This window comes from Oncorhynchus masou, chromosome 6 (genome assembly GCF_036934945.1).
Source record: "Oncorhynchus masou masou isolate Uvic2021 chromosome 6, UVic_Omas_1.1, whole genome shotgun sequence".
Lineage (NCBI taxonomy): Eukaryota > Metazoa > Chordata > Actinopteri > Salmoniformes > Salmonidae > Oncorhynchus > Oncorhynchus masou.
The window spans coordinates 54,661,488-54,724,057 of record NC_088217.1 but is presented as its reverse complement, the minus strand read 5'-3'; the positions used below and the strand labels follow the sequence as shown (position 1 = coordinate 54,724,057).

General features: G+C 40.6%; 1 protein-coding gene across 3 annotated transcripts; it reads right to left on the bottom strand.

Annotated features, from left to right (window-relative positions):
• Positions 1-18,098: 18,098 nt before the first annotated feature.
• On the bottom strand, positions 18,099-46,285 carry LOC135542299 (DCC-interacting protein 13-alpha-like). 3 transcript variants are annotated; one of them, XM_064969170.1, is made up of 25 exons: positions 46,104-46,285; positions 35,846-35,944; positions 35,615-35,674; positions 35,342-35,413; positions 34,429-34,516; positions 34,159-34,200; positions 33,990-34,048; positions 33,702-33,848; positions 32,996-33,078; positions 32,662-32,820; positions 32,199-32,387; positions 32,032-32,074; positions 31,858-31,914; positions 31,528-31,619; positions 30,996-31,181; positions 30,792-30,844; positions 30,411-30,585; positions 30,286-30,322; positions 27,227-27,373; positions 26,863-26,913; positions 26,658-26,747; positions 26,328-26,466; positions 21,768-21,952; positions 21,347-21,448; positions 18,099-19,275 (listed from the first exon to the last, which is right to left on the bottom strand). In XM_064969170.1, exons 1-25 carry the CDS (start codon positions 46,155-46,157, stop codon positions 19,168-19,170), a joined length of 2,517 nt encoding a protein of 838 aa, XP_064825242.1. In that variant the 5' UTR covers positions 46,158-46,285; the 3' UTR covers positions 18,099-19,167. The 3 variants fall into 3 exon arrangements, with proteins under 3 accessions (XP_064825242.1, XP_064825243.1, XP_064825244.1); XM_064969171.1 differs by having other exon boundaries at positions 30,792-30,841; XM_064969172.1 differs by lacking the exons at positions 18,099-19,275; positions 21,347-21,448; positions 21,768-21,952 and having other exon boundaries at positions 23,086-26,466.
• Between the last annotated feature and the right edge of the window lie 16,285 nt (positions 46,286-62,570).

Below are 62,570 nucleotides of genomic sequence, written 5' to 3'. Positions count from 1 at the left end.
CCGGAAATGGTTAAAAGTGCAGAGAGCATCATGAAGAACAAGGAACACACCAGGCAGGTCCGAGATACTGTTGTGAAGAAGTTTAAAGCCGGATTTGGATACAAAAAGATGTCCCAAGCTTTAATCCGAGTAGGGGCAGGGGCCGGATGAGAGCGAGAGGGAAAAGGATACAAGGTAGTGGCTCTTGTTCAGTGAGGTTAGTGGAAGCATCCCAAGGAGCACTGTGCAAGCGATAATATTGAAATGGAAGGAGTATCAGACCACTGCAAATCTACCAAGACCTGGCCGTCCCTCTAAACTTTCAGCTCATACAAGAAGAAGACTGATCAGAGATGCAGCCAAGAGGCCCATGATCACTCTGGATGAACTGCAGAGATCTACAGCTGAGGTGGGAGACTCTGTCCATAGGACAACAATCAGTCGTATATTGCACAAATCTGGCCTTTATGGAAGAGTGGCAAGAAGGGAAAGCCATTTCTTAAAGATATCCATAAAAAGTGTCGTATAAAGTTTGACACACCAAACATGTGGAAGAAGATGCTCTGGTCAGATGAAACCAAAATTGAACTTTTTGGCAACAATGTAAAATGTTATGTTTGGCGTAAAAAGCAACACAGCTCATCACCTTGAACACACCATACCCACTGTCAAACATGGTGGTGGCAGTATCATGGTTTGGGCCTGCTTTTCTTCAGCAGGGACAGGGAAGACCGTTGTACTGAAATGAAAATGGTTAAAATTGATGGGAAGATGGATGGAGCCAAATACAGGACCATTCTGGAAGAAAACCTGATGGAGTCTGCAAAAGACCTGAGACTGGGACGGAGATTTGTCTTCCAACAAGACAATGATCCAAAACATAAAGCAAAATCTACAATGGAATGGTTCAAAAATAAACATATCCAGGTGTTAGAATGGCCAAGTCAAAGTCCAGACCTGAATCCAATCGAGAATCTGTGGAAATAACTGAAGACTGCTGTTCACAAATGCTCTCCATCCAACCTCACTGAGCTCGAGCTGTTTTGCAAGGAAGAATGGGAAAAGATTTCAGTCTCTCGATGTGCAAAACTGATAGAGACATACCCCAGAATGCGACTTACAGCTGTAATCGCAGCAAAAGAATGCGGCGCTACAAAGTATTAACTATCCAAAGAATGGGGCTGAATAATTTTGCACGCCCAATTTTTCAGTTTTTGATTTGTTAAAAAAGTTTGAAATATCCAATAAATGTCGTTCCACTTCATGATTGTGTCCCACTTGTTGTTGATTCTTCACAAAAAGTTTTATATCTTTATGTTTGAAGCCTGAAATGTGGCAAAAGGTCCCAAAGTTCAAGGGGGCCGAATACTTTCGCAAGGCACTGTACAACATCCTGCTTAAACAAGGATCGTATCGCTCTGTTGTTTAATGGACCAAAAGAGAAACAAATCTTTCTTACTGATGAGTCAACAGAGTCAAGAGAAGGTAGGCTCTGAGGGTCAGGTCTTGACATGTTCCTGAATAACAGAGCAACACCTGAGGGAATGGCATCTAAAACAATTGCAAAATCTTTAGCTGTTACACGGACCTTGTAAAGTGATACAAATTCTTTATAACTGAGTAAAAGACCCTCTGCATTTACCAGTTGGCTCACCAATAGGATATTATTTCGGAACCAATATTCTAAAAACAGAGAGGTATTTTTATACAATATATCCCGATTATTCCATATATAATATCTGTGTGGAGAAAAATTGTGTTTATATATTAAGGACCATGACAAGAGAACCTGCCGATGAAAAGCAGAAAGTTTCACTGGAACTTTGTCAATATTATAATTGCAAAACAACATGAAGTTAAGGCCACCAAAAGTAGAGAAGACATGATGAGGAATAAAATTCCAGATAGAAGTGGGTCTTCTTAGGAATTGTTTTATCCAATTGATCTTAAAAGTATTATTTAAAGTAGTAAAGTCCAGAAAATTCAGTCCACCATTCTCATAAGTGTTCATTACAACAGTTTTCCCAATGTAATGCGTACGGTTTCTCCAAAGAAAGTTGAAAAGCATCTGGTCTATCTCCTTGCTTATTTTACGGTCAAGATATAAAGATAGAGCACCATGTGTTAGTCTAGAGATACCTTCAGCCTTGGTTATTAGGACTTTACCTTTTAAAGATAAGTCCCTCTGGAGCCATTGATTTAGTTTCTTCTGGGTTTTTTTTAATAAGAGGGTTAAAATTTAGTAAGCCTCTAGACTTCTGTTCCTTTGTAATGGTTATGCCTAAATATGTAAGTTCTTCTTTTACTGGAATACCATAATATGAAGGTGTCACACAATCTTTGACAGCTATGAGTTCACATTTATTAATGTTAAGATATAGACCAGACACTTTGGAAAAGGATTGTATCACATTGATCGATATGGGAATTTGGTTATCATCTTTCAGAAAAAGTGTAGTATCGTCAGCCAGCTGGCTTATAATAATTTCTTTACCAGCTATGGAAATACCTTGTACAGGACTATTATTTAAAGAATTTGCAAGAAGTTGGGTGATTAATAAAAACAGGTATGGAGAGATAGGACAACCTTGCCTAATTCCTCTCTTTAACTCAAATCTAGGTGAGGTGCCATATTTCAATTTGATAGAGCTGTTACCATTTGCATAGAGAGTCTTAATAGCCTTACAGAAAAAATCCCCAAAGCCAAGTCTCTCAAGGGAGTGGAAGAGACACTGATGCTCTACTGTGTCAAATGCTTTATACAAATCTAAAAATAATATGAACCTATCCTCAGTTATTAGGTCTGAGTAGTCAAGTACGTCTAATACTAGTCTGACATTGTTAGAAATATGTCTGTTCCTCATGAAGCCAGACTGTGTTTCATCAATGATTTCATCCAGGACTTCTTTAATTATTTTTGCAAGTAGTGAGGCTAATATCTTATAGTCATTATTAAGAAGACAAATTGGACGCCAGTTATCGATGAGCAGCACTTCTTTTTTTAGGTTTAGGTATCAGTGTTATTAGCCCCTGACTCATTGTAGGAGGGAGAACATTGTTTTTAATACTCTCTAAAAAGACTTCAAATAGGAAGGGAGCTACTTGTTCAGAAAATAATTTGTAAAATTCTGATGTAATTCCATCAACACCTGGTGATTTATTGTTCTTTAGATGTTTGATAGACTCTATAATCTCTTCAACTTTGATGGGTTCATCACACTGTTTAGATTCTATATCACTGATAGAGTGAACATTATTCAGTGAGTTAAAAAACATATCTGTGGATTCCTGACAGTACGTAGAGCTACACAATTTTCTGTAAAAATTGCTGCAGTATTTAGCGATTACTTTTTGGTCATCTGTGATAACATCATCAATGTTTAACTTATGGATAGTGTTATTTTTAGAGTGAAATTTCTCAAGTCTAAAGAAATAGGATGAATTATGTTCTCCCTCCTCAATCCATTTTTTCCTAGATCTAATAAAGGCTCCTTCTGCTTTTAATTTATATATATTATCCAGTTTATTTTGAAACTCAATTAGTTCCATCTTCTCCTCCCCCAAGAGGTCAGCTGGGGACCTCTGAGAAAGGTAAGTTATCTTAATGATCACATTTTCCTCCTCAGCTCTTCTGGTCTTAGCAAGATTACTACCATATTTTCTAAGATATTTGGACACTTCAAATTTAAAGAGCTCCCAGTTCTTGCAATAAGATTTTTCTTCACAAGCCCTTTCCCAAAAGTGTGAGAGCAGATCTTTAACCTCAAATATAACTATATCATTATTTAATAATGAGCTATTTAGTTTCCAGTAGGATGCTCTACCAAGGTTCGTATCAGGGGTAAATATTTTGATATCAATGTAAATAGCCTTATGGTCTGTGAGGGGAGTAGTACAAATATTTGTAGTAACACACTCACTATCATTACATTTGGATATAAGCCAAAAATCTATTCTGGATTGTCTGGAGCCTGTTTTGTTACTCCAAGTGAATGATCTTTCGGCCGGAAACCTCTCTCTCCATATATCAGTAAGATCAAACTTTTCCATTAAAAGTATTAAACCCAAATTCTGATTGGTTGGCCTACCTGGGGGCCATCTATCAGTTGAATTATCTATTGTAATGTTAAAGTACCCTCCTATCAATAATAACGAATTGGGAAATTTAGATAACCAATGAAGTATATGTTTCTCTATAGATTCAAGCAACTCATCATTCTCATGTTTGGTGTTGTACCCCTGGAAGTTTACAGTAATGAGTGTAATGTAATTGTAACTGATCACAAGACAAATAAAGTGACCAAAGGGGTCACATTCCGAGTGTAGAATATTACCACCAAAGGTATTTTTCATTGTAGTGACACCAGCAGAGTGTTCAGATCCATGGGAAAGTCAAATATCGTTACCCTACTGTGACCTCCAGAAGTTGGCATCAGCCAAAATTGAGTGAGACTCTTGAAAAAAGCAAAAATCTGTTTGAAATTGTTTAGCAAATAAAAATAAGGCCTTGCACTTCACACTGTTTTGTAACCCCCTAGCATTAAGAGATAATATAGACAAAGACAAAACAACAAAGATGATATAAAAGTATAAACTGTAGTAGGATGAGTCAAAGACGTAGGAGCAGTGAACGTAAACGATAAGGAACCGAGATCTGCACCATTTAAGTCAATTTAAAGTGAAAAAAGCTTATTCCATAACCTTTGAAATTAAACTCAACTGGAAATTATGTTCAAGACCAAACCAAGGGTTCTTGTAGTAAGAGAGACTAAAAACCCTCTTTAGTGTAATCAGGAACTATTCTGAGAAATAAAAGGTACCTACTATTTTAAGTACATATGAAAACTGATCATAAAATAATTGAATAACAAAATGTTATACATATAAACGTTCCTAAGACCTTTTTTGGAAATAAGTATTAATAACTAAATAGAACAATAACCGTGTAAAGTCAGAGCAGACCTGTATGCCATTTAAAACAGTATCTTAGTTACATAAAACATAAATTCAGCTTTCAATCTTCTTCGTAAGTTTGTAAACAAAACAGGTCTTCTGGTCATACAAGAACAAACTAATGAATTGAAATACCTGAGTATTCCTGTAAAATAGTCACCTGATGCTTGTTAGGTAAACCACATAAGTAAAATGAGAATACCATTGTTGAAACCATCAACCTGTTCCTTCTGGTGAGATTTTAGGGAGGAATATGGATTTCTGAACCACTGATGAAACCTCGTCCTCCGACGAAGTAAGCAGCCTTCCCCTCACTTCGTGCTATCTTGATCGTTGGCCACAACTTGTTCCTTCTATCTATGTCTTCCCGGGCTGAGATGCTCGGCGAAACGCATACCATGGCTCTGAAGGAAGGCGTTCTTCCTAGCAGCTTTCCAGACAGCATCCCTGTAGAATCTGGTAGTGAATAGGATGATGATACCCCTGGGTCTTGAATTGTTTTGCTGTTGCTTCTTGCCGAGGCGATGCACAACGTCGATGGTATCACCAACTTTGTTCTTCTCTGCAGGCAAAACTTCTTGGCAGATACGGATAGCCTCTCCTCGCACATCTTCATTCTCCACCTCTGGCAAGCAGTAGAGTCTCAGGTTCCATTTTCTTGTTTATTGTTCCAGATCAGTGAGACGTCTATGGTAGACATTGTTATTCTTTTCCACCCTTTCCACATTTTTTTCAACTTTTGCCACTCTCTTTTTCACATCCTTAATTTCACCACATGCAAACTCCAGTCTTTTTCAAGCCTTCGATAACCATGGTGTTAGTGCATACCATTTTCTCAATGGCGTCACAGCTGGAGTTGATGAGTAAGGAGAGGGTAGCCACGATGTCAGAGTTTTTTGGAGGGTGGAGGTTTGCACGGAGTAACCGGTAAAGAGGGGAATTCGTCATCTTCAGCATTCGAAAGCATGCTATTATCCATAGGCCAAGCGTTTTTATGGCAGTTGTCTATAAGCACGTTTCTCTCTTGTTGATTAGCAATAGAACGGCTAACTTCTTCCTTTCTTTTTTTGTCACGACTTTGCATGGACATGCTGAAATAAATTATCCAATTATCATTCCAGTCACAGGAAAGGTCTTATATCTTGAACAAATAAAAATAATGACTAAACTTTTTTTTTTTTTTCACAATCTTTCTGAAGTTTGGTACGGAGCTCGGTAAAAAAAAGCGTCTGTTCAAGCAGCCATCTTGGCACCTGTCTGGAATACTCATACTTACTGCACTAACCATACTATTTGTGACGTGATTTGAGTATATAGTATGCTTATTGGTCATATCGGTCATAGTATGGATATAGTTAGTATGCCAAATGTTCCCGGATTTTGTACTAAATTCACCAAAATACAAAGTATACATGCAGAGGGCACTATTTTGTACTTTTAGGGGCCATAATGAAATTCATCTGAAAGTGGGCGTGGCTTCACAACGTTTTCAGATTTGAAGAAAATGGTGGAAAATATGCAGCCGAAGTCCGACTAGAGCGAATACAAATTCATTGAACTAACTAATAGCAAATGTTAAGAAAATGTTGAGCAATACAATAAAGGCATGACTTTTCAAATAAGTTATGTTGCACGTTATGTTGGCTGACAATTTGTTAGAAACACTATCCTTACGAACCGCATAGCATTACAGCAGTTACCTAACATTAGTTGGATACTAATACATCGAACTTGCCAGGCAGTATATTAACTATCTGCTATCTAACTAACTAACTAACCAATGTTTATTGACTTGATTATTCACATCATTCTTAGCTAAGTGGTATAGTCGTTATGCTTTTCAATGGACATTGAGAACTTTAGCATTGTCACATCTGGTGGCTTACCCGTTGAAAAAGTGTCAACCTACTAATACCTAGGTATTTGGTTGGATGACAAGTTGTCCTTTAAAGTTCATGTGGATAATCTTGTGACAAAGTTTAAAATTAAATTGGATTTTTATTTTTTGTAATAAGGCTTGCTTCCCGCTTATGGCTAGAAAGAAGCTTATTCAGGACACTTTATATGCGCAGAAAGATACATTTGTATGTGTTCATCTACAAAGCCCTTTTGGGTAAACTCACTCTTTACATCTGTAGTCTAGTCGCCTTCACCACCAGCAGTTACCATACCCGGTCTGCTAGTGCCACTGAATGAATAAAAAATATTGATGGGAGACTCTGTTGCAGGGGAGTGTAAATGCTTTAAAAAAATGTTGTATTGTATTGATGTATGTTATAATTATGTAATGTATTGATTGTTGCTGCCTTCTTGGCCAGGTCTCCCTTGAAAAAGAAGACTCTGGGTCTTAACTTCTTCGATATAGGGGGCGCTCTTTTAATTTTTGGATAAAACAAACGTTCCCGTTTTAAACAAGATATTTTGTCACGAAAAGATGCTCGACTATGCATATAATTGACAGCTTTGGAAAGAAAACACTCTGACGTTTCCAAAACTGCAAAGATATTATCTGTGAGTGCCACAGAACTGATGCTACAGGCAAAACCAAGATGACATTTCAAACAGGAAATGGCCCAGATTCTGAAGGCGCTGTGTTCCAATGTCTCCTTATATGGCTGTGAATAATACAAAATACAAAAACAAATCAAAACAACCATCCCACTCCTTCAGTCACATTCAAATCACATCCCTACACAGGCTCAGGTGCCTGTGAGAACGGAGCATTCATTGACAGGATTACTGTCAATGGCAGAGAGGTTTAGAAATCTCTTTTTTAATTTTTTTATTTTACCCCCTTCCTCCGACCACCAATGTGTCGGAGGAAACACCGTGCACCTGGCTACCTTGGTTAGCGCACACTGCACCCGGCCCACCACAGGAGTCGCTGGTGCGCGATGAGACAAGGATATCCCTACCGGTCAAACCCACCCTAACCCAGACGCTAGGCCAATTGTGTGTCGCCCCACGGACCTCCCGGTCATGGCCGGCTGCGACAGAGCCTGGGCGCAAACCCAGGGTCTCTGGTGGCACAGCTAGCGCTGCGATGCAGTGCCGTAGACCACTGCGCCACCCGGGAGGCCCAGAAATCTCTTTCTCATTGGTCTAAAATTAATTTACAGCATGGTGATGTCAGCATGGAAGGGCAAAACTCCCTCCCAACAAAACATGCTGAAAACGAGTCTTTTCAAACAGCTCTTACACTTAAAGGGCATTATCATAATTTTGACAATTTCACATAATTATTCCAAACACATAGTGTGGAAAAACATTTAATGGCTTGTCGGTGGAAAAAACAGGGAAAATATGCATACTGTCTTAATAAAACACAATTTTCCACCACCATGCTAGGGTGGCTAATGTTACGCTATTTCCTGATGTTGCCCAACATGTTCAGCCAGGGGAAAGCTACAAAAGCAGTGGCGTAGGCAGACATCCATTCAAATGTAGGTGGGCCAAAATGGGCACCCAAATCATCATTCAATTATAAAAGCCTACCTTATATCCTACTATACCCATCTAACATGTGATTTAGCTTTACAGACCAAATAGTCTTGTAGGCCAAAGTAAAGTCCTGACTCTTGCATTCAACATGTGACTCACAGAGACCTAGACATAATAAACCATACAGCGCCTTCAGAAAGTTCTCAGACCTCTGACTTTTCCCACATTTTGTTAAGGGTTTTTTCTCATCAGTCTACACACAATATCCCAATGACAAAGCAACAACATTTTTTTTTATATTAGCAAATGTATAAAAAAACTAAATGTGACATTTACATAAGTAAATCAAATCAAATCAAATGTTATTTGTCACATGCGGCGAATACAACCTTACAGTGAAATGCTTACTTACATGCCATTAACCAACCATGCAGTTTTAAGAAAATACCTAAAAAAGTAAGAAATAAAATGAACAAATAATTAAAGAGCAGCAGTAAAATAACAATAGCGAGGCAACAGTAAAAACAGGGGGTACCGTTAAAGAGTCAATGTGCCGGGGCACCGGTTAGTTGAGGTAATTGAGGTAATATGTCTGGATTACCATTTGATTAGATGTTCAGGAGTCTTATGGCTTGGAAATAGAAGCTGTTTAGAAGCCTCTTGGACTTAACTTGGCATTCTAGTACCGCAGAAAGAACAGTCTATGACTAGGGTGGCTGGAGTCTTTAACAATTTTTAGGGCCTTCCTTTGACACCGCCTGGTATAGAGGTCCTGGATGGCAGGAAGCTTGGCCCCAGTGATGTACTGGGCCGTACGCACTGCACTCTATAGTGCCTTGCAGTCAGAGGCTGAGCAGTTGCCATACCGGGGAGTGATGCAACCAGTCAGGATGCTGTTGATGGTGCAGCTGTAGAACCTTTTGAGGATCTGAGGACCCATGTCAAATCTTTTTTTCTCTCCTGAGGGGGAATAGGTTTTGTCGTGCCCTCTTCTCAACTGTCTTGGTGTGCTTGGACCATGTTAGTTTGTTGGTGATGTGGATGCCAAGGAACTTGAAACTCAATCTGCTCCACTACAGCCCTGTTGATGACAATGGGGGCCTGCTCAGTCCTCCTTTCCTGTAGTCCACAATTGTCTTGATTGTCTTGATTACATTAAGGGAGAGGTTGTTGTCCTTGCACCACACTGTCAGGTCTCTGACCTCCTCCCTATAGGCTGTCTTGTTGTTGTCAGTGATCAGGCCTACCACTGTTGTGTCATCAGCAAACTTAATGATTGTGTTGAAGTCGTGCCTGGCCGTGCAGTCATGAGTGAACAGGGAGTGCAGGAGGGGACTGAGCAATGACCCCTGAGGGGCCCTGTGTTGAGGATCAGCGTGGCGGATGTGTTGTTACCTACCCTTACCACCTGGGGCGGCCTGTCAGGAAGTCCAGGATCCAGTTGCAGAGGGAGGTGTTTAGTCCCAGGGTCCTAAGCTTTGTGATGAGCTTTGAGGGCACTATAGTGTTGAACGCTGCACTGTTGTCAATGAATAGCATTCTTACATAGGTGTTAATTTTGCCCAGGTGGGAAAGGGCAGTGTGGAATGCAATAGAGATTGCATAATCTGTGGATCTGTTGGGGCGGTATGCAAATTGGAGTGGGTCTAGTGTTTCTGCGATAATGGTGTTGATGTGAGCCATGACCAGCCTTTCAAAGCATTTCATGGCTGCAGACGTGAGTGCTACGGGCCGGTAGTCATTTAGGCAGGTTACCTTAGTGTTCTTGGGCACAGGGACTATGGTGGTCTGCTTGAAACATGTTGGTATTACAGTCTCAGACAAGGAGAGGTTGAAAATGTCAGTGAAGACAATTGCCAGTTCATCACCGCATGCTCGGAGTACACGTCCTGGTAATCCGTCTGGCCTTGCGGCCTTGTGAATGTTTACCTGTTTAAAGGTTTTACTCACTTCGAGTGTCGGAGAGCGTGATCACACAATTGTCTGGAACAGCTGATGCTCTCATACATGTTTCAAGGTTAATTGCCTCAAAGCGAGCATACAAGTTATTTAGCTCTTCGGGTATGCTCGTGTCACTGGGCAGCTCTCGGCTGTGCTTCTCTTTGTCGTCTGTAATGGTTTGCAAGCCCTGCCACATCCGACGAGTGTTGGAGCCGGTATAGTACAATTTGATCTCATGTGCCTTTTACTGAGGGTTGGCTTCATTCGGCCACTCTACCATAAAGGCCTGATTGGTGGAGTGCTGCAGAGATGGTTGTTCTTCTGGAAGGTTCTCCCATCTCTACAAAGGATCTCTAGAGCTCCGTCAGAGTGACCAACAGGTTCTTGCTCACCTCCCTGACCAAGGCCCTTCTCCCCCGATTGCTCAGCTTGGCCGGGCGGCCAGCTCCAGAAGAGTCTTGGTGGTTTCAACCATCTTCCATTTAAGAATGATGGAGGACACTGTGTTCTTGGGGACCATCAATGTTGCAGAAATGTTTTGGTACCCAAGGACAATTCCTTCGACCTCATAGTTTGGTTTTTGCTCTGACATGCACTGTCAACTAGGACCTTTTATTGACAGGTGTCTGTCTTTTCAAATAATGTACAATCAATTGAATTTGCCACAAGTAGTAGAAACATCTCAAGGATGTCTTAATATAAATTACGGATTGCCTCTTAGCCGCACGTCGTCCCCTTATGCCACAGTTTGTACTCAATTGTCAGTAGAAACCACATTTGGTTAAGTAAGTCAGCCATGTCAGCAATGTTTTTTATAAAAGCAGTACTTTTTTTATTTAACTAGGCAAGTCTGTTAAGAACAAATTCTTATTTACAATGACTGTCTAGGAACAGTGGGTTAACTGCCTTGTTCAGGGGCAGAATGACAGATTTTTACCTTGTCAGCTCGGGGATTCGATCTAGCAACCTTTCGGTTACTCCCCCAATGCTTTAACCACTAGGGTACTTGCCACCCCAAATGAAGCTGAAGGAACTGTTTTAATGTGAGACAAGGCTCTGCTGATAGCTAGGTGTAGCAATGATAAGGTGTTGGGACTGCTGTTGGGACTCTACTGTTGGGACTGATTTATGTAGGTCCTAACAGTCTGTTGTCACTGTTATAGTGCAATGTGTTGTGTTGTGTAGTGGCATGCATCCCTCAATTATTATTTTTTGTTTCCCCATCAAAATGTACAGTACATGCTAAAATCGCCACTGATTACCAGTGAGGATTTCCTACACTGGACAACTTGTTACAGCTTTTCGTAAATCATTGATAATAATCTGTCAATTTGTTTCACGTTGTTACAATAAGATATAAGGGTGACCATAAGGGTGATCAAACTTTAAAAGTTTCTTCAAGTGCAGTCCCAAAAACCATCAAGCGCTATGATGAAACTGGCTTGAATGAGGCCAGCCACAGGAAAGGAAGACCCAGAGTTACCTCTACTGTAGAGGACAAGTTCCTTAGAGTTACCAGCCTGAGTAATTGAAGCCCAAATAAATGCTTCACAGAGTTCAAGAAATAGACACATTTCAAAAAACAAAAAATAATCAAAAAAACAAAACAAAAACAAACAAAAAAAAACATCAGCTGTTCAGTGTTGACTGCTTGAGTCAGGCCTTCATGGTCAGATTGCTGCAAAGAAACCACTACTAAAGGACGCCAATAAGAAGAAGAGACTTGCTTGGGCCAAGAAACACAAGCAATGGACATTAGACTGGTGGAAATCCGTCCTTTGGTCTGAAATTTACGATTTGTGGTTCCAACTGTCGTGTCTTTGTGAGACACAGAGTAGGTGAACGGATGATCTCTGCATGTGTGGTTCCCACCATGAAGCATGGAGGAGGAGGTGTGATGGTGTGGGGGTGCTTTGCTGGTGACACTGTCTGTGATTTATTTGGAATTCAATGTACAGTGCCTTGCGAAAGTATTCGGCCCCCTTGAACTTTGCGACCTTTTGCCACATTTCAGGCTTCAAACATAAAGATATAAAACTGTATTTTTTGTGAAGAATCAACAATAAGTGGGACACAATCATGAAGTGGAACGACATTTATTGGATATTTCAAACTTTTTTAACAAATCAAAAACGGAAAAATTGGGTGTGCAAAATTATTCAGTTTTATATCTTTATGTTTGAAGCCTGAAATGTGGCAAAAGGTTTCAAAGTTCAAGGGGGCCGAATACTTTCGCAAGGCACTGTATACTTAACCAGCATGGCTACCACAGCATTTTGCAGAGATACGCCATCCCATCTGGTTTGCACTTCGTGTGACTATCATTTGTTTTTCAACAGGACAATGACCCAACACACCTCCAGGCTGTGTAAGGGCTATTTGACCAAGATGGAGAGTGATAGAATGCTGCATCAGATGACGTGGCCTCCGCAATCACCCAACCTCAATCCAATCTAGATGGTTTGGGATGACTTGAACTGCAGAGTGAAGGAAAACAACAGCCAACAAGATTTCAGCATATGTGGGAACTCCTTAAAGACTGTTGGAAAAGCATTCCATGTGAAGCTGGTTGAGAGAATGCCAAGAGTGTGCTAAGCTGTCATTAAGGCAAAGGGTGGTTACTTTGAAGAAACTCAAATCTAAAATGTATTTTTAATTTGTTTAACACTTTTTTGGTTACTACATGATTCCATATGTGTTATTTCATAGTTTTGATGTCTTCACTAATATTATACAATGTAGAAAATAGTAAAAATAGAGAAAAACCCCTTGAATGAGTAGGTGTCCAAACTCTTGACTGGTATTGTATGTTTATCCTTTATCATCTTGACGGTGTGAGGGAAAATGTTGTTGCCTGAAGAGATTACCTTGAATTGTACACAGCATCTCCTCTCACTCTATCTTGGTTCATGCAGGTGACATCTGACCTCCTAACAAATAAAAGTAAAAAATAGTTCAAGACCAGCAGTAAAATAACAATAGCGAGGCTATATCAAGGGGGTACCGGTACAGAGTCAATGTGTGGGGGCACAGGTTAGTCGAGGTAATGGAGGTAATATGTACATGTAGGTAGAGTTATTAAATTGACTGTGCAAAGATAACAGAGAGTGGCAGCAGAGGAAGGGGGGGGGGGCAAAGCAAATGGTCTGGGTAGCCATTTGATTAGATGTTCAGGAGTCTTATGACTCGGGGATAGAAGCTATTTAGAAGCCTCTTGGACCTAGACTTGGCGCTCCAGTCCCGCTTGCCGTGCAGTAATGAATAATGTAAATCATGCTTATATGACTTGTTTGTGTAGCGGTATACCAGGATTGAAAGGCCCTTTTGAGAGTTTTCATCGTGTTAATATAGATTGATCGTTTACATTGAGTTTGAGTCCTTAGCGTGAATTTCTACGACAATTTGTCTAAAATCGTGCTCCATAAACATATTATTTTTATGTTCCTACGTTTATGGGAGTGTAAGTCATCATTATAACACTATTTTCTGTATATTTGTTTATTCCATGTGTAACTCTGTGTTGTTGTTTGTGTCGCACTGCTTTGCTTTAGCTTGGCCAGGTCGCAGTTGTAAATGAGAACTTGTTCTCACCTAGCCTACCTGGTTAAATAAAGGTAAAATAAAAAATAAAAAACATACAGCATATTAAGCATTAATCAGTTAAATTTGAACTTGAACCCTGGATCGAGTTGTCAGGGAGTTTTTTGTATAGAGATCTAAGAAATGCAGTGCAACTATGTACATAACATTTTGTGTCTTGTGTTACTGGGTGAAGACGGTTTTCATGGGGACACAAATCCAAAACTATAAATGTGATTGCAAAATTGAATGCTTCTAACTGAAAGAGTCAACTTACCTTTATACTTAAACCCTAAATCGATAGTCATTAATGTGGTTTGTCTATAATTAATTAATAATTATAATTCATATTTGTTGGATTAGCATTTGGTGTCCAGCTGATTTAGATATACCTTGATATTTTCACAACATCTGGTCAAGGAAGGAATTTTCCAAATGACATTCAAGTGGTGAGCGGACCAAGTGCAGGAAAAAAAGGTGTTCGCGAGGAATGTTCAGAATATTTTGGTGTCTCATTCCTTATTAGGATCTAATTTATGTTGATCCTCTGTTGTCTGCTTGATAAATTATTCTGGATATAATGACAACAAATGACATAGCCTAGTGGCTTGTTCACAATATGATCTGGTATAGAACATGACAAATACATTTTGTTTTCCATGTTACACCTGCAATTTTAACCAATACAAGGAACTTGATGTAGCCTACTTGAACTTGAATTTGCAGCTCAGGAACTCAAGTACTGGAATAGGCCTACCTTGAAATTCAGACATTTCCTCAATTTGGTACTTGAAAACTTATTGTAATTATTGAGACCAAATTCTCCTGCTCCCTTATACACTTAACAAAAATGTAAATGCAACATGCAACAATTTAGAAGATTTTACTGTTACAGTTCCTATAAGGAAATCATTCAATTGAAATAGATTTATTAGCCCTTAATATATGGATTGCACATGACTGGGAATACAGATATGCATCTGTTGGTCAGATACCTGAAAAAAAGGTAGGAGTGTTAACCATATTACCTCACAAGTAATTTTGTCATGGTAATTAGGCTTCTGCAAGCTCTGATGCTGCTGCTGGTGATTAGTAGCCTACCAAATTTGCTAACTGCCTTGTACTCAGCAGTATATAGTCCCTCTAATCACTCTGACCATAATTTGCAAATAAATTCATTAAAAATCCTACAATGTGATTTTCGGGATTTTTTTTCTTCTCATTTTGTCTGTCATAGTTGAAGTGTACCTATGATGAAAATTACAGGCCTCTCTCATCTTTTTAAGTGGGAGAACTTGCACAATTGGTGGCTGACTAAACAACTTTTTTTTGCCCCACTGTATAAGCAGATACATTTCACCACAAAAAGGCACCTTTATAATAAAAGCATTACATGCATAATTGCATTTGCACTCACTTTTGATAATGATGTTTTTATCTAATGGAAAACGTTAGCGCATTGCTGCGCTTATAATGTGATGAAATAGCCTCACAGTTTACATTTTAAGCTAAACATTCTGATCTGTTGTGTCAGCCACATTGCCTAAAAAGTTTTTTTTTAATGCGAGTTGTTGTATTAATTTCGCATCCCACAACTGTCCCGGATTGTTTGCAATATTTATTTTTCGCACATAACTTTCAATTCTCTGGCAACAGCTCTGGTAGACGTTCCCCCTGGTGTAGTTACACGTGTGTGTATTTATGAGGCCGGTTGAACGTACTGCCAGCATGCCAATTGCACGCTCCCTTTTATTGTCCCCAGCACAAGGTGCACCTGTGTAATGATCATGCTGTTTAACCAGCTTCTTGATGTGCCACTCCTGTCAGGTGGAGGGATTATTTGGCAAAGGAGCTCCCGAACAGGGATGTAAAAAAGGTGTGCACAACATTTGACAGAAATAAGCTTTTTTTGTGCGTCTGGAAAATTGCTGGGATCTTTTATTTCACATCAGGAAACGTGGGATCAACACTTTACATGTTGTGCTTATATTTTTGTTAAGTATAATTATCCTTGATTTCATTTTTATCCATTTTTGTGAGAGATGTGCCCACTTTTGTTTGTTTCTCTCCGTGTCAATTGAAGGGTGTAGCGCTACTCTGTTGCGGTAAAACCACGTGCAGTTATTATGAGGATAACATCTGATGTTGGTGTATTGGGTATTGCCAGTCATCATATTTGTGACTCGAGTCTAACTCGAGTCCAAGTCATGTGACTCGAGTCCACGTTCTGCCAGAGGGCCTGCACAATGCATCACAATGCAAACTACCTGCCCTCCAGGACACCTACAGCACCTGATGTGACAGGAAGGCCAAAAAGAACATCAAGGACAACAACCACCCGAGCCACTGTGATAAATGATAAATGCCTTTATCAGTATGGCATGTTCAATAGAAACAAAAAAAAATGTTAAACCGAGGCGTTACGGCTGCATGGCTTTCGTCAGGGAGTACGGTTTCTCAGTTTAAAAAAAACTTTGTTTCTATTGAACATGCCATACTAATAAAGGCATTTTAATTAATTATATTTAGAGTGCCATGGTCCTCCTTTCTTTTTGATGACCAATTTACCCCTTTTACCAAAGAGCACCTATCTACCAAAATGTACTATTGTGTACCTTAGTAGCGCTTCCCTTCCTCCTCTTTCTACTATAAATGTATGCCAAATTAGTACATTTGAGGTAGTACTAAAAATTCTACAGTGTAATTGTATTACCACTTGACAAGAAAATCTAAAGTGAATATTGCATTTTGAAAAACTATACTTAGATTGAATATCTATCAATTTAAAGAGTGATTTGGTGCAGGGAAAAGTCTATTAAAAATGTGCTTAAGAGTTTTGAAACATGACTAATTTTGATCTGTTTTGATTTCTGTGCATAGAGTTGTGAAAATGTACCAGATACCTGTGAAAATTGCACCAAAGTGAGAAAAAAAAGTGAAGTAAGAGTATGGCACTAGCAACACCAGAGTTGTGGATTCGATTCCCAATGAGTTCATGAATGAAAATGTGTGGACTCATCGTTGTACTTTTGATAAAAGCGGGTTCTACATAATGGCATATTATGGCATGACAGTACTGCATGGACTAATGCAATTTGAGTAAGCAGTGTGACCCCCCCACACACACACTATCAATAAGACCCCAGCAACTTCATTGTGGATACATTTTTTTACTGTATTGGGGAGGCATTTGTTATATACAGTAAATCTCTGATGTCAATATCAGATGTTGTTTTACTGTGAAGTAAAATCAAAATAGGCATCATAATAGTACATACAATAGTTCATATTTTTATACTTTGCAAACATACATTTTCATTATGTGTAGTTCTCATAATCTGTAGTAGACAATTCAATGGTTAAGCAATTAAAGGGACACTTTGGGATTTTTTACAATGAAGCCCTTTATCTACTTCTCCAGTGTCAGAAACTTGTGGATCCCATTTGTGTGTCTCTGTGTGTAGTTTGAAGGAAGTTGCTAAATATCATTAGTGCAATGACTGGAAGTCGAAGGTAGTATGCTAGTTGCCTCTCAAAACGACCTCCAACTTCCTTCATAGTGGATGCTGAGACATAGAAACGGTGGCAATCCTGCTGGCCAAGGTTCTCTGATTTCTACAGACATAAGATGTAGAAGATCAAAGTGGGAATTGACTCAGAACCTAATGGGAAAGTGATGCATGTGGGACAGTATCTGTGCAGTTACACGCATCACACATTTCAGGTGATCTGGTGTCTCCATTGAACAGTTAATAAAATCACCTTCGGACCATTTACATTGACCTCCCCTCCATTTTGTTTTACTGCTGCTACTCGCTGTTTATCATCTATGCATAGTCACTTCACCCCCACCTACATGTACAAATTACTACACTAACCTGTACCCCGGCACACTGACTCGGTACCGGTATATAGCCTCGTTATTATTATTCTTATTGTGTTACTTATTATTTTAGTCTACTCTGTAAATATTTTATTAATTATTCTTGAACTGTTGGGTTAAGGGCTTGTAAGTAAGCATTTCATGGTAAAGTCTACACTTGTTGTATTCGGCGCATGTGACAAATAAAGTTTTGATTTGAAGTCATGAAAAAATATCCTCTTTACTGCTGCATGAACGCTGAGCATTGGAAACATTATCACACAGGAGTCCAGTAGCCTACATGTGGGCAAAAAACAGAATCACTCACTCTTTCTGTGGGAAATTATATTTTATTAGTGTAGAATAGACCCAGAGAGTCAGAGAGTAGGGGGCAAAGGACTAGACAGAGAGAGAGGGGAGGAGAGAGACACAGAATCGTTTGATATTCTTTAGCACCCTCCTGTGTTAAGGCATTGAAACTGCAGCCATACCATGTTGGTAGAGTAGTGGGTTAATCAAGAGGTTGCCTATTGGTTTGAGTTGTAAACTTAAATTCCCTGTTCCTTATCTTTATTTTACTGCATGGCACCACAAGTAGAGGTTTATGGGCCTACTTCTTTAGTCAGAAAAGAGAGGTGTGGATGCCTGCCAGAGCATAAATGCAATTATCTGAAATTATCTTAAATATACTTTTTTCTTTTCTTTTCTCAAAGCTTTCTCTACAATCTAAACCTTTATACCTTCTTCTTCCTGTTGCCTGCAGGGCAGGCTTCCTCACTGCTACTCTTTTGTCTCTCACTCCCCTAAACTTAATTGCCTTGCTGAGGCGCTACTGAAGGAGACAAATTGGTTCCTACCGGGGTGTTTCTCAAACAATAAGGAGAGCTTAACTCTGGATGTTCTGGGAACACCCACAACCTGCAGCTGCTTGCAAACTAAATCATTTAATAATCTAAACTTTCAGAAATGTATTCTATTGTTGGAGAAGATAAACATTTTTGCCAATACAGCTCAATAAACGCCATACCCACAAATGTATTTGACAAAGGTCTTATCTGTTTATAAAAATGAACATACCCTGGAACAGGGTTTCCCAAACTCGGTGCACGTTTTGTTTACTTTTTTTGCCCTAGCACTACACAGCTGATTCATATAATCAACTCATCATCAAGCTTGGATTATTCGAAGCAGCTGTGTAGTGTTAGGAGCGCTAGGGAAAAAAGCAAAATGTGCACACCTTGGGGACCCGAGGACCGAGTTTGGGAAACGCTGCCCTGGAAAAATGTACATTTACATCATAGAATATATTAAATATATATATATAGAGAGAGCAAGAGAGAGGGAGAAAGAGAGAGTGATAAGCTTACTTAAGGTAATTAAGGCCCCTATAAGGTATGTGTTTATCATAAGGACTATTCCTCTTCTTTGTCCTTGAGATCTGCGAAGGCTTTTTTCACCATGAGGAACTGTGACTCTCTGTGAGAACGTTTCAGTTTGGCCCTGCGGTTCTGAAACCAGATCTGTGGAGAACGGGACAGTGTCAACAGAGCTTTCAAGAACAGCCTTTATGGTGTAATTTTTATCAACAAAAAATTAGCTTTAGTTTTAGAGCATGAAGATGCCTGTTCTAGTAGGTTCTGCTGTAAGTACTCAGGCATATATTTTTTTTTACATGTTACATTGTAATTAACAGATTTTTTATTTCATGTTTGTTGAGTCCATATTCTGTGTAATAACAAGAACTGCTGAAAGCTGTTACATTGCAATTATAATTCAATAATCAAAGTAGAATCCCAAAACAATTAAGTGAGGCCTTGCCAAGTTGATTTACTGTTAAACAAATGTATATAAATTAATATTTTGTAAAGTGAGGCGATCAAGTGAATAGTTTTTTAATATAAATATAATTGCATATATACACACTACCTTTCAAAAATGTAGTGTCACTTAGAAATGTCCTTGTTTTTGAAAGAAAAGCACACTTTTTGTCCATTAAATAACATGAAATTGATCAGAAATACAGTGTAGACATTGTTAATGTTGTAAATAACTATTGTATCTGGAAACGGCTGCTTTTTTATGGAATATCTACATAGGCGTACAGAGGCCCATTATCAGCAACCATCACTCCTGTGTTCCAATGGCACGTTGTGTTAGCTCATCCAAGTTGATCATATTAAAAGGCTAATTGATCGTTAAAAAACCCTTTTGCAACTATGTTAGCACAGCTGAAAACTGTTGTTCTGATTAAAGAAGCAATAAAACTGGCCATCTTTAGACAAGTTGAGTATCTGGAGCATCAGCATTTGTGGGTTCGATTACAGGCTCAAAATGTCCAGAAACAAATAACTTTCTTCTGAAACTCGTCAGTCTATTCTTGTTCTGAGAAATCAATGCTATTTCATGCAAGAAATTGCCAAGAAACTGAGGCTCTCGTACAATGCTGTGTACTACTCCCTTCACAGAACAGCTCAAACTGGCTCTAACCAGAATAGAAAGAGGAGTGGGAGGCCACGGTACACAACTGAGCAAGAGGAGGGTCTAGTTTGAGAAACAGACGCCTCACAAGTCCTCAACTGGCAGCTTCTTTAAATAGTACCCTCAAAACACCAGTCTCAACGGCAACAGTGAAGAGGCAACTCCGGGATGCTGGCTGTCTAGGAAAAGTTCCTCTGTCCAGTTTAAAAAATTTAAAATGTTTTAACCTTTATTTAACTAGGCAAGTCAGTTAAGAACAAATTCCTATTTACAATGATGGCCTACTGGGGAACAGTGGGTTAACTGCCTTATTCAGGGGTGCTGTTTGCTGTTGTTCTGGGATTGATTTGCACTTTTCGCACCAAAATACATTCATCTCTAGGAGACAGAACGCGTCTCCTTCCTGAGCGGTATGACGGCTGTGTGGTCCCATGGTGTTTATACTTGCGTACTATTGTTTGTACAGATGAACGTGGTACCTTCAGGCGTTTGGAAATTACTCCCAAAGATGAACCAGACTTGTGGAGGTCTACAATTACTTTTCTGAGGTCTTGGCTGATTTCTTTTGATTTTCCCATGATGCCAAGCAAAGAGGCACTGAGGTTGAAGGTAGGTCTTGAAATACATCCACAGGTACACCTCCAATTGACTCAAATGATGTCAATTAGCGTATCAGAAGCTTCTAAAGCCATGACATCACTTTCTGGAATTTTCCAAGCTGTTTAAAGGCACAGTCAACTTTGTGTATGTAAACTTCTGTCTGACCCACTGGAATTGTGATTCAGTGAATTATAAGTGAAATAATCTGTCTATAAACAATTGTTGGAAAAATGACTTGTGTCATGCACAAAGTAGATGTCCTAACCAACTTGCCAAAACTATAGTTTGTTAACAAGAAATTTGTGGAATGGTTAAAAAACGAGTTTTAATGACTTCAACCTAAGTGTATGTAAACTTCCGACTTCAACTGTATATAAATTAACATGAATCAAATTAATTGTTCAAAAACTTGTATTTTATTTATTTTTCATATTGAACAGTAAATTAACTCTGTTTGGCCTCAGGGTAAAAACATCCCCATTTTAAATTAATTAAAGTTAATTTTAGGCCTACCTGTATTCTATCCTCATCCAGATGTAACCTTTGTGCCAGTTCATCTCTGATGTCAATACCCGGATATGAGTTGATGAGAAACACACTCTCCAAGACTTCAATCTGCTCCCCAAGAAGAAATCATATCAATAAATCATATCAATCAAATTGTATTTCCATGAAAACATCTGTCACAAATTGATACACATTTAACACAAATGTATATACTGATAAATGTAAATACTGATAAATGTAACCCTACAGTAAAATCCCACAGTTATGACATCATACAAACAAAATGTTGGTAAAATAAAACACTTTAACTGCCCTTCAGCCGATATATAGGCTATCTACAATAAATATGTTATTAAAATGTTTTGTTACTGATGCACCACGATGGAGGCATGTGAACACTGCGCATATCTGTATTTTTTTTTTTTACCTGTGTGCTACTGAATGTCGTCCGCGGCCTGCGCCCAATGTACCAGTTTAATGTTCTCCTGTAGGACTCCGTAAAGTGTCGTTTACAGTTGAGCTTCTGTTCTTCTACTGTCCCCTTTATCTCTGCGGAAGGATCCGATGGTCTATTGACTATGGTGTGACTTCTCTGTTGCGTTGGTTCCAATTCTGAAAAACACCAGACAAAACCTAATATAACTCCACAGACAATGACATACGTTATTGTCAGAATTTACTTGAGAGAAATAAATAGTGTTTTACCTGTCCAAGGTCGATACAGCTTCACAGACACATTTTGTAGGCCTGGCCTGTCCAAATTCAACCCAAGGATGCTGTCTATGGTGAAAACTGGTTTTGCGTCAACCAGTCTGATCTGGCAACTAACGGTAGGTGCAGCCATACTGTCAACCAACTCTCTTCTGAAAAGTTACTGGCCTCTGAAAGCTGGCTGCTCAGGTGACGATTTAAACGAATCGGGGATTTTTATACGTCACTAATTAAAATCAGAGGTTCTAAAAAAGTTTAGCATGTGAATCGAATACCCCCCACCACTGGGCGCGATGAGTCGCAGGTTACCCGATTCAGATTAGGGGGGTTGTAAATAGACCTAGGCATAAAGGTGTTATCTCTTAAGGACAGTGGATTCGTCAAACGTAATATTATAACTGAAACAAAAACGCAATGCCATCCTTTTCTTCAAAACTACCAAGGTAGAAAATCAAACCCATTCCCACATGTCGCCAAACCTGGGCACTATTTTAGATAGGCCTACTGTCTGCAGGCATCATTATGCGGGACCAGTCAAGTATCACATAATTCCAATCCTAATAATAATCCTCTAATACTATTAGGTTTAATCCTGATGAATATTCTCTCATCCTGCCGTTGTGATGCATATAGGACGGTGAATTATGTTGGAGACAAACAAAAGCCGTCAAAGCGGCAGGTTTGCGTGTTGCTGGAAAATCGTGTGTAACATTTGTTCCTCCTCGAATCGACCTATTCAAAAGCAGATTAGTGCTCGCTCGCCTTAACGAACAGAACAACGGGAGCTTTAAACAAATAGCTCACTTGTTTACTTTTCGCTCTGAATGGAACAGAGAGGATTTGGACACAAGGGACGTCAATGTGCACGGGCGCGCCCAGTCTTTTTGTTTTGAAAGAAGAGCAATACTTAATAAGCTACTCCAAGAAAGAATATGGTTTATTTGCAGCCTATAGGCGCCACGCACGCACGCGCGCGCACACACACACACACACACAGCACTTTGAACCAGGAGCGATAAAACACAACCCTAATCCTTGAATTAGTGTATATTTATTGTTGAAAAGCTATTTTAGGACACTGAAACAGTAATCACTGAAATATGTACATTAAATAGGTGCATATCCTCTACTGCATAAAGTACTAAAGTGCAGTCCCCCATATTAACATCTAGGTAACCCAGTTTACCACTCCCAAAACCTTTCCCCAAAATGGAAATAATAAATATTCTCAACCCTTCTGGGATATCACTTCTATTTATATAAACCAAATCAATTTCACTTTGTTGATATGATAGTTGTATTCTCTATGAGCTGATCAAATTAGCAGTCAGAGCTCAGAACAAATTTACATCTGAGCAATGGGTAAAGGTCGGCGAACACCTCTGGAAATATGTCCTATACATAGCATACATACGTAGTGTGCTTCTTTATACAGAAATTATCTGAGAAACATACAAACCATTCCAATACATTACAGATTAAAGTATTTAACGGGGGGGGGGGGTGGGGGGACCACCTTAAAGCCACAGCCCTAATTTAGCACTTTGTAATACAGTATTGTTCTTGCTTCAACCTGGCAGATGAATACATTGACACCTCAGGAAGAAGGTATAGCAATAAGTTGATTCATTTATGAGCATACCATTATTGGTGTTAAGGGGTACAAGATTAACATCTTGAAACCAAAACACACTCGAAACAAAACATGGTTCATTCAAATGGTAGTAATAATGTTATGGAGAAAAAAACAACTGACAAGGATGTATGTGACAATTATTTATCTTCATGATAGGATCCAAAGCACATGCAAACCTGTTAGCTAACGACAAGAGGATGAGTGTAGACAAGGTCCTGAGGCAGCAAAGCATCCCCAAACCATCACACCACCGCCGAGAACCAGGGTTCTTACTGCGGAATGCAGTGTTAGGTTTCCGAACCAGGCATAACGGGACCAATGGCGTCAAAAAAGTCATACTTTTGACTCATCTGTCCATGAATCATCCTTCAAAGAGTCTTGGTGATCATCCAGGTGCTTCCAGGTGCTTTTTTGGCAAACTTGAGTCAACCTTTTGGATGAGATGGGTCCTATTATGCCTGGCGAAAACCAAACACTGCATTCCACAGTAAGAACCTCATACCAACGATCAGGCATGGTGGTGGCAGTGTGATGGTTTGGGGATGCTTTGCTGCCTCAGGACCTGGACGACTTTCTTCAATAGAAGGAACCATGAATTCTGCAGGATGTCAGGCCATCCGTCTGTGAGCTGAAGCGCAACTGTGTCATTCAGCAAGACAATGATCCAAAAGAAGTCTACATGAACATGGATAAAAAGCAATACATTTGAAGTTTTGGAATGGCCTAGTCAAAGTCCAGACCTAATCCCAATTGAGATGTTGTGGCAGGACTTGAAATGAGCAGTTCATGCATGAAAACCCACAAATGTCGCTGAGTTACAGCAGTTCTGCAAGCAAAAGTGGGTCAACATTCTTCCACAGCGATGTGAGAGACTGATCAACAACTACAGGAAGCATTTGGTTGCAGTCATTGCAGCTAAAAGGTGGCACAACCAGTTACTGAGTGTAAGGGGGAAATCACTTTTTCACACAGGGGAATTGGGTGTTGCATAACTTTGTTAATTAAATCAATAAAATAAGTATGACTTTTTTTGTTATTTGTAAACTCAGGTTCCCTTTATCTAATATTAGGTTTTGGTTGAAGATCTGATAACATTCAGTATCAAAAATATACAAAAACAGAAAAAAAAATCATACAGGGGGCAAGTACTTTTTCACAGCTGTAGATTATAAACTGGGTGCTTCGAGCTATGAATTCTGATTGGCTGACAGCCATGGTATATTAGACCGCATACCGCGAGTTTGACAAAACATGTTTTACAATAAGCAATAAGGCACCTTGGGGGGGGGGGGGGTATACGGCCAACACACCACGACTAAGGGCTGTATCCAGGCACTTGGTGTTGCTTCGTACATAAGAACAGCCCTTAGCCATGGTATATTGGCCATATACCACACCGATTCGGGCCTTATGGCTTAATTAGACAATATGGATACTGTTTACGCAAATAATACAGAAATCTATACGGCCAATACACCACGACTAAGGGCTGTATCCAGGCATACGGCCAATACACCACGACTAAGGGCTGTATCCAGGCACTTGGTGTTGCTTCGTACATAAGAACAGCCCTTAGCCATGGTATATTGGCCATATACCACACCCCTTCGGGCCTTATTGCTTAATTAGACAATATGTATACTGTTTACGCAAATAATACAGAAATCTATTATTACAGTATTAACATGTGCAATGTCTTCCCTCCATATTAGTACACTCTATAATCTCTAACTTTTAGGAAGCCATAGTATTCAGTCAGAACTGCACCTGAATTTCCAAATAAACAAAACCAGAAAAGCATTATTTTTCTTCTTCCATATTATCTGACAGTATACTTCTATATAATTGCGAGTATAAAATACATGATCATTTACACAAGGTGGAGAATGATCCGGAAGGATTATTTTGATTGTTCAGTCACACAGTTCTTTTTCTACTCTTCTTTTCTTAGCTTGTGGGGTCTTTTTTTTCCCTTTCTAGTTTTTTATGTTATGAAGTATTTTTTTTTTGCCCTTTATTGATCAAGTCTATCTGCACTCTGAATCCTGTTCCTTCATTGACCAACAGTAGGAGCCAGAGGTGAAACCAGAGAGAGGCTGCATTTGTGCAGGCCCAGGGTTGAGGAGCCAAGGTGGGCGTCTGGAGAGGAACCAAGTCCACCTCTAACTGTCTGTTTTCATGGGATACTACTTTTTGGTAACACATAGTCAAGCCTGTCCCTTGTAGCCTGGGTGCGAGTCTGTTTCTGCTCTCTTGCCAACTCCTTATGGAATTGTCATGCAATTGTTTGGTTCGACAATGACAATGGACTAGGCAAAAGCACAAACAGATCTGGGACAAGGCTATGTCTCTCGTAGGTGTTTCCTCTGAACAGCACATTGGGGGGGGGTAGCCTATCCAGCAGAGGATCAAAGCCAGCAGTTGCATCGTTGATGATTTGCGTAAAAGTTGAACTTTGGCTCAACTTGGTGAAATTGTCCCCAACGGTTGCATCTCTCATGGACTCCTCAAGTCACCTCTTCAAGTTGCCTTCCTCCATTGAAAATGACTGACTTCCAGTGGTTTGGTCATCCAAAGTAGTATTCAGTGAAAGCCAACAGTAACATCTCTCGGTTCCATTCTGTTAGGCCTCTGACTCACCCTTCTCCCGCCCCTCCACTCCTGCATCGCTGTCCTCTGACTGGCTGTTGCTCAGCACCAGGAACTGTCCGTCAGTGCCAGAGGCAAGGGGGGTGGGGCGACTGAAGGCGGCAATCAAACGGCTCTGTTCCTCTAGGTCCTGTGGGTTCATGAAAATTCATTGATTAATCAAATCAATTAATCAAATCATTCAGTTTACTGTAACATCATTGAACACAGAATGTAATACAGCTGTGATTACAGACAAGAAATTGGCCAAGATGGGCGTTGATTTATGAGTCAATGAGAATAGGATACTATATTGTGATTTTGATAGAATTTCTAGGACACCTTTTCAATCTGTTTCTGTTTACTCAGCTCCTCCTGCTGTTTCTCCTTGGCCCTGTCCTGCTCCTTCTTCTTCTCCGTGGCTTTGCGATCCTGAGTCAGCAAAAAAAATAAATGAAAACAGTAAAGGTCCCACGTGAGCAACGACGGTTCATCTAAACAAATGAATTCCACTAGAACAGAGAGCTCCACTTCTCACATTTCTTACCATCTCTGAGTGGAACGCTATCTGTTTGGCCAGCCCCACACTGTCACAGATCTGAAAGGAGGACAACACAACATACACTCGGAGATAACGAGAAATGACCTTGGGTAACAGTAGACACACATGCAAATGTCTTCATTTTACCACAACACAGAACCTATAAGCTGTTTTAACTGATAGTGTCATTACTACATAGACACAATATGCTTATTCCTAGCCAGGACTTGTTCCTGATCATAAAAATACATTGGCATGTGTGGTTGACCAGGAAAATGTGGTGTAACTATGCCCTAGTTACAACCTTAAACTACTGGCTCTACCTACATATCATGGAATAAGAAAGGCTACACAGCAGAGCAGAATCTACCTTTTCCCCATCATTGTTGGACTCAAAGATGTAGCAGACAATGATTGGTCGTCCGTCCAGCCTGCCTTCTGCAGTCTGCAGAACAAATCCAAACAGACGCTTGTTCTCCTGGTGGGCAGCACACAACACCACGCTGGAGAGAGGGAACTGGGGGAAGGAGAGAGAAGGGGGGCAGCAGGGAGAGGGGCAGAGAGAGAAGGAAATCAAGAAGTCACGTGAAACATCAAGTCTCGACAACCTCATGTATCTTGACAGTGATATTACATACAGTTGAAGTTGGAAGTTTACATACACCTTAGCCAAATACCTTTAAACTCAGTTTCACAATTCCTGACATTTAATCCTAGTAACAAATCCCTGTCTTAGGTCAGTTAAGATCACCACTTTATTTTAAGAATGTGAAATGTCAGAATAATAGCGGAGAGATTTATTTCAGCTTTTATTTCTTTCATCACATTCCCAGTGGGTCAGAAGATTACATACACTCAATTAGTATTTGGTAAAATTGCCTTTAAATTGTTTAACTTGGGTCAAACGTTTTGGGTAGCCTTCCACAATAAGTTGGGTGAATTTTGGCCCATTCCCCCTGACAGAGCTGGTGCAACTAAGTCAGGTTTGTAGGCCTCCTTGCTCACACACGCGTGTTCATTTCTGCCCACAAATTTTCTATAGGATTGAGGTTAGGGCTTTGTGAGGGCCACTCCAATACCTTGACTTTGTTCGCCTTTGGAAGTATGCTTGGGGTCATTGTCCGTTTGGAAGACTCATTTGCGACCAAGCTTCAACTTCCTGAGTGATGTCTTGAGATGTTGCTTCAATACAGTGCCTTGCGAAAGTATTCGGCCCCCTTGAACTTTGCGAACTTTTGCCACATTTCAGGCTTCAAACATAAAGATATAAAACTGTATTTTTTTGTGAAGAATCAACAACAAGTGGGACACAATCATGAAGTGGAACGACATTTATTGGATATTTCAAACTTTTTTAACAAATCAAAAACTGAAAAATTGGGCGTGCAAAATTATTCAGCCCCCTTAAGTTAATACTTTGTAGCGCCACCTTTTGCTGCGATTACAGCTTTAAGTCGCTTGGGGTATGTCTCTATCAGTTTTGCACATCGAGAGACTGAAATTTTTTCCCATTCCTCCTTGCAAAACAGCTCGAGCTCAGTGAGGTTGGATGGAGAGCATTTGTGAACAGCAGTTTTCAGTTCTTTCCACAGATTCTCGATTGGATTCAGGTCTGGACTTTGACTTAGCCATTCTAACACCTGGATATGTTTATTTTTGAACCATTCCATTGTAGATTTTGCTTTATGTTTTGGATCATTGTCTTGTTGGAAGACAAATCTCCGTCCCAGTCTCAGGTCTTTTGCAGACTCCATCAGGTTTTCTTCCAGAATGGTCCTGTATTTGGCTCCATCCATCTTCCCATCAATTTTAACCATCTTCCCTGTCCCTGCTGAAGAAAAGCAGGCCCAAACCATGATGCTGCCACCACCATGTTTGACAGTGGGGATAGGGTGTTCAGGGTGATGAGCTGTGTTGCTTTTACACCAAACATAACGTTTTGCATTGTTGCCAAAAAGTTCAATTTTGGTTTCATCTGACCAGAGCACCTTCTTCCACATGTTTGGTGTGTCTCCCAGGTGGCTTGTGGCAAACTTTAAATTTACACTTTTTACACGGAGACTTGAATACACACAGGTGGATTGTATTTATCATCATTAGTCATTTAGGTCAACATTGGATCATTCAGAGATCCTCACTGAACTTCTGGAGAGAGTTTGCTGCACTGAAAGTAAAGGGGCTGAATAATTTTGCACACCCAATTTTTCAGTTTTTGATTTGTTAAAAAAGTTTGAAATATCCAATAAATGTCATTCCATTTCATGATTGTGTCCCACTTGTTGTTGATTCTTCACAAAAAAATACAGTTTTATATATTTATGTTTGAAGCCTGAAATGTGGCAAAAGGTCGCAAAGTTCAAGGTGGCCGAATACTTTCGCAAGGCACTGTATATCCACATAATTTTCTTTCCTCATGATGCCATCTATTTTGTGAAGTGCACCAGTCCCTCCTGCAACAAAGCACCCCCACAACATGATGCTGCCACCCCCGTGCTTCACTGTTGGGATGGTGTTCTTCGGCTTGCAAGCCTCCCTCTTTTTCCTCCAAACATAACAATGGACATTATAGCCAAATTGTTTTATTTTTGTTTCATCAGACAAGAGGATATTTCTCCAAAAAGTATGATCTTTGACCCCGTGTGCAGTTGCAAACTGTAGCCTGGCGTCTTTATGGCGGTTTTGGAGCAGTGGCTTCTTCCTTTCTGAGTGGCCTTTCAGGTTATGTCGATATAGAACTCATTTTACTGTAGATATAGATACTTTTGTGCCTGTTTCCTCCAGCATCTTCACAAGGTCCTTTGCTGTTGCTCTGGGATTGATTTGCACTTTTCGTACCAAAGTACGTTCATCTCTAGGAGACAGAACGCGTCTCCTTCCTGAGTGGTATGACGGCTGTGTAGTCCCATGGTGTTTATACTTGTGTAATATTGTTTGTACAGATGGACGCCCTTCAGGCGTTTGGAAATTGCTCCCAATGATGAACCAGACTTGTGGAGGTCTACAATTCTCTTTCTGAGGTCTTGGCTGATTTCTTTCGATTTCCCCATGGTGTCAAACAAAGAGTCATTGAGTTTGAAGGTAGGCCTTGAAATACATCCACAGATACACCACCAGTTGAATCAAATTATGTCAATTTGCCTATCAGAAGCTTCTAAAGCTATGACATAATTTCCTTGAATTTTCCAAGCTGTTTAAAGGCACAGTCAACTTAGTGTATGTAAACTTCTGACCCACTGGAATTGGGATACAGTGAATTATAAGTGAAATAATCTGTTTATAAACAGTTGTTGAAAATATTCTATAGTAAATAAACTATAGTTTGTTAAGAAGAAATTTGTGGAGTGGTTGCAAAACGAGTTTTAATGACTCCAACCTAAGTGTTTGTAAACTTCCGACTTCAACTGTACAATCAATCAGTCACATGCCTACCCTCAGCCGTGTGACTTGTGTCTGAGGATCGATTAGCCTGAAAACAAAAACAACACACAGGATAAGTCTGTGAATTGAATGAATTTCCATGCCTGTATAATAAGGGCAAAGAGCTTGTGTCTCACTTGAGGCATTCGCAGGTGACCAGCAGGTGAGACTCTGTCATCCTGAAGATGTTGTGTATGGCTCTGGCTGCTAGGATCTGTCTCATGGTCTCATAGATGACGTCAGAGCTGTCCGCATTCTGCACCTCCATACAGCCCAGGAAACGCGCAAAGAACAGCTGGTGCAGGATAGAGCCTGGATGGACACATATTGTCAATTTTCTTTTCTTTTTCCACAGAAATTAATCTTTCGCTTTTAACCTGACCACCTGAGAGAGAAACACACACACACACACACACACACACACACACACACACACACACACACACACACACACACACACACACACACACACACACACACACACACACACACACACACACACACACACACACACCTACCTTCACTCTCCTCCGCTGGTGTGCCTCCGGATTCACCAAAAGGATTGGTCCTTCTTTCAAAAAAGGGGGAGCAAAGAAACACACCCACATCTTAAGAACATGACTGGCACAGTGTAGTAGACTCAGAACTATTTTCCATTCAACACATACCATGGGCTAGGCCTGCCCCTATACACCGTTAAGGAAACCCTGGGTAGTACTGACCTTCCCAGTCCGGCAGCCTTCGCCTGTCCTGCGTCCTCCTCGCTGACTGGAGAGATGATGTCAAACTGGATGGGCGTGTTTGGAGCCACCAGTGCGTCCAAGGAGAGGACGGAGAGGGCCGGGGAGGCCGTCTCAGAGCCTGCCGAGCTCACACTGCTGGCCCGCGCTGCCGGTGGCCGCCCTTGTCTACACGGGACGGATAGATGTAGAGACGGATGGACGAGACCCAGGGAACAGAAAAGAGATGGAGGTTAGAAAGATGGAAACAAGGGATGCTAGCCTCATTGAACATAAGAAAAAAGGTGTACTCAAGAAACCTTTCACTACAGTAGGGTCAGGACTTTTTCCAGGCCATGTGACTAAACCAGGAAAAACACTTGCCTCCAAGTTACAGGGTGAGCTAGGCTAGGCTAGTTATAGGCTGTAATGTGTATAACCAAGCCTAGAGATTTTCGTAGGCAGATCAGGAAAAACTCCAGGCCCAAATAATGAAGTCTATGATTGTGTGAGGAGAGACGGTTCAGAAACCCACGTGCTCGGCCGCAAACTCTCATGCCTCTGCTGGAAGGAGGGAGATGGTGTCACAGCCTCAAGAGCTGATTGGTTCACTCTGGCTGCGATTTCCTGCCAATAGAAAGAGGGCATTTCAGCAAAGAGGAAATGCGCTTGGCAACAGAGAGAAAGAGGGTAGATGAGATTCACACTAACCACATCCCATCCCAGACATCCAGCACTGGCTAGGTGAATGTCACACCATGGACACACACAGGGGTGTTGGAGCATTGCTCTATCTATGATAATATCAACTAAATATAAAGATGATGCAAGCACAGGCTTTTCCAGAGCATAGCAAGATACTCACCTCTGGGTTCTCACTGAGATATATCCTCTTTGAGATGTTGTTAATCGTTGCAATCCACTGAGGGAGAAAAGAGGAGCACAGGACAGTGTTATTAAGAGATACCATAGCTACATTATACATTTATACAATACATAAACACATCCACAATACATTTAATTAAAACTACTGTCGCACCTCTTCACAATCCTTCCTGCTCTCTGCCTGCAAGATGGCCACTCTGAAACAAAGACCGAGCGCATCAGTAACGTCTGTGGAAATTCACATTTTCTTTTGTGACTAAGTTAGAAATCTTCAGGTAACAACAACACTTCATAAAGCGTTTATCGCTAGTTAAAAATTACTTCTTGCCGTCGAAGGATGTGATCTGGAAGCAGAAGCGTCGGTCCTCACAGTCCACGGCCATGACGGAGCAGTTGTCTATATCCATGACAAGACCCCCCGCCACGTCCCCCCGCGCCTGGCTCATCAGGTTCCCTCCCTGGGTGAAGAAGTACTGCCGCTCCCAGGATGAAGACACTAAGCCCGTTTTACTTAGGAAACACATTTAGGAGTAAAAACATGGTAGAAACATATTGTCGTTCCGATTAAGGCATTTTGTACCGTATTCACTTTCACTAGAAATGAATAAAAGCATCAGTTTAAAAACAAGCAGGAGCTGCCCTACTGTTGCTTCAAATAGAAACGAGCAGACTTTTTATTTGATTTACTAACCCAGGTGTTTATTTAAAATATATGTTGGTCTTGAACTACAGTGTTGCAGGACTGAGGAAGGTCAGTTTGTTTGGCTAGGCAGTCATTTCTTACTTGCGAGTGTTGAGGTAGCCGGCCTTGCGTGTGAGGTTGCGGTTGACAGGAACCAGACTGGGGTCAGGGTCAGGCATGTAGAGGAGGTCATTGGCCTGCTCCATATCCTGGATGGTCTGTTGCATCACATCCACCTCCCCGGCCATCTCCCTGCGGACACTGGACACAACCAAACACATTACACGCCCGACCTTCAATTTTTTTTAAGCAATATGACAATTCCACTTGGCCTCATAGAGGGCAAAGATGGAGCTACCACCACTGCTGAAGACTATCCAATCTTTTCAGATCTCTACAAATCTCAAGGGGTTGGGGGATAGGAGATGAAGCTTACTTCTGAACACTGGTTCCTATGTCGGTGAGGAAGTCTTCCCACTGCTGGGTCAGGTTCTCTGATCCCAGCTTGAAGAAGCTGATCTGGGATATACAGAAAGACAGACATGCTGGTCAGAATATATGCTCCAGCAGGGAGAGAGAGAGAGAAAGAAATACAGAGAGTGAGAGACAGAAAGAAATACAGAGAGCGAGCGAGAGAGAGAAAGAAATACAGAGAGCGAGCGAGAGAGAAAGAAATACAGAGAGCGAGCGAGAGAGAGAAAGAAATACAGAGAGCGAGCGAGAGAGAAAGAAATACAGAGAGCGAGAGAGAGAAAGAAATACAGAGAGCGAGAGAAAGAAATACAGAGAGCGAGCGAAAGAAATAGAGAGTGAGCGAGAGAGAGAAATACAGAGAGCGAGAGAGAGAAAGAAATTACAGAGAGCGAGCGAGAGAGAGAAAGAAATACAGAGTGAGCGAGAGAGAGAAAGAAATACAGAGCGAGCGAGAGAGAGAAAGAAATACAGAGCGAGCGAGAGAGAGAAGGAAATATAGAGAGCGAGAGAAAGAAATACAGAGAGCGAGAGAGAAAGAAATACAGCGAGAGAGAGAAAGAAATACAGCGAGCGAGAGACAGAAAGAAATACAGAGCGAGCGAGAGAAAGAAATACAGAGCGAGCGAGAGAGAGAGAGAGGAGAGAGAGAGAAAGTAAGGTTGATGTACCTGTGCTTGCATGTATCCCAGTAGTGGCTCCAGGAGGGACATCTTTTTCTTGTACTGCAGCGTGTTGAGGGCTGTGAAGTAGTGCATCATGGTCTGGTGCTGCTTCTTCCTGGAGGTGTACACATCCTCCATCACCTCACCCTTCACCTGGAGAGAAGACGCGCACACACACACATACACAACAAACGCACGCAGACATACACACGGAAGCGCGCACACAAATGTCAGGTTTTATTTGGCGAGGAAGTTATTGTTACAACAACGTCACGTTATATTAAGAAACCTTACCTTCTCATTGTCCCTCCTTTTAGAGAGACGGCTGTATCTGTTGATGGCCATGTCGTGATCTGTCGACAGAAAATGTGTTATTACATGTACAACATGGGCATTGTAACAAGACATCATGCCAACATCACAACATTAAGTTTTCATGTTTTACTGAATAGTTCTCACTCACCATCGCTGGCAATCTGGAACACTTCCTTCAGGGTCAGGATCTCTGTAGGGGAGAGAGAGAGAGAAGGTTAACGTCCATTTCAAACGGCTCACATTCTGCCACTACCAAACGCAGCCACCCTCTAACGACATGCCCTTGGGGACCAGGGCTCCGATCCCCAGTCCCACCTCTTCACCATGCATCCCTCTAATCTGTCTCCATCTCTCGTAAATGTACATGATCTCTGTATGAACAATACAACATGAGAATGGAACTCTTTCAGAGTCCTACCTTTTAAGTCCCTCTCCTTAAACTGAGTGATGGGAAACATCATGGCATCAGCCAGCTGAGTGGACAGCACTGCATGACAGGAACTCAGCTGTGGGAGAGAAGACAGGTTAGTTACGTTACTGAATCTCCTCAGGGAAACGTATCTTGTGTTTCTCATCAGACAGGTGGAGAGGAGAGGTGGGGGAGGTTAGAGAGATGGAAGAGAGAGAAGGAAGAAAGATGGAAGGGATATGGAAAAAACAGGGTGAAGGAAGGGATGGCTTGAAGTGAAGAGTGAGGGAGGAGCCTGTGTGGAGTGACTGATGGGAGAGGTTAAGACAGACAGAAGGAAATGAGAACAGAAAGGGAGAGGTTGAGACAGAGAGAAAGGAAAGGATAGAAAAAAAGGTGAGGTTAAGACAGACAGAAGGAAATGAGAACAGAAAGGGAGAGGTTAAGACAGACAGAAGGAAAGGAGAACAGAAAGGGAGAGGTTAAGACAGAGAGAAAGGAAAGGAGAGAAAAAAAGGGAGAGGTTAAGAAAGAGAGAAGGAAAGGAGAGAAGAAATGTAGAGGTTAAGATGGACGGAATGTAGGAAGCAATAGAAGAAAGAGAAAGGAAGGGAGCGGTTAAAGTGTGAGTGTTTACAGTGTAGTGTAACTAATGAAGGTTAAGACACAGAGAGAAAGAAAGAAGGAAGAAAATGAAAGGAAAGGAGAGAAGAAAGATTTTAAGATGAAGAGAACGGAGAAAAGAAGAGTAGAGGAGAGGTGATCGTGCAAAGTGGGAGAGTGTGTATAGTGTGGTGTAATTAAGAAAAGGTAGAGATGAAAAAGGTTAAGACGGTATAATCCTATTTGAGCAGCAGCGTGCCACAGCGAGGAGGATGAGTTAATGAGGGCAGAGCAGCGGACCCGCTGCGTGTGTTCTCACCTCGTCTATGACTTTGGCAAACTGCTGCAGAGTGGAGCTCATGACCTCGTCATCACAGCAAAGAGGGAAACGCTGCAAAGACAGCCCAGTCAGCCCTAAACCATTTTACATTCGCGAATTCAGCCATTTATCAGACGCTCTTATCTGGAGGGACATAGTCAGCGCATTCAACTAATGTTCAAACCGTAAGGGTTTCTTGGAAGATGCATGAAAAAGAAATACATACATACTGTACATCATTCCAGCATGTTGACACTGAGAACATAGGCCTACCTGTTTCTCATACCCCTTCAGAAGTTTGGAGGTGAGATGGGTGGCAGCACTCAACTCATTCTGAAAAAAAGGAGTCATGTCCGTTTCATCTAACGAGCTGTAGGAGCAATATAAAGAAAAGGTGTGTGTGTGTGAGTGAGAGTATTGAGTGTGTGCATGCTTGCATTTTTGCTTGTTTTTAAAAGCCTGGACACTAACTGGCATGAGCATATCCCAGAGGTCATTGCTCACCTGTGCATCGTAGATTCTGTGCATGGCCTGGAAGAGCTGCTGGGAGTATTTCGATATGGCAGCTGCATCCTCCTCAAACACGCCGAGCAGGGAGCGCGTCTGGCAACAGAGAAACACACTGGATGAAGGAAGCACTCAACTCAGGAAACATTCAGGTTAGGTTGACCTGAAGTAGGTAGCTTAGATGGCACACTTATGTCACCCTTGTGCAAGGCTAATCTGGTCCCAGATCTGTAGCTTTAGCCAACCCCTCTGACTATTGTAGTCACGCCACCGATGGAGGCTCCTCGGTGGAATGGGAGGTCCATCCCACACAGTGAATTTCATAAAAATTGAAATAATGATCATAAAAAATGTTATCCTTTTTAAATTCAATTATACTAAAAACTACATAACTGATTAAAGACACTGTTTCGCAATGAAGTTCTACAGTAGCCTCAACAGCACCCTCCTCTGGGTACATTGACTTCAATACAAAACCTAGGAGGCTCATGGTTCACACCTTCTTCCACAGACTTATAGAGTAAATATGATGACGTGTTCCAACCTATCAGATTTCTTGCAGTATGAACTAACATCTCGTAAATAGTAATTGCGCAACTTTCAAACAATTTCCCCCATTCAAACAATATCCCCCATAGATAAACTGTCATGTCTTTTCTCAATCGTGTACAAGCATTTTTCAGAACAATGTTGTAGATTTTCAAAACAGAGTCCACAAGACACTGAAGTCTGTGGCTTTTTGTAAAACAGTAAATGCGTTTTTTAAATGCAGTTGTCTTCTCAAAACACAAATTTCGCAAAATACATACAGTACCAGTCAAAAGTTTGGACAAACCTACTCAAACAAATGATAGTCCCACTAAGCGCAAACCAGATGGGAGGGTTTAATTGCTGAGGAATGCTGTGGTAGCCATGCTGGTTTGCGCTTATAGGGACTATCATTTGTTTTTCAACAGGACAATGACCCAACACACCTTCAGGCTGTGTAAGGCCTATTTGACCAAGGAGAGTGATGAAGAGAGCACGATAAAACCTATTCTCCCTCAGGAGACTGAAAAGATTTGGCATGCACCATCGAGAGCATCCAGACTTTTTGCATCACTGTCTGGTATGGCAACCACTTGGCCTCCAACCGCAAGGCACTACAGGGGGTAGTGCGTAAGGCCCAGTACATCACTGGCGCAAAGCTTCCTGCCATCCAGGACCTCTACACCAGGCGGTGTCAGAGAAAGGCCCTAAAAATTGTCAGACTCCAGCCACCCTAGTCATAGACTGTTCTCTCTACTACCGCATGGCAAGGGGTACCGGAGCGCAAAGTCTAGGTCCAAGAGGCTTCTAAACAGTTTTTTACTTCCAAGCCATAAGACTAATGAAAATCGAATGAAATGGCTACGCAGACTGTTTGCATTGCCCCCCCCTTCCACTTTTACACCGCTTCTACTCTGTTGTTATCATATATGCATAGTCACTTTAATAACTCTACCTACATGTATATACAGTTGAAGTCGGAAGTTTACATACACGTTAGCGAAATACATTTCAACTCAGTTTCACAATTCCTGACATTTAATCCTAGTAAAAATGCCCTGTTTTAAGGCAGTTAGGATCACCACTTAATTTTAAGAATGTGAAATGTCAGAATAATAGCAGAGAGAATGATTTATTTCAGCTTTTATTTCTTTCATCACATTCCCAGTGGGTCAGAAGTCTACATACACTAAATTGGTATTTGGTATCATTGCCTTTAAATTGTTGAACTTGAGTCAAACGTTTCAGGTAGCCTTCCACAAGCTTCCCACAATTGTTGGGTGAATTTTGGCCCATTCCTCCTGACAGCTCGTGTAACGGAGTCAGAATTGTAGGCCTCCTTGCTCACACACGCTTTTTCAGTTCTGCCCACACATTTTCTATAGGATTGAGGTCAGGGCTTTGTGATGGCTACTCCAATACCTTGACTTTGTTGTCCTTAAGCCATTTTGCCACTAATTTGGAAGTATGCTTGGGGTCATTGTCTATTTGGAAGACCCATTTGCGACCAAGCTTTAACTTCCTAACTGATGTCTTGAGATGTTGCTTCAATATATCCACATAATTTTCCTCCCTCATGATGCCATCTATTTTGTGAAGTGCACCAGTCCTTCGTGTAGCAAAGCACCCCCACAACATGATGCTGCCACCACCTGTGGTTCACGGTTGGGATGGTGTTCATTGGCTTGCAAGCCTCCCTCTATTTCCTCCAAACATAACGATGGTCATTATGACCAAACACTTCCTTTTTGTTTCATCAGACCAAAGGACATTTCTTCAAAAAGTACCATCTTTGTCCCCATGTGCAGATCTAAACTGTAGTCTGGCTTTTTTATGGCGGTTTTGGAGCAGTGGCTTCTTTCTTGCTGAGCGGCCTTTCAGGTTATGTCGATATAGGACTCATTTTACTGTGGATATAGATACTTTCGTACCTGTTTCCTCCAGCATCTTCACAAGGTCCTTTGCTGTTGTTCTGGGATTGATTTGCACTTTTTGCACCAAAATACATTAATCTCTAGGAGACAGAACGTGTTTCCTTCCTGAGTGGTATGACAGCTGTGTGGTCAAAGTAGATGTCCTAACCGAATTGCCAAAACTATAGTTTGTTAAGAAGCAATTTGTGGAGTGGTTGAAAAACTAGTTTTAAAGACTACAGTCTAAGTGTATGTAAACTTCCAACTTCAACTGTATTACCTCAACCAACCGGTGCCCCCACACATTGACTCTGTACCGGTACCCCCCTGTATATGGTCTCACTATTGTTATTTTACTGCTGCTCTTTAATTACTTGTTGCTTTCATTTTTTATTCTGATTGTTTTTTAACTGCACTGTTGGTTAGGGGCTCAGAAGTAAGCATTTCACTCTAAGGTTAACATTGGTTGTATTCGGAGCATGTGACTAATAAAAATGGATTTGATTTGATGAAGTACAACATCAGATGACCTAGCCTCCACAATCCCCTGACCTCAACCCAATTAAGATGGTTTGGGATGAGTTGAACTGCAGAGTGAAGGAAAACAGCCAACAAGTCCTCAGCATATGTGGGAACGTTCCAGGTGAAGCTAGTTGAGAGAATGCCAAGCGTGTGCAAAGCTGTCATCAAGGCAAAGGGTGGCTACTTTGAAGAAACTCTAATCTAAAATATATCTGGATTTGTTTAACACTTCTTTTGGTTACTACATGACTCCATATGTGTTATTTCATAGTTTTGACATTTCACTATTATTCTACAATGTAGAAAAACCCTTGAATGGGTAGGTTTGTCCAATCTTTTGACTGGCACTGCACAATCATTAAACATGACAGTGACTTCAGAAAGTATTCACAGCCCTTGACTTTTGTTGTGTTACAACCTGAATTTAAAATGTATTAATTTGCAATTGTGTGTCACTGGCCTACACAAAATACCCCCTAATGTCAAAATGGAAAGAAGTACTCAACCCCTTTGTTATGGCAAGCCTAAATAAGTTCAGGAGTAAAAATGTGCTGAACAAGTCACATAATAAGTTGCATGGACTCACTCTGTGTGCAATAATAGTGTTTAACATTATTTTTTAATAATTACCTCATCGCTGTATCCCACATATACGGTGCATTTCGGGAAGCATTCAGACCCTTTGACTTTTTCCACATTTCAAATCAAATGTATTAATCACATACATATGGTTAGCAGATGTTAATGCGAGTGTAGCGAAATGCTTGTGCTTCTAGTCCCGACAATGCAGTAATAACCAACGAGTAATCTAACCTAACAATTCCAAAACTACTACCTTATACAAACAAGTGTAAAGGGATAAAGAATATGTACATAAAGATATGAATGAGTGATGGTACAGAACGTCATAGGCAAGATGCAGTAGATGGTATCGAGTACAGTATATACACTCACTTACGTTACAGGGGTGGCAGGTAGCCTAGTGGTTAGAGCATTGGACCAGTGGCCGAAAGACTGCTAGATCAAATCCTCGAGCCGACAAGGTAAAATCTGTCATTCTGCCCCTGAACAAGGCAGTTAACCCACCGTTCCTAAGCCGCCGTTGGAAATAAGAATGTTCTTTAACTGACTTGCCTAGTTAAAATAAAGGTTAAATAAAATAAATACAACCTTAGTCAAAAATGTATTAAATTGTTATTTCTTATCTGCACACAATACCCGATAATAAAAAAGCGAAAACAGGTTTTTAGACATTTTAGACAACAGAAATACCTTATTTACATAATTATTCAGACACTTTGCTATGAGACTCGAAATTGAGCTCAGGTGCATCCGGTTTCCATTCATCATCCTCGAGATGTTTCTACGACTTGATTGGTAAATTCAATTGATTGGATATTATTTGGAAAGGCACACACCTGGCAATATAAGGTCCCCCAAGCCATTAGGTCGAAGGAATTGTCCGTACAGCTCCGAGACTGTGTCGAGGCACAGATCTGGGGAAGGGTGCCAAAATATACAAGCAGCTTTGAAGGTCCTCAAGAAAAAAGTGGCCTCCATCATTCTTAAATGGAAGAAGTATGGAACCACCAAGACTCTTCCTAGTGCTGGCCACCTGACCAAACTGAGCAATCGGGGGAGATATGCCTTGGTCAGGGAGGTGTCCAAGAAGCGAATGGTCACTCTGACAGAGCTCCTCTGTGGAGATGGGAGAACCTTCCAGAAGCACAACCATCTCTGCAGCACTCCAACAATCAGGCTTTTATGGTAGAGTGGCCACACGGGAGCCACTCCTCAGTAAAAGGCATTTGACAACCCGCTTGGAGTTTGCCAAAAGGCACCTAAAGGACTCTCACACCATGAGAAACAAGACTCTCTGGTCTGATAAAACCAAGATTGAACTCTTTGGCTTAAATGCCAAGCGACACGTCTGGAGGAAACCTGGCACCAACCCTACGGTGAAGCATGGTGGTGGCAGCATCATGCTGTGGGGATATTTGTCAGCGGCAGGGACTGGGAGACTAGTCAGGATCGAGGGAAAGATAAACAGAGCAAAGTACAGAGAGATACTTGATGAAAACCTGCTCCAGACAGAGCACTCAGGATCTCAGGCTGGGGCGAAGGTTCACCTTCCAACAGGACAACGACACCTAAGCAGACAGCCAACAACACAGGAGTGTATTCAGGACAAGTCTCTGAATGTCCTTGAGTGGCCCAGCCAGAGCCTAGACTTGAACCCAATCGAACATCTCTGGAAAGACCTGAAAATAACTGTGCAGCAACGCTCCCCATCCAACCTGACAGAGAGAAAAATGGGAGAAACTCCCCAAATAAATGTGTGCCAAGCTTGTAGCGTCATACCCAAGAAGACTTGAGGCTGTAATCACTGCCAAAGGTTCTTCAACAAAGTACTGAGTGAAGGGTCTGAAAACTTATGTAAAATGTGATATTTCCAAACCTGTTTTTGCTTTGTCATTATGGGGTACTGTGTGTATATTGATGAGAGAAAAAAACGATTTAATAAATTTTAGAGTAAGGCTGTAACGTAACAAAATGTGGAAAAAGTCAAGAGGTCTGAATACTGAATACTTCCAAATGCACTGTACAGGCCTCAATCAATATTATAATTGGAAAGTCACAATGTTGGTTGAGACGACTTAGGACTAACCGAAAGTCACTTAGAAGTAACCCAACTTCATTCTCTGCACTATAAAATTAAACAATCACCATTGCCTAGCTCGTTGCCTATATTGTACATGGTGGGACACTAAGTTATATAAATGTATTTGAGCACTTGCTCATTGCTGTTTCAACAGATCAGAAAATGCTTGTAGAGATAGAGAAAAATGTATGTGTCATGAAAGGAGTGTGGATGTTTGACCTGACCAAGGAGTTTCATACAACGACTGAACGGGAGCTGGTAATTATCTATTTTTTACTCCTCTGGTCTTGCCTGAGTCCTCTTTGTCCGGGACCGAGTAAAAATGTATCTGACACTGAGACAAGACCGAGACACTCAATATGTGGTCTTGAGACCAGACTCGAGAACGGTCTCGAGTACGACAACACTGAGTCGTAATTTAAAGGATAATAAATATTTCTAATTGTGGTGCACTTTATTGTTATCGCATTAATTCAGGCAATTTATCTCAATATGGATTTTTCTCCATATGACCAAGTCTAGTATAGTATAGCGCCTCAACCATAGAAATAGAATGACTAGAATGAAATGTATTCTATTTCTATGGCCTAATTCCACTGACACTGCTGTTCAGAGCCAGACCGTTCTGCAACAGACAGGAAAGACTGACGAATAGCCTACCACTGTATTGTACATGTTTTGTTGGATACTCTAGGTAGCTAGCTACATACAGTACAGTAGCTGATAGGGATTGGATGACATATCAAATGCTTCGAAAATTAAAACGCATGAATGTGATGGTTCTCTCTGTGCACGTGCAGCGCTCATGGTCAAGCCAAAAACAATTTATAAAAGGCATTACAATACTCTACTGTACTCTTTTTTTATTGTACTGCATTGTACTGTACTCTACTCTAAGTACTGTACTCTGTACTGTTTTGTACTTTACTCTACCCACTGTACTGTGCGATCCAAACTTGTGAAACATACATCTATGATAGGTTCCGATTTGGTCCAGTCCAGTCCATCTGTGAACGTAACATCAAGGCCAGGGTGGACTGACCAAATGTTCAATGTCCATGAACGTCCGGTGTTGGTTGGTGCTCAATGGGTGAGGATGCTGGTTACAGTAAATGGAAAGAGAGGGGGCTCATGGGTAGGTGTCCGTAAGAGCTGGGAGAGGTAACGAGTTTGAATCAATTCATAAACAAAATTGATATCAGTAAAATCACTATAGGTCTACCATTGGTAGGTCTACCATTACTTGTTACTTCTGTCAGGGAGAGACATTAGAAAATATATTAAAGATGTGGGTTTTTGGTAACAGAATTACAAGGCAACGTATCTTAAACTTACAGAAGGTAAACAATTTCTCCTACACTATAGATAAGTGTTGATATTAGTTGGTAGGGGTCTTTACGTCAACATGATTGTGTTTTGTTTCATTTGATTCCCTTTAAAACTTTTTCTGGTAGATGTTGTCTAAGAACCCCTTTCCATCTGTTCATTGAGAAAATGAAACCATGAACTTATGCCATATTTTTAAGATGGAAAATTGTCAAAAAAGATATCATTGACTTCATATACCAAAAACATAGTCTTCGCTTTCATTTAACCCCCAATTTGATATGCTCCTAAGAACTTTACATGTTGGTGCTCACGAGTCCTTTTCGATGGAAATGCCCTGAGGCTAAACATTTTGTTTCATGTAATAAAGTTTATTTTAAAATGGAGCACCGTGTTAATAACATGTATTAAATCATGGTAAACAATGTCGTTAAAATAAATTGACTCACCCACATAATAATACCTGGATGCACGTGTCAGCTTTGAAACATGGTTTTCTTTGTTTGGACGAGGCTCATGTGGCTTCTACCTGAGTACATGGCACCTGGTAATATACTGCAATTCACACCTATGTAGATGTTGATCATTAGCTCAACTCTCAGTGGTCGGACCCTCTTTTTGGCCCAAACATCCCTCTGTTCTTAGAGCTGCGTGAGCTAGGCGGTGGAGACCAAATACAGCGCTGCACATTAGTTCCTCACGGAGTGAACTTTCGCTGCACTCACATGGATCATACTGGGGTTACAGATGAGAAAAAAAGACCTAAATCTGCTGTTGGCACCCAGTCAAATTAGGCCGAAGGTTGCCTTGATAAATCTGGTTCATTCTCTTAAATGAAATACAATGACTGTTATTGCTTTACCTGGGGGTGTTGTTTGAAATGTCCGATACAACATACGTTGGTGACATAGCTTTCAACCCACTGCATACCCCTTACAAAATAGAATTTTCATGTGCAGGGTGTGCTATTAGCATGCTAACACCCACTAAGGCTCGCTATAATTCACTGGTTGAAGTTAAAGTAACTTGAGTGTAATGGAGTTGACTGGTGACATGAATATACAGTACCAGTCAAAAGTTTGGACACACCTACTCATTCAAGGGTATTTCTTCATTTTTACTATTTTCTACATTGAAGAATAATTTGTGAAGACATCAAAACTATGAAATAACATATGAAATCCTGTAGTAACCAAGAAAGTGTAAAACGAATCTAAATATATTTTAGATTCTCATCTCAAACTATGTCAATTGGGTTGAGGTTGGGTGAGTGTGGAGGCCAGGTCACCCGATGCAGCACTCCATCACCCTGCTTTTTGGTCAAATAGCCCTTACACAGCCTGGAGGTGTGTTGGGTCATTGTCCTGTTGAAAAACAAATTATAGTCCCACTAAGCGCAAACCAGAAGGGATGGCGTATTCTTGCAGAATGCTGTGGTAGCCATGCTGGTTAATCACAATCAGTGTCACCGGCAAAGCATCCCCACACCATCACACCTCCTCCATGCTTCACGTTGGGAACCACACATGCAGAGATCATCCGTTCACCTGATCTGCATCTCACAAAAACAGGGAGGTTGGAACCAAAAATCTCAAATTTGGACTCATCAGACCAAAGGACAGATTTCCACCGGTCTAATGTCTATTGCTTGTGTTTCTTGGCCCAAGCAAGTCTCTTCTTATTATTGGTGTCCTTTGGTAGTGGTTTATTTGAAAAACCTTGACCATAAAGGCCTGATTCACAGTCTCCTCTGAAAAGTTGATGTTGGGTGTGTCTGTTACTTGAACTCTGTGAAGAATTTATTTGGGCTGCAATTTCTGAGGCTGGTAACTCTAATGAAATTATCCTCTGCAGCAGAGGTAACTCTGGGTCTTCCTTTCCTGTGGCAGTCCTCATGAGAGACAGTTTCATCATAGCGCTTGATGGTTTTTGGGGCTGCACTTGAAGAAACTTTCAAAGTTCTTGAAATTTTCCAGATTGACTGACCTTCATGTCTTAAAGTAATGATGGAATGTCATTTCTCTTTGCTTTTTAGAGCTGTTCTTGACATAATATGAACTTGGTCTTTTACCAAATAGGGCTATCTTCTGTATACCACCCCTTCCTTGTCACAACACAACTGATTGGCTCAAATGCATTAAGAAGGAAAGAAATTCCACAAATGAACAAGGCACACATGTTAATTGAAATGCATTCCAGGTGACTACCTCATGAAGCTGGTTGAGAGAATGCCAAGAGTTTGCAAAGTTGTCATAGAGGCAAATGGTGGCTACTTTGAAGGATCTCAAATATATTTTTTATTTGTTTAACACTTTTTTGGTTAATACATGATTCCATGTGTTATTTCATAGTTTTGTCTTCACTATTATTTTACAATGTAGAAAATAGAAAAATAAAGAAAAACCCTTGAATAGGTAGGTATGTCCAAACGTTTGACTGGTACTGTATATCAATGGAACGAAGGTATACCCAAACTCGCTTCAGCCCATCTTAAATGAAAAAGGGGAAATCAGGTACTAGACTGAGGGACTTGAAAATCCCCAAAACATTCCTTACCCCAGGATACTTCAACTGGTGTCTTTCCAGGATAATAAAAAAGGAGTGCTCTGTTGCAGCATACATCTGATTGTTTACTTGTCCCATCAATAAATCTACCAGATTTATGCAGCAACAGAGTGTGCTCCTTTTCTTTATTCTCCCGGGTTATCACCAGTTGAAGTATCCTGGGGTAAGGAATGTTTGCGCATGTGCCAGGTGAAATGTCAACCTCAGTCCATGCGCTCCAAAACGTCGGGTAAATAATAGTGTCTGGTGGATATTAAAAAAAAATAAACATGTCGACCAGCTGAAGGACCAACCACACAGACAACTGGTAGAGTATGTCCAAACGTAATTTCATTAAATATTCTGTGCTTTGTAATTTGGCAACCTCGTCCCTAGACAGGAGAAAGTGGTGCACCCTGCCAGAGACTAACAGTAGCCAGCCAGCTAGAGTAAGGATGGTCACGTAACCTGGCAGTAGCTCATTTATGTGTTCATCAACACAAGGATGTGATGTGTTTCACTAGAAAACCATTTGCTGCATACTTTTAGCAGGTGGTGCAAAGGCCGATATTAATAATGTTGCATAAATAGATAATACCATTGACAGCTGGCAAGTATGACGAGGCCAGTTATCACTTTTTGAGCCATTTGACAACTCTTGATGCTTGCTCGAGCAAGATAGCAGGGCTAGCTTTTGCACGGCACAAAGACGAGAGATATAAAGCTAGCAGGCTACAGAGCATAGCGTGAAATATATTACCTGCGGACTGTCCTCGAATGTCTCCTCTATCGGTAATTTATCTATTCCAGACATGGCTATAGCTAGCTATTTCAATTCGTATCAATATGAACTGTAATATGTCAATAAGAAACAAAAGAGCTGACAATCACTCCCACTGAATTTTTTTCCCTTTACAGATAGATCCACAACACCCCAAACAGCTCCTCCCACATGCGGATTTGGGACACACTTGGACCGGTAGTCACTAGTTACCTCAGTCACGAAGTCATAATTATGGCTAAACCACAGAGTTTCTAAACCCAGAGGCGCAACATCGCGATTACTTCCGGGAACTTGCGAAACAGACCATGCCGGGGTTTGAGAAGTCAATATGAGAAATGAAAAAATATTCTGTCGTTTTTCATTTTCTTGAAATCTAAAGGCACAACCTACATTCGAGCCAATGTCTTATGTAGTTGAGCATCATATTACTTCAACCTCTTGAAAGTGACAAACTGACACTTTTAGATTTTCGTCAAAAAACAACTTTTGATCGAAGGAGTGCCCTTGATTTGACGGCCTGCACATGAACAATTTGGCGAGAAACTACCATTAAATCCATGGTTGCATTCCAAACACTTAAAAAATACACCCTATCCCCTCAGCCCTCAAATTAAGTGGACACTTCTAATGACGTATCATGACTTCGGACGAGTATACACTTGCAGGGCAAGGGAGGAAGGAATGATTTTTAAATGGACCGCCCTTGCCTGGAAATTCGTAACTCGTTCATCCCGGGATGATTGTGTTTTCAGCCACCGGTAGGTTGTGGTTGATTTATATGCGCTACATTCAATTAAAATCGCATGTCTACTTATATTAACTATATAATTTAATATACACCTACTGTATGATAGCTAGCAAATTAGCTAACTAATGTTAGCCTGCTTAGCTGGAACTTCTGAAGAAGGAAAATGTTTTATTTCAAAATTTTCCAAAAGCTAACCAAACAAAAACACTTTATTTTATGAGATGTGTTTGTGCCATCATGTGCATTAGTAGCACAATGTCTAACCTTTTTACATTTGTTTTTACTTACTCTTGACTTCTCCATATTTCCGTTGAGGTTTTAAGTTTTGGCTGACTTTTCTTACTGTATGTACAATCATCGCGAATGGAATTATGGGGTGTTTCAGGCCCCGATGGGAACATAATTGTACACTTGCAAACTCAATCAAGAATGAGGGGCTTACGTTGCGAACTTCCCTTGTTTGGCTAATCGTTTGGACCGACGTTCAAGATGGTGACAGGGATTCCGCCAAGGGCATCAGCGAGGTTAAGTGGACGAGGGTGTCTTTTATGAGTTTGAAACGCAGCCCATGTCAAACAATAAGTGATTTGTAAAGAGTATGAATGAGTGTGTACATGCTAGAATTCTTCTTTGATGAGGTTTAACGGTTGGCATACAATAAATTCCCTTCTGCACACTTCTCACACCTAGGAACCTCCTTCCTACACACTGCTGCCATATGCCCATAAGCTTGACACTAGTAACAACGTAATGTATTCGGTATAAATTCTTGTACAGGATAACTTACAGTTGAAGTCAGAAGTTTACATACACCTTATCCAAATACATTTAAACTCAGTCTTTTACAATTCCTGACATTTAATCCTTGCAAACATTCCCTGTCTTAGGTCAGTTAGGATCACTGCTTTATTTTAAGAATGTGAAATGTCAGAATAATAGTAGAGAGAATGATTTATTTCTTTCATCACATTCCCAGTGTGTCAGAAGTTTACCAGGTCAGGTCTTCATAGCAGATTTTGAAAAGGCATTTGATAAAGTACAACTAGAATGTATATATAAATGCCTGGACGACTTTAATTTTGGTGAATCTCTTATACGAAGGGTTAAAGTTATGTACAGCAACCCCAGATGTAAAATAGTAAATACTGGTTTACTTCTCAAAGTATTGAGCTTTTAAGAGGAGTAAAATAGGGCTGTCCATTGTCTCCATATCTATTTATTATGGCCATTGAAATGCAAGCTATTCAATTTAGATCCATCAATAAATCCAGGGGGATAAAAACAAAAGTGTCAATGTATGCCGAGGACAATTTTTTTCTTAAATCCACAATCTGGATCCCTGCACAGTCTCATTGAAGATCTTGATCACTTTTCGAGCCTCGCTGGATTAAAACCTAATTATTACAAGTGTACCATATTACATATTGTATCGTTAAAAAAAAGTGTTTACACTACCTTGTAATTGACCAATAAAATGGGCGGATGGTGAAGTAGACATACTTGGTATTCACATCTTCAAAAATATAAATCAATTTACCATAATTCATTTCAATAGAAAGTTAGCAAAAATAGATAAGATTCTGCAACCATGGAGAGATAAATACTTGTCTATTTATGGAAAAATCAGATTGATGAACTCTGGTCCTATCACAGTTTACTTACTTACTAATGGCACTGCCTACTCTGGATGACTCGTTTTTAAATCATATGAGCAAAAAATATTTTATTTTATTTGGAATGCTAAGCCAGACAAAATTAAACGTGTTTATTTATATAATGAATATGAGTTTGGGGGGGATAAAATTATTAAATATTAAAGCTTTAAACCTCTCACTAAAAGTTTCACTCATACATAAGTTATACTTAAACCCCAAATGGTTCTCCAGTAGATTATTAAGAAAGGCTCATCCTTTGTTAAAAAATTGCCTTTTTGCCTTCATACAGATTACAACTTCTCATTTCCGACAAAAATAAATGGGAGGAGATTTTCGATGTACCAATTCCATGGCACATGGTTTATGAACTGGTACAAAAAAACTACACTTGGTTCATCACTTAGTTTTTCAATTAAAATTATTATAAACAATTCTTGCCACCAACAGAGTCCTTATATATGGGGCATATATCTCTGAGGATTTTGTTGCGAAAAGACAAAATCAATAGATAATTTATTCTGGTATTGCCCCTCATCGGAAGTTAACATACACCTTAACCAAATACATTTAAACTCAGTTTTTCACAATTCCTGACATTTAATCCTAGTAATAATTCCCTGTTTTAGGTCAGTTAGGATCACCATTTTATTTTAAGAATGTGAAATGTCAGATTAATAGTTGAGAATTATTTATTTCAGCTTTTATTTCTTTCATCACATTCCCAGTGGGTCAGAAGTTTACATACACTCAGTTAGTATTTGGTAGCATTACCTTTAAATTGTTTAACTTGCATCAAACGTTTCAGGTAACCTTCCACAAGCTTCCCACAATAAGTTGGGTGAATTTTGGCCCATTCCTCCTGACAGCTGATGCAACTGAGTCAGGTTAGTAAGCCTCCTTGCTTGCACACGCTTTTTCAGTTCTGCCAACAAGTTTTGTATGGGATTGAGGTCAGGGCTTTGTGATGGCCACTCCAATACCTTGACTTTGTTGTCCTTAAGCCATTTTGCCACAATTTTGGAAGTGTGCTTGGGGTCATTATCCATTTGGAAGACCCATTTGCGACCAAGCTTCAACTTCCTGACTGATGTCTTGAGATGTTGCTTCAATATATCCACACTTTTCTTTCCTCATGGTGTCATCTATTTTGTGAAGTGCACCAGTCTCTCCTGCAGTAAAGCACCCCCACAACATGATGCTGCCACCCCGTGCTTCACGGTTGGGATGGTGTTCTTCGGCTTGCAAGCCTCCCCCTTTTTCCTCCAAACATAACAATGGTCATTATAGCCAACTGTTGTGTTTTTGTTTCATCAGACCAGAGGACATTTATCCAAAAAGTATGATCTTTGTCTCCATGTGCAGTTGTAAACCGTAGTCTGGCTTTTTTCCCGCTGTTTTGGAGCAGTGGCTTCTTCCTTTCTGAGCAGCCTTTATGATTATGTTGGTATAGGACTCGTTTCACTGTGGATAATATAGATACTTTTGTACATGTTTCCTCCAGCGTCTTCACATGGTCCTTTGCTGTTGTTCTGGGATTAAGTTTCACTTTTCGAACCAAAGTACATTGATCTCTAGGAGACAGAACACGTCTCCTTCCTGAGCGGTATGACGCTGCGTGGTCCCATGGTGTTTATACTTGCATACTATTGTTTGTACAGATGAACGTGGTACCTTTGGGCATTTTGAAATTGCTCCGACGGATGAACCAGACTTCTGGAGGTCTACATTTTTTTCTGAGGTCTTGGCTGTTTTCTTCTGATTTTCCCATGATGTCAAGCAAATAGGTAATGAGTTTGAAGGTAGGCCTTGAAATACATCCACAGGTACACCTCCAATTGACTCAAATTATGTCAATTATCAGAAGCTTCTAAAGCCATGACATAACTTTCTGGAATTTTCCAAACTGTTTAAAGGCACAGTCAATTTAGTGTATGTAAATTGTGATACAGTGAAATTATCTGTCTGTAAACAATTGTTGGGAAAATTACTTGTGTCATTCACAAAGTAGATGTCCTAACCGACTTGCCAAAACTATAGTTTGTTAACAATACATTTGGAGTGGTTGAAAAACACGTTTTAATGACTCCAACCTAAGTGCATGTAAACTTCCGACTTCAACTGTCGCTTGTCTCTGGTCACAGGTTCAGGAATAGTAAAAAAAAATCACAACATGCACATAACATTAACCTTACAAATAGCAGTGTTGGGTGATTTTGAAAGCCATAGTCAGTCAATAAATAATATAATAATACTTGTGGGAAAGGTTTTTATCTTTAGCTCACAATTTGTGGATAATACACTGCTCAAAAAAATAAAGGGAACACTAAAATAACACATCCTAGATCTGAATGATTGAAATATTCTTATTGAATACTTTTTTCTTTACATAGTTGAATGTGCTGACAACAAAATCACACAAAAAATATCAATGGAAATCAAATTTATCAACCCATGGAGGTCTGGATTTGGAGTCACACTCAAAATTAAAGTGGAAAACCACACAACAGGCTGATCCAACTTTAATGTAATGTCCTTAAAACAAGTCAAAATGAGACTCAGTAGTGTGTGTGGCCTCCGCGTGCCTGTATGACCTCCCTACAATGCCTGGGCATGCTCCTGATGAGGTGGCGGATAGTCTCCTGAGGGATCTCCTCCCAGACCTGGACTAAAGCATCCGTCAACTCCTGGACAGTCTGTGGTGCAATGTGGCGTTGGTGGATGGAGCGAGACATGATGTCCCAGATGTGCTCAATTGGATTCAGGTCTGGGGAACGGGCGGGCCAGTCCATAGCATCAATGCCTTCCTCTTGCAGGAACTGCTGACACACTCCAGCCACATGAGGTCTAGCATTGTCTGGCATTAGGAGGAACCCAGGGCCAACCGCACCAGCATATGGTCTCACAAGGGGTCTGAGGATCTCATCTCGGTACCTAATGGCAGTCAGGCTACCTCTGGCGAGCACATGGAGGAAATGCCACCCCACACCATGACTGACCCACCACCAAACCGGTCATGCTGGAGGATGTTGCAGGCAGCAGAACGTTCTCCATGGCGTCTCCAGACTCTCACGTCTGTCACGTGCTCAGTGTGAACCTGCTTTCATCTGTGAAGAGCACAGGGCGCCAGTGGCGAATTGGCCAATCTTGGTGTTCTCTGGCAAATGCCAAACGTCCTGCACGGTGTTGGGCTGTAAGCACAACCCACACCTGTGGACGTCGGGCCCTCATACCACTCTCATGGAGTCTGTTTCTGACCGTTTGAGCAGACACACATGCACATTTGTGGCCTGCTGGAGGTTATTTTGCAGGGCTCTGGCAGTGCTCCTCCTTGCACAAAGGCTTAGGTAGCGGTCCTGCTGCTGGGTTGTTGCCCTCCTACGGCCTCTTCCACGTCTCCTGATGTACTGGCCTGTCTCCTGGTAGCGCCTCCATGCTCTGGACACTATGCTGACAGACACAGCAAACCTTCTTGCCACAGCTTGCATTGATGTGTCATCCTGGATGAGCTGCACTACCTGAGCCACTTGTGTGGGTTGTAGACTCCATCTCATGCTACCACTAGAGTGAAAGCACCGCCAGCATTCAAAAGTGACCAAAACATCAGCCAGGAAGCATAGAAACTGAGAAGTGGTCAGGTCACCACCTGCAGATCCACTCCTTTATTGGGGGTGTCTTGCTAATTGCTTATAATTTCCACCTGTTGTCTATACCATTTGCACAACAGCATGTGAAATTTATTGTCAATCAGTGTTGCTTCCTAAGTGGACAGTTTGATTTCACAGAAGTGTGATTGACTTGGAGTTACATTGTGTTGTTTAAGTGATCCCTTTATTTTTTTGAGCAGTGTATATGATAGGTTCAAAAAACGGATAAAACATGGCAGCACTATTAAAAATGGCACACGGAAACCAAACGAGGGTGGTCTATGGTGATAGGTGGGATGGGCTAAGATTGGCTGAAGATTGGGATTAAAGAGTTTATGTTTGGTATTGTATTATTGTTATGTGACTGCTTTATATAAAATTACCATGCATATAAAAGGTATATGTAAAATGTATGTATATGTTACAAAAAGCTGTAAAAAACAAAGATATTTATCCTCCAAGGAGGGGGGTGGTGGAGGGGTTAATAAAATATAAAATAGAGAAAAAATAAACTAAATATTTAAACGGTGGACTCCCGTTTGATTTCAGTTTACTGCGATCAGAATCTCCTCTGGTGGTGATGAATCGGTAGTAATTTAAAAAATATATACAGTGGGGCAGAAAAGTATTTAGTCAGCCACCAATTGTGCATGTTCTCCCACTTAAAAAGATGAGCGAGGCCTGTAATTTTCATCATAGGTACACTTCAACTATAACAGACAAAATGAGAAGGAAAAAAAATCCAGAAAATCACATTGTAGGATTTTTAATGAATTCTTTTGCAAATTATGGTGGAAAATAAGTATTTGGTCAATAACAAAAGTTTCTCAATACTTTGTTATATACCCTTTGTTGGCAATGACAGAGGTCCAATGTTTTCTGTAAGTCTTCACAAGGTTTCCACACACTGTTGCTGGTGTTTTGGCCCATTCCTCCATGCAGATCTCCTCTCGAGCAGTGATGTTTTGGGGCTGTTGCTGGGAAACATGGACTTTCAACTCCCTCCAAAGATTTTCTATGGGGTTGAGATCTGGAGACTGGCTAGGCCACTCCAGGACCTTGAAATGCTTCTTATGAAACCAATCCTACGTTGCCTGGCGGTGTGTTTGGGATCATTGTCATGCTGAAAGACCCAGCCACATTTCATCTTCAATGCCCTTGCTGATGGAAGGTTTTCACTCAAAATCTCACGATGCATGGCCCCATTCATTCTTTGCTTTACACGGATCAGTCGTCCTGGTCCCTTTGCAGAAAAACAGCCCCAAAGCATGATGTTTACATCCCCATGCTTCACAGTAGGTATGGTGTTCTTTGGATGCAACTCAGCATTCTTTTTCCTCCAAACACGACGAGTTGACGTTTTACCAAAAAGTTATATATTTTGATTTCATCTGACCATATGACATTCTCCCAGGTCTGTGAGAGCCAGAAATCTTGCTTGTTTGTAGGTGACCAAATACTTATTTTCCACCATAATTTGCAAATAAGTTCATTAAAAATCCTACAATGTGATTTTCTGGATTTTTTTTCTCATTTTGTCTGTCATAGTTGAAGTGTACCTATGTTGAAAATTACGGGCCTCTCATCTTTTTAAGTGGGAGAACTTGCACAATTTGTGGCTGACTAAATACTTTTTTGCCCCACTGTATATATTTCCATCAACCGTATGCTCACCTTTCTTGAATTAGGGTACACTGTATCATATCTAACCAATTTCAACCTGATTGATTATCGTCGTCTCATTCAATTTAACTAAGAAGTAAAAATTGACAGACTTACCTTTTTCAGGTGGATCTTTGTGAATTATATCCAAATTCATTGGTCTCTACAAAATAAGACAATTTAAACTTTTCTACATTAATCTAGATCCCACACTATGCTTTCAGGTTAATTAATGATTAACTCCAAAATAGCCTATACAGGTTTGATTTATCATTAACATTGATTAATCAATTCAATTTGTTTTAGCAAGATCATAGAGTCCAACTCCCACTTCACTGATCTAGTATTGACGGAAGTCCCGTCTTGACGGGAATCCCATGTGGTTTCAGCCCTCAGGGAAAAGTGACCCCTGCTGGTAAAGAATTAAAAACAAAATGTTTTAAATAAAAATTCCATTGAGGTCCAACGTTGTCTCACATTTGTAAGAAGTGGTTAATCTTCTGATATCCAGCCAATCTCCACTGATTGGATGTCGTTGTGTCATTCCCCTTAACTAAGAAGTAAATTGCCGAACAAATCTTTTCAGGTGACCATTTGGACAATATCCAAATAGATTTCTTTCTGTCTATGTGACAATCTAAACGTTCCTACATTAACCTAGATCCCATAGCACTGCCTTCAGGTTAATTAAAGTGGAATTCCCAATTAGCCTATACAGGTTTGATTTATCTGCAGTACCTGGTTCGAATCCAGGCTGCATCACATCGGGCAATGCACAATTGACCCAGCGTCGTCTGGGTTTCGCTGGGGTAGGCCGTCATTGTAAATTAACATTTGTTCTTAACTGACTTGCCTAGTTAAATAAAGGGGGGGATTGCTATGCTGATCCACAAACCAGGACATTTCTTATGCTGGGTTGCAACTTGCAGGATCCTTCTAAATTGAATCCACCATAGGGGGACTGTCATGACTCTCCTGTGAGGATTCGTAGGATCAGGTTGCAGTGGGTCAGCTCTCCAGCACCCTCTCTCTCCTGCAGAGGGGGAGAGGGATGAAGTTGGCTCGGTTTTATGACTTAACAATCGGACCATAAATACCTGCCTTGATCTCTGCCGTATTGAAAATGGAATGTCTGAGTGTTACAACAGAGAGACACTTGGCCAAAACTTTAACATCAAAAGTTTGGACATTGAAACAATATTTCTAATGTAAATAATGTGGGAAATAGTTGGTGGGGCTCAAAACAATAATCATGTCAAATAAGTCATTAAGGACGGTGTAACCAAATAACGGTAACTCTACAAATGTCTATATCCCAGTTATTAGATTTACATCTAAATGTTGTGGAATTTATATGATTTAAATATGAAACTATTGGTGAGAAGATTAAATGTGATTTTAGCCTTCTCGATGAGAAGTTTTTCATGTCAGTAACCAAGCTCACGCGAGCACAGACATTATGCAAAAAGGAGGGAACACCCCTTTTGCCAGAGTGCTTATAAAGGACTCCTAAAGAATTAACATATTAGACCAGTGGTTCTCAATCCTGGTCCTGGGGATCCAAAACTGGTGCATGTTTTTGCTCTAGCACTACACACCTGATTCAAATCATCAAAGCCATTTGATGAGTTGATAATTTGAATCAGCTGTGTAGTACTAGGGCAAAAACAAAAATGTGCACCCCTTTGGGTCCCAAGGACCAGGATTGAGAACCAGTGTATGAGACTGAAACACTGTGTGGACAGTGGTCTTAGCTGTACCCTGAATAATCAACCATTTTTTTTTTAACCTTTATTTTACTAAGCAAGTCAGTTAAGAACAAATTCTTATTTTCAATGACAGCCTAGGAACAGTGGGTTAACTGCCTGTTCAGGGGCAGAACGACAGATTTGTACCTTGTCAGCTCGGGGGTTTGAACTTGCAACCTTTCGGTTACTAGTCCAACGCTCTAACCACTATGCTACCCTGCCGCCCCAGACCAGAGAACGTGAGGATCATCCACAGGTTGGAATCTCTACAGACCAGACAGCACTGAGAAATGGTTTAAAAATAAAGATCAGTATAAACCATGGTTTAAGACTACAATACCAGAAAATGGTTAAACCCTTTGAAGCTCTCTCTCGAAGAAGAAGACTACACAGGGACATTCAGTCTGCAGCTGTTTATGCACTTTTAGCCTAGGAAACTCGGCCTGAAGATGAGAGACAAAGAACAATTTTCTTTCACCACTATAGGTATCTATTATAATCAAACAGAGTGGAGTACAAGGCCTGCTGAACACCGCGTGGTACCTGTTCTGACAGACACTCCAAGACCAAGAAGCTATGACTAGAAATGGTGACGACTGGTGGACAACCAGAGACTTACACAACCAGAGACTTTCTGTCAAACTATTCGTCACAGACTGATCAGGCGATTTCACCAGAGAGACACTACAAAGACATACAAGCATAAATATGTACATTGCATTTCTAAATACGAATGAGCGGTTGTTAGGGTGAGAAATATCCATATTTACGACGAGCGTATTATTCAACTGTATGTGCGAAAGTTGAATTCCTTTGTCTCTCCTTCTCCCGCTCTTTCTTTCCCCACCCCTTTGAATTGTGTACCAAGTCGTCATATCAGCTTAGTCATTGCATTTTCATTGCATTGTTAGTAATCAACATATAATATATCCTGTGTGTGTTTATGTAGTTCTATGTGATTATTTAGTTAGTTAGTAAATAAATAATTAAGCCAATTTGTGTATCACTGATTCATCATGGAGACTAGGGTTTGTGTAGATTTATAGGATATTACGACGTTCAGAATGAGACGGAAATAGGAGCAAATGATTGATGGATGACGGATAGTATATTGACATATTCTGATATTTTTGAGTTCATTCGGGAAATGGTAAAAGGTTAAATACATTTTTGCTTGGTGCCCCAGATGACTTTCATAGCAGCCACATTGTATAATTCCTTCTTGCCTTCATGTGCTCTCCTCTCACCTTTTCCCTTTCCTTGTGGACTTCAGTCAACATATACTGAACAGAAATAAACGCAACATGTAAAGTGTTGGTCCCATTTTTAATGACCTGAAATAAATTATCCCAGAAATGTTCCATGCGCATCAAAAGCTTTTCTTTCAAATTTGTTTATATCTCTGTTAGTGAGCATTTCTCCTTTGCCTTGTTAATCCATCTACCTGACAGGTGTGGCATATCAAAAAGCTGATTAAACATGATCATTACACAAAGGCCCCTCTAAAATCACACAGATGCCACAGATGTCAAGTTTTGAGGGAGCATGCAATTGGCTTGCTGAATGCAGGAATGTCCACCAGACCTGTTGCCAGAGAATTGAATGTTCATTTCACTACCTTAAGCCAACTCCAATGTAATTTTAGAGAATTTGGCAGTATGTCCAACCGGCCTCACAACCGTAGACCACGTGTAACCACGCCAGCCCAGGACCTCCACATCCGTCTTCTTCACCTGCATGATCTCTGAGACCAGCCACCCGGACAGCTGATGAAACTGAGGTATATATCTGTCTGTGTTCAAGCCCTTTTGTGTGGGAAAACAAATTATGATTGGCTGGGTTGCTCCCCTGCCCGGTCATGTGAAATCCATAGATTAGGACCTAAAGAATTTATGTCAATTGACTGATTTTGTTATATGAACTCAGAAAAATTGTTGAAATTGTTCCATGTTGAATTTATATTTTTGTTCAGTATAGCTACTACAACTAACACATTAGTGAACCTGCTACAATCATGCAGTACAGTGTAAAGTCAGCAGCAAGCAGTTTAGCAGTCAAGCCAGCGGGCTGCGGTGGCAATAAATTAATCGAACTTACCTTGACATGGAAGAGTTCCAGTGTTAGTTTGCCAGCTAGCTAACATAGCATCCCTCTCTGTTTGAGCCGTGTTAACTAGCTAGCTAAGTAAATGGGGGGGAAAATACACCTAAATATAGCTATAGTTCTCTCTCTCTCGTCTTCATTTTTAATGAATGCATTTTTAAAAAACTGTTCAACTCTTGTCTTTCCCTGACTTTGAGTCAACTACTCACCACATTTTATGCACTGCAGTGCTAGCTAGCTGTAGCATATGCTTTCAGTACTAGATTAATTCTCTGATTCATTCTATTGGTTGGACAACATGACAGTTCATGCTACAAGAGTTCTGATTGGATTTGTTCTGGTTGGAGGACGTCCTCTATAAATTGTTCTAATTACTGTGTAAGTCTTCTATGGAAGGGGGTGACAAGCATGCTCCTCCAGGTTTTGTATTGCCTATGTACCCAGAAGAGAACGAAAACTAGCTGTCCTCCGGCTACACCATGGTGCTACCCTACAGAGTGCTGGTGAGGCTAATGTAGACCTTCATTGTAGATTAGTGTGTTTTAATAAATGATTTAGTGACAATATATTTAGTATAGTTGTATCTAAAAATTATAACTTTAATGTTTCACTGTTTATTTTTATGAAATTCACTGAGGAGGATGGTCCTCTGAGGAGCCTCCACTTTTAGCGACAGAAAAGACCTCATCAAGACTATTAATTCCTGCAGGAAGCTTCTGCTCGTAATCTCTAGTCGACACTGTCAGCTACCGTCCACCAGCTCGATCAGAGACCTGTGCCCAATCCATGAAGAATCCATGTGATGTATTGAAATTAATTGAAGTGTGAAACTTCTTCCCGACCCCTTTCTCTGTCTTATCTAGCCACTGATTACACTTTAGCTAGCTAGTTAGCAGGGCAGAAGATCAAAATATTATTTTGTATTACTTAGCCTAGATACTGTAATTGTTTGTACAGTATGTTGACTTTGGTGTTTATTTCAGAACTTGTGGCATTTTAAGGATGAGCATAAGAGCATTAAAAAGGGAGAAGACTGGCCATGTGGTATAGTGCAGCTATAGTGAGGGGCAACTTACTGGTTTGGTCAGGGACAGCATGAGGGATAAAGTTTCTCCTGTGTCAGTGAGTGTAGCTACTTTGAGCAACTTAGCAATACAATGTATACAACGTTCGACAAGGGCATTTTCAGTGGAATGGCATGGCTCCTTGAACTTGAGCCAGAACAACCGCTACCCTCCCTTTCATTCCTGTCTGTTAAAAAACAAGGGCACCTTTGCTGGTATGGCAATGTTGGTGGAGCTACAGGAGGCTATTCGACAGGCAACTGTTGGACAGCGCACCAACCCCAACTGGCACACCATGAGGAGAGGGAGGTTGACACACAGCCATTATGGAGCAGTCGCTAGGGCCAAGCAAGTTACTCTAGCTGCTAAAATTGTTCCTCAGATCCAGGTGCGCAACTTTGTTTTAGAACGGGTGGGACATAACCTCCCTCAGAATTATTTGGGCATCTAAAGCTCATTTTTGCTGTTTCTTCACAATCTGATATGGAGGTTAACTTTTTTTTTGGGGGGGGGGGGTTATGATATTTGTGCGTCTATAAAATCCAAAAGAACTCACTCTCAATGTCAACTGCATTTATTTTCAGCAAACTTAACATGTGTAAATATTTGTATGAACATTACAAGATTCAACAACTGAGACATAAACTGAACAAGTTCCACAGACATGTGACTAACATAAATGTAATAATGTGTCCCTGAACAAAGGGTAGGGGAGGTCAAAATCAAAAGTAATAGTCAGTATCTGGTGTGGCCACCAGCTGCATTAAGTACTGCAGTGCATCTCCTCTTCATGGACTGTACCAGATTTGCCAGTTCTTGCTGTGAGATGTTACCCCACTCTTCCACCAAGGCACCTGCAAGTTCCCAGACATTTCTGGGGGGAATGGCCCTAGCCCTGACCCTCCGGTCCCAGATGTGCTCAATGGGACTTAGATCCAGCTCTTCACTGGCCATGGCAGAACACTGACATTCCTGTCTAGCAGGAAATCACGCACAGAATGAGCAGTATGGCTGGTGGCATTGTCATGCTGGAGGGTCATGTCAGGATGAGCCTGCAGGAAGGGTACCACATGAGGGAGGAGGATGTCTTCCCTGCAACGCACTGCATGGAGATTGCCTGCAATGACAACAAGCTCAGTCCGATGATGCTGTGACACACTGCCCCAGACCATGACTGAACCTCCACCTCCAAATTGATCCTGCTCCAGAGAACAGGCCTTGGTGTAACGCTCATTCCTTCAATGATAAATGCGAATCCGACCATCACCCCTGGTGAAACATGACATTTCTGCCATTCATTGTGACATTGTGGGAGGATAACCAATCTTCCAATTAATGGCAATGAATTTCGTAGCCACTATAAATGCTAGGTGACACAGTTCCTTCTGATAACAGTCTCCAGTATCAACATTTCCAAGCAAACAAAAACAGGGAGAAGGGAGAATCTGTAGACATGCTGAGATAAAATAACATACTCTTTCCCAGAATTCGGTTAGCCTTTACAAGAGCATAACATATTTAAATACTGTCCATTTGGAAAGTATTCAGACCCCTTGACTTTTTCCACATTTTGTCACATTACAGCCTTACTGTACAATTGATTAAATGTTTATTTTTTAAATTGTACACCTCCAGCAGAGGAATTACATTTCTGAGTGCTTGATATTCAGTTTCATAGTCAAATAGTAGGTTCTATGAATGGTCTTAAACTACAGTCATTCATGACTGAGATTATATGAACATGGCTAGGCATTCAAACACATCTGTATCCATTCATCATCATCAGTAGTGTCTCTCAGTTCTTCCTCACATTTTTGTTTTACATGTTTTGTGTCATCGGGAAAAGCCTTTATACAATTTGGAAATCAACTTTAGAGGTTTGTCAGTCTGCCTTAAAATAGTTTCAAACTGTGAAGCTTCTGGCTTGTCCAATGTTTGCTGCACAGCGAGAGATATGGCCATGGGAATCGTGTCCAATATGTTCCCATACAGTGGTTGTCACTAGTTACCATAGACACAATGTCATAAACCCTGCCTATTTCTAAAATGTATCTATTTAAAATGTCATTTTAAACCTAACATGCTGAGTACACCGACCACACGAGTGCACCATCGAGCTCATGTTGATTTTGTCCATCCACACCAGACGGGTCGAAACACATATAAAACATTCATGGACATTTAGCTAGCAAGCTCGCAGTTGCTAGCTAATTTGTCCTGCAATATAAACATTGGGTTGTTATTTTACCTGAAATGTACAAGGTCCTTGTTTTTGCTGGATCTTTGTAGAATATCGACCCAGTTTGTCACACAAAATGTGTTCTCTACTCCAACAATTAGTCTAAAAGTAAAAGGGAAAGCAGTCCGTTTCTAGCAATCTCTCCTTGTTCAGTCTTCTTCTGTGGATTTATATGGCTGTTTGCAATCAACTTTAAGGTGCATTACTGCAACCAACTGGACTGGGGTGTGGACCTCATTCATCTTTCAATCACCCACGTCGGTATATGCTCCTAAAAACCAATGAGAAGATGGGAGATACGGGACTTGCAGCACTTGTTGACGCACATGAGCAGTTTGGATGAATTGATTGAATAACATGTATGTGTACATTTATTTTCAATGCTCGCGCACGCAACAGAGACGGTGTGGTCCGCATGTAGCTCTAACCTTAACCACACTGCTAACCTTACGCCTAACCTTAAATTAATACCAAAAAGCTCATCTTTGTTATCATTCATCTTGACTTTGTGGCTGTGCTATTTAGTGGAAACCCCAAATGTCCGCCAGGGTGGTAATGGACAAAATCTGCGATGACACTATAGCCAAATATACATCTTTCGACGTGCCCTAGCTGTGTTTGAAGCCTCTGGATTATGGTCAAAATGACCCCCATGAAGATCTTAAAAGTACTTTATGATCAGGATTATTGTCTATAATATCTGTGGGTTTTAATTGGTGGGTAGGTCATTTTGATATTGTTTGGAATGATTTTACCATATTTCCTTCTAACAGGAAAGCCTGCTATTTTACAGTAAACAAATTGACAAACAGACTTTCAGCACGCTTATAGGGAAGGACATTCAACAAGCACAGCACTTACAAAAATTATTGATGATTGGCTGAGAGAAATTGATGATTAAAAAAATTGGGGGCTATTTTTTTTTTTTTTTTTCAGTGCGGCTTTTGATATTATCGATCATATTCTGCTGCTGGAAAAACGTATGTGTTATGGCTTTACACCCACTGCTATATTGTGGATAAAGAGTTACCTGTCTAACAGAACACAGAGGGTTTTCTTTAACCATTTGACACATGCAATCACATATTTGTGATCATTGTTGAGTGGTCCCTGCAGCTTACGATCTCAAGTATTTGATTGGAACAGTAGCAACAGAACTTATGACACAACAAAGGAGTCTAATCACCGTTGTTGTCTGAACAGCATCTAAATATTTTATTGTACTGATGGAAAATAAAGGTCTTTATCTTTATTCCTCAATTTGACCTTTTATTGTGAAAAATAAACACGAACTTCATCTAAGCATCACACGGAACACATCCACAGCCAAACTCATTCCATAAACCAGTCTAAATAACAAGTTGCGCTGACAAAAAAACAAAACATAAGTTTGCAACCTAATAGCTAGACTAGTTTACAATATACCACATATCTGGTGAGCACAAGGGACTAAATGTAAAGGGACTAATGTAATGCCGCATTCAGAATAACTGGAAGCTCAGAAATCTCAGACTTCAGTGATTTCAAAACAACTGTGATCACTGGAAAAAAAATGAGCTCAGACTGGAAAACATAGATTT

What these genes read in the sequence shown, in the direction of transcription:
- LOC135542299 (XM_064969170.1), bottom strand. Translation starts at nt 46,157, where the DNA reads ATGTCTGGAATAGATAAATTACCGATAGAGGAGACATTCGAGGACAGT. An exon ending in TTGCCAAAGTCATAGACGAG is followed by an intron (nt 34,517 to 35,341) that starts GTGAGAACACAC and finishes TCTCTCCCACAG; the next exon opens with CTGAGTTCCTGTCATGCAGT. An exon ending in AAGGCTGCCGGACTGGGAAG is followed by an intron (nt 30,845 to 30,995) that starts GTCAGTACTACC and finishes CTTTTTTGAAAG; the next exon opens with AAGGACCAATCCTTTTGGTG.